The sequence below is a fragment of the Rhynchophorus ferrugineus genome, unplaced genomic scaffold (genome assembly GCF_030347505.1).
Source record: "Rhynchophorus ferrugineus isolate W39M unplaced genomic scaffold, kcgeb_rfMv2 rfM7, whole genome shotgun sequence".
Classification (NCBI taxonomy): Eukaryota; Metazoa; Arthropoda; class Insecta; order Coleoptera; family Curculionidae; genus Rhynchophorus; species Rhynchophorus ferrugineus.
In genome coordinates, this window is record NW_027472586.1 from 14812288 (window position 1) to 14884376 (window position 72089).

General features: G+C 32.9%; 5 protein-coding genes and 2 long non-coding RNA genes across 12 annotated transcripts in view; 4 read left to right on the forward strand and 3 right to left on the reverse strand.

The window, feature by feature from the left end:
- Positions 1–667: 667 nt before the first annotated feature.
- On the reverse strand, positions 668–16787 carry LOC143199984 (lysyl oxidase homolog 2). The gene is made up of 7 exons (XM_076410207.1): positions 16574–16787; positions 16363–16512; positions 11349–11517; positions 5459–5616; positions 5198–5392; positions 2731–2968; positions 668–1197 (listed from the first exon to the last, which is right to left on the reverse strand). Exons 1-7 carry the CDS (start codon positions 16749–16751, stop codon positions 822–824), a joined length of 1464 nt encoding a protein of 487 aa, XP_076266322.1. The 5' UTR covers positions 16752–16787; the 3' UTR covers positions 668–821.
- Positions 16788–22038: 5251 nt separating this feature from the next.
- Positions 22039–24945, forward strand: LOC143200027 (uncharacterized). The gene is made up of 2 exons (XR_013006604.1): positions 22039–23949; positions 24704–24945. It is a non-coding gene; the product is annotated as an uncharacterized LOC143200027 (long non-coding RNA).
- Positions 24946–25056: 111 nt separating this feature from the next.
- Positions 25057–26202, forward strand: Mlc2 (myosin regulatory light chain 2). Its single transcript, XM_076410249.1, has 4 exons — positions 25057–25182; positions 25306–25470; positions 25530–25813; positions 25872–26202. The coding sequence occupies exons 1-4, from the start codon at positions 25180–25182 to the stop codon at positions 26035–26037; spliced, it is 618 nt and encodes a 205-aa protein (XP_076266364.1). The 5' UTR covers positions 25057–25179; the 3' UTR covers positions 26038–26202.
- Positions 26203–27091: 889 nt separating this feature from the next.
- aux (cyclin-G-associated kinase) lies at positions 27092–39666 on the forward strand. The gene is made up of 17 exons (XM_076410174.1): positions 27092–27311; positions 27360–27421; positions 27473–27647; positions 27705–27970; positions 28033–28255; positions 28311–28450; positions 28501–28623; positions 28712–28881; positions 28937–29086; positions 29138–29292; positions 31627–31795; positions 32389–33257; positions 33313–33573; positions 33626–33806; positions 36130–36340; positions 36399–36560; positions 38982–39666. Exons 1-17 carry the CDS (start codon positions 27179–27181, stop codon positions 39090–39092), a joined length of 3561 nt encoding a protein of 1186 aa, XP_076266289.1. The 5' UTR covers positions 27092–27178; the 3' UTR covers positions 39093–39666.
- A 1100-nt stretch (positions 39667–40766) lies between these two features.
- Positions 40767–72089, reverse strand: part of LOC143199980 (eukaryotic translation initiation factor 3 subunit A) — a 32383-nt gene continuing 1060 nt past the window's right edge. The window contains exons 2-12 of one of the 6 annotated variants that reach the window (XM_076410193.1): positions 68352–68940; positions 63870–64130; positions 63228–63387; positions 56999–57137; positions 54380–54570; positions 54130–54318; positions 49192–49325; positions 46318–46426; positions 44384–44541; positions 44191–44326; positions 40767–40964 (exon numbers count right to left, since the gene is read on the reverse strand). In XM_076410193.1, the coding sequence (XP_076266308.1) occupies positions 44191–44326; positions 44384–44541; positions 46318–46426; positions 49192–49325; positions 54130–54318; positions 54380–54570; positions 56999–57137; positions 63228–63387; positions 63870–64130; positions 68352–68940 (2066 nt within the window). In that variant the 3' untranslated portion in view covers positions 40767–40964. Of the gene's footprint in view, positions 41103–44190; positions 44327–44383; positions 44542–46317; positions 46427–48512; positions 48652–48708; positions 49326–54129; positions 54319–54379; positions 54571–56998; positions 57138–63227; positions 63388–63869; positions 64131–68351; positions 68941–72089 lie in introns of those variants that run through there. The other 5 variants (XM_076410196.1, XM_076410195.1, XM_076410197.1 and 2 more) reach the window with 5 other exon arrangements.
- On the reverse strand, positions 46772–48444 carry LOC143200025 (uncharacterized). The gene is made up of 4 exons (XM_076410262.1): positions 48335–48444; positions 48153–48279; positions 47137–47446; positions 46772–46911 (listed from the first exon to the last, which is right to left on the reverse strand). Exons 2-3 carry the CDS (start codon positions 48177–48179, stop codon positions 47165–47167), a joined length of 309 nt encoding a protein of 102 aa, XP_076266377.1. The 5' UTR covers positions 48180–48279; positions 48335–48444; the 3' UTR covers positions 46772–46911; positions 47137–47164.
- Positions 71703–72089, forward strand: part of LOC143200029 (uncharacterized) — a 452-nt gene continuing 65 nt past the window's right edge. The window contains exons 1-3 of the long non-coding RNA XR_013006606.1: positions 71703–71792; positions 71879–71938; positions 72037–72089. The exon at positions 72037–72089 is cut by the window's right edge and continues 65 nt beyond it. This is a non-coding gene — a long non-coding RNA (uncharacterized LOC143200029). The remainder of the gene's footprint in view (positions 71793–71878; positions 71939–72036) is intronic.

Here is a 72089-nt window from a genome sequence, read left to right on the forward strand (position 1 = left end):
AAAACAATGTTGGATATGCATTTACCCTAATACCTGTTCGTGACGGAAGGGTGATTCTAAATTTTTCACTAAAATGTCCGTGACAGACGGCATGACGTTGATATATTTGCATTGTGGTTTATCCAGGTAACTTACTACTATTTACTTGATCAACACATTTTTGGAAAGGCGCGAGATCGTTCTTTGGGAAACGATGACTAATTTCCGTAGTAGATTTTCACCCAGGTACACTACATCTTTTACTACACGGACGCATTGTCACCAATTTTTATATTATTACTCCATAAAACTTACTGTAAAACAGAAAATATGTACAACGTAAAAAGAAGATTTCTTGATCTAAACAAAAACCAAACTTTCCAACAACAAACTTAAAAATGTACGCCCATAGAAAATGCTGGCTTCATACAATTTAATCAACCAATCACGTTCCATGTTAGTGGCGGCACCAGGAATTTAAACTAGCCAATCACAATTTGCGATCGCAGCGCTACAGTTGATTGAACTAAACAAAACATTTCCCCAAGGTCGCCTATACCCTGAAATTTCTATTTTTTCTATGGTTTCTACATTGTCAGCCTCTTAATCATTACCAAGCATGCTCTAGGGTTTATTCAATAGGAGCGGGTCGATGTTGAAATTAATGTTGAATGAAACAAGTTGTGTGTGAGATATTTACGAAACGGTTTTTTTATTTGAAATGCGTGTTTGCCATTGTTTGTGAAATCCGATATTTTTTTTATTAAACAATAATATAAAAATATGAACTATGTCTTAATTAAGATTTAAAAGAAATTGACTATCTCTACAATATACATGAATTATGGACCAGTTAAATAACAATTCTGAATAATCCCTCTGGTTTCTTCGTAAATAAAATCGCAAACGGCAGCGTTGTTCTCGTAGTTCATCTCGGCGACTTTGTACTCAGGATTCACAGTCACCTTCATCTTATAATTTCCCGGCTCGAGATCGGATATATCGACCCACTGGCAATCCACTGTGTGCTTGTAGATGTCCGAACAGTTTACCGATATACCTTGGTCCCCGTAGTTGGCACAAGCGTACTTAGGCTGCACTCCAGGTATACACTGGTTGTCTTCCAAACAGAAGGACGCCTTGTGACCTTCAGCTACCCTTTTGTTATTGTGATCGAATATATCGAAAGTAGCGAAGACTTCCATGCTGTGGTAGTGCCTAAAACAAAATAATTTGTGAACGAATCCGAAGTCTAATGTGTTTTGTTAATATTCGGTGCATTTTTGCCGATGAAGGTATTTTATAAATTTTTTTATTAGTTACATCTTACATTACATAACAGATCAATTGAAAAGTCCCCGGCCTACCATAGTAAAACACATTTTTTGGCAAAATTCGTTTTTTTATTCAACATAATTTCCTTCGAATTTTGTTGTAGTACGATATGTCCTTTGCTTCAAAATATGCAGTTTCGTCTATCACCTCTTCGGATCTTCGACAAATATTTCTTCCCAGTGAGCATTCTTTTGAGAACTGAGAACAGGAAATAGCCGCTGGGGGCCAGATCTGGTGAATACGGTGGATGAGGAAGCAATTCCAAGCCCAATTCATGGATTTTTTGGACACCATTACCTTTTTGGACGCCACTCTTTGGAGCGGATCCATCGTGTGCAGTCCACTCGGATGACTGTCGATTGGACCTCGGAGTAAAATGCCATGTTTCGCCCATTGTCATATATCGAAGCAAAAACTCGGGTTTATTATGCTTGATAATCTTCAAACACTGCTCCGAATCATCAACTCGTCGTTGTTTTTGATCAAAAGTGAGCTCGCGCGGCACCCACTTTGCACAGAGCTTCCTCATATCCAAATATTCGTGAATGATATGATGTGCACGTTCAGTTGATATCTTTAGAGTGTCTGCTATTTCATTCAGTTTCAATTTACGGTCATTCAAAATCATTTTGTGATTTCTTTAAATGTTTTCGTCGTTAACAACCTCTTTTTGGAGTCCACTGCGTTCACCGTCTTCGGTTCTCATTTCACCATTTAGCATAGCATGATCAAATGGACGTAACTATTGAATTATTAGGTGCTTGCATGTATTTGGTCAGTGGTATCTAATGAAAATCATTAACGATATGTGTCTATTATTAGACATCTTTACCAAACTAAAGTGGTTTTGATATTTCTCTACATAAATAACAGTTTTCCACTTGGCATCATTTAAGAAACTGAACTTTAATAATTTTAAAAATGTATGGCGATACTGTTCCGTCATATTCCAATTGTTAGTTTTGGTTTCCATGATTTTATAGTAATTGTTTTGATATCAATGACAAAGAAATGAATTGTAAGACTTATTGGATGAAAACCCAGTTCAAACTTTTAAACAACTTTCAGATAGCTTATTAGCCGATGAAAAAAAATTCATTAAAAGCTTTTTTAGAATTGAATGAATAAAATGAATAAGTACAAACAAATAATAGAACATCTATAATAATATGTTTTTGTTCCACTTTTAAAATAATTGTTAAAAGGAAAGTCCCAGATATCGGAAGACAATATGCGGCTACTTAAATCCCATTTTGATAATATTCTTAGAAATAATTTGAATAATTTGCTTTTAAACCACGAAGCAAAATATTGGTTTCAACAAAACCTTGTTTTAAATTAAATATAACATTATTTAACAATATTTAATTATTGCGTCTTTCTGTTCTATTAATAATAAAAATTGGAACAACTCACATGTGACACATGTGCCATTCCCACAAATGTTTTGGAATAGATGGTCTGAAATCCGCAGTGCCGCCATTAAATATCCTGGCAGTGAATCTCAACAGTCGTCGCGTTTCCAGATGCCATGCGTTGTTTTCCTTTTGGATCTCGTATGCGGTTGATGCTACGCAATTTTCCTCCATGGCGCATTGCAAGAAGAACATAGCTTTATCTTCCAAGTATGAGGACGCTATTAATTCATTGGAGTCTAATTTAAAAAATATCAAACATTAATTATAAAAATTATTAAAAATATAAAGTTATAAATTAAATAGTTTTTTAAAATTATTTATTACATTCTTATTAGTCGTCGCCGATTAACCTACAATTTGTCTTTAACAATACCTTAATTTTACGTATATATTTAGGAGGGCTTATCGGTCCTAACATAGTCTATGTATTAATACTGCTTTTTTTATTGAATACACCTCACTAGACTACACTACACAAGATCAAATGGTTTGATTCTTTTGAGTCTGTGTCCTGTTCTGGTATTATCCAAGAGTTTCAATATCTGTATTATCTATATCTGTATCTGTATTAAGTATCTGAAGGTCTCGGTGTAATTAATCAGTCCTGTAGTATCTGAGTGCGCTTACTACTTGTATTATATTTATATTATTTATATTATTTCTCGCCCATGTTCGAACCCAGTAGATCTATATAGGTTTCAATATTTGCTAATTTAATAGTTATTTATTATGGATTCATAATTTCATTTCATAACATAATTTTCATTTTCTTAACCAATTCATTTCCCTATATTTCAACGCCAGTTTTTCAGTTCGAACCTTCCTTCCTTCCAGCGAGATTTTGCCATGGATCATTCCGAGTTACCAGATATATAATTGCTATATGAAATAATGGTATTATTTATTATTATTGGTGTTTGTACGGTCTGATTATAGGTGAACCGTACGTGCAGATATTTACTTTGGTTAATTTTTATTTTCCAAGTTTGGGACCAATTATTTATATTGTCGCTGGTCTCTTGTGATTTTCTCGTTGCTTCTTCGCTATTGTCTCCAACCGCAAGAATCGCGGTATCGTCAGCAAACGTAGCCATCGCGTCTAGAGTAGGTAAATAATTGGTAGGCTTCCTCTTATTTGACTAGGATCGGTTTTATATAAATGTATATGAATACTACTCTATTAAGAAAGTTTTATAGAGACCGGAACAAATAGTAGCCGGACGGTTCAAGATCAGAACTATACAGTGGATGCATTAAAGCTTCCCAGCCAATCTCTTTCAATTGTTGTTTTGATATATGTGACCTAGCGTAGTCGTTATAGAAGACAACGCGTCTCCTATTTACTATAAAAACGACAACCGTAGCAACATATGCTGACGATACGACGATTTTATCAGTCACAAGGAATCTCCAACTTCATCTAAACAAAATCCATTTGTGGTTGGAAATATGACGTATCAAATGACAATGATCCTCTCACAAAAAATGAACTTTCTCTGACAAAATCTACTCACGTGACTTTCGCCCTGCGTAGAAGGACTTGTCTTCTGGTAAATATTAATAATCATGAGCTCCCGCAAGCAAGTGCTATAGTATAAGTCATATATTAAGCCTATATGGACGTATGGTATCGAACTGTAGAGTACTACTAGCAAATTCAACATAGCCATCCCTCAAAGATTCCAAAATAAATTGCTGCGTGCCATCATTGATGCCTATTATATATCATATTATCCCATTAACAAACCAATTCAGCGCCATATCCTTCTGGAAACCATAACACGTCTGACTCAAAGTGCCAGCGTAAAGTGCTCCGAAAGAGTGTTTGTGCACCCGAATGAACTCGCCGATCAATTAAATGTACGCGATGTCAGTGAAGCGCGTAGATTAAAACGTTTACTACCATCTAACATAACTAATAGACACGTAGAATATTTTTTAGAATAACATGGAATAGTAATTAAATTAAGTATGATACTAGTTTATAAGTTTGTACAGGAGATCTGTTATTGAAACGAACTTCTATATGTCATTTTATAATATAAGTTCCATCAAATACTTATTGTCTATTGGGCAGATTGTGGAATGTTAAGAGAATAAAATTTAAAAAAATCATATTGATCAAATTTGGTCGTTTTTTATTGTGAGATTCTTTTGGTAATTAGTCTTATTTAAATTGTATTATAGTCGCTGTTTAGCTCCGTAGTAACTTTTTAAATAATCGGCTGACTCGTTCATATTTAATATTGAAATTATTCAGACACTGGCATTCACTTCATATTACAAGCAGTCAGTGTCAAAACACTATACAATTTTTGGTGTGTCCTTGTTCCCCGCGATCTTCTGTAATATGTATTCATCACGCTACTTTTATCGTTATGAATGCGAATAAATAATCATAAAAAATTGAAATTACTTTTTCCCCAACCCTATATTGATATAAAACCCCCAAATATAATGCCTACCTATTACAAGATCAGCTAATAATTTTGTACAGGATACACCAGCCACCTCGGACCCTCGACAGGTACCCGTTAATTCTGCATCATACAAGCATTCTGAAAACGAGGACTCGTTGCCTCTACATGTCACTCCGGCTTTGCTAAGTTTTCCCAGTTTGCCTCCAAAGAATGTTGTTTGAACCGCATCGTTGGCATAGCCTGAATGTTAAAGAACATATTTAAAAACGTCTGGATGTGCTACTAAATGAGTTAATAATTTTATACCGAGGTTAAGGGATCTGCAAACAACCAGAGCTTCTCTTAGTGACCATCCCTCTCCGCACACGACGTCCCATTGTCCTTCGTCGTTTTTTATTTCAACTCTGCCCTCCGTAGGTAATCTGCCTCCCTTCAGACGTAATCGTTTGGACTTTACGGGCAACCTGATTGTAATTAGATAAATTAATATTAGGTGTAGAATACTGTGATAGGACGACCTGAAGATTTTTGGAATAGGAATAGAGGAACAATGGTAATTTCTTGTTTTGTCTTAGTTTTATATGAAATTTTTTTTATTGTTGTGTTGCTAATTGTAGTAATAACAGAGGTAGTATGAAGATAAATTTCTATAAATATAATAAAAGTAAGATAAATGCGAAAAACTCCTATAGTCATATTTATATATTTGAAATATAATACTACGATAATGTAGGTATCTATTTCTGTTTATTAGGAAAAAAACTTAATGATTTTTTAGAAAATATAAATGAACAGAAGTACATTTATATTGAAAGTTCTAATTTAATCTTTTAATTAGATTACTTAATTGTCATTGATCAAATATAAATTAATATTAAATTAAAATATAAATAATAAAAAAATTATTTCAAGAAAGTTTTAAAACAAATAAAATAAGATCAAAATACAACTTGAACATCAGAACGAAAGTAATAATGTATTAAACAAGTGAGACTTCAAAGAGCAATCGAAGAAACAAGCCAAAAAGAGGAGAGAGCAGGCGTTGTGTGGATAGATTATTACGTCTCGTTCTGCATCAGATTCAAAAAAGTCCTTCTTGATGTGACATGGGTTCTGTTTTCTAATAGATAAAAACCCTCAGTGTTATTTTATATCGCTGTTCAACAAATCTAATCTTTTTTCATATAATAAAATAGTTTTTAAGTAAAATAATGGTTTTTGTATTTTAAACCCTTTCACGGCGAGAGATCATACGGCTGTTCTCTTTTGAATCCACTCAATTAACAGAAGTCAAATTAATTTTCTAGAAAAAAAAAGTAGGTAGTTGGATTGGCAATCGATTACTCGAAACATTCCTTAGTGTAGTTATGTGGAGTTCGGCAAAAATATCGCAGCTGAATCTATAAAGCCATAAAAGGTGGATTGAAGGTTCTTAAAGACCTCTAGATATAAACGCTTCCACGTATACAACTTTCAAGCTTTGAAGTATATTTATTTCTGGCACAAGGATCTCATTTTAGGATATAAGGCCACCAAAAGCGGACTAAAATTGCTATGAACTAACAGAATCTACTATAATTTGGACTTCAAGAAGCTTAAAGTTCGGGATCTACGGCAATCTAATACGGATTCTAGTAGCTCAGTTCCTCATTCGTCGACTATTGGAATTTGGAGTTACCAAAACTTGGGAAACAATTCCATAGAAGGATTCCATAAACATTTAGGTAGAAACAGTTCATTTAGAAGATTAGCAAAGGCAAATTGGCAGAAGAAGGCACAGACGATCCTCAAATATAATTTTATAAATCATACAGCAACCATAGCTGTCCAGACAAGATAACTATTACGTACATCTCCGTGGTCGTTTCTTTAGGAGAGAGGGGTTACATCGCGCGACTGTTAACTGTACATGAAGCCATGTTTATGTGACGAATGATATGGATTTAGTCGTATTGTATCGCCATTCTTCGTGGCCTCTTCTTTCTTTAAAATAAAATATTATTTTTGAATACACTCTTACCAGTTTTGTACAGTCCTGTACCACCAAAAACTTGTCTCTGCGCTACTTTTCAACATACTAGTGGTTGAGATTATGTTAAAAGTATTTACGAAGAGATTGTTAAGCCTATCTGCTATATTGGCCGATAATAATATTAAGGCTTTAAGCATTTCTCAGGATATGTCTTAGATTACATAACAGGACCATATGGACTTAACATTATTGAAGAAAAAACAATAAGTATTGGCAACTGATCGAGCTGAGCAACAGCAAGTTAGAACAAGTGCAGGATTTCAAGTATTTCGGATCGGTAACGTAGGAGAAGAAAATAATATGGGCTTCTGTGGCTGGATTAATGAACCGAATAGGCCAAGCTGTAGGAGCTCTTATGTTTCTAAGATGGAGCGTGTGAAAGGAAGAGAGTGTTATCAGTAAACTTGAACTTTTTCAAATGCGATAATGCTTATTCTAAAATTTAAAAGTTATTCGATTAAAATATGACAATCAGAGTGCAGTATTAAATACATTAGGCTAAGGGAATTGGTTATTGCCAAACCAGCCTTGGAATCAATTTAAATTAAACTATTTGTCCTTATCTTATCCTATATACACTATTAGAGTTAAATCAATTTTATTGGCCAAATATATCTTCTTATACTTGCGAGTCGGATGTTTAAATCGAACGAAACAAGTTATACGGCATGTAGCGGATCCAATAAACGCGGCACCAATCCAGAAGACAGTAATTCAAATACCGACCTCGTCAGTCTTATGTTATAATCCAGACGTAGCACCAAAATCTGGAATATCTAGGAAAACAAGACCAAAACTCACTAAACAGCGCAATCTTGTCTACAGTTGTGCTACTACGATTTCAATATCTCTTAAACTAATGAGATGTGCATAAAAATTAAATTCTAGAAGATCAACGAAGAATCAATATAAAGAGCAGGGAAACTCGATTGATATTTACTTAAAGCACGTGAATTTGAATTATGAACAAGGGAAAATAAAAAACTATTTCTATCGCCATAGAACTTAAAAAAGGATAATATTTGTTATTTATCTTACGCTAATCACTACATAGTATAAAACAAAGTCGCCTTTTCTGTCCCTATATCCCTATGTGCGCTTAAATCTTTAAAACTACGCAACGGATTTTGATGCGGTTTTTTTCAATAGATAGAGTGATTCAAGAGGAAGGTTTATATGTATGATACATGAATAATATACTAAGGCAACATTGCTAATTTTAGAGGTTTCTAACGTGATGTCGTAAATTAACTTATTTTTTTAGGCTTATTTAGCAATTAGCAAAAACGCTGCCTAACCCTACGAGTTAGATCAAATTAATGTACTACAGTATTGTACACCATAAAAAGGTCTACAAAAAAGTCCGCGATGGTATATGTTTATCTTTTAGGGATAACCCACATTAACCATTTTTATTGTTTACTTTTTACGTGAGAAAATCGCTTATTTACGAAGCTATTTTAAGCAATACGGCATTAATCCTTATCGAATTAAGTACCTTAAATACAGTGTGCAATTAATATAGATCAATATGGTTCATTACAGCATGTAAATTAAACAAATATTTTCGGAGATATTACAAATTTAAAATTTGCGTTTAAAAATGTGTAATGTAATAAAAATTGTATGAATTTAGATATTCCAAAGATAGCAGGAAATCTTCATAGTAAGTATAGGGGAAGAGGAATTGTTTTACTCCAAATTTAATGCGTGCAGGCCAAGGGCAGTAATGAATGAACCAAAAATACTGGATCGATTTTAATCATGTTTTCATTGAGTGACATAGGCATATATATTTTATGCCCGTGCAAAGCCGGAGCGGGCCGCTATGTTTTTATATACAACGTTCATATTTTTTCTGTAGTGTATTTAATTTAGTATCAGCATTGCACCCGTGCGAAGCCGGGGCGGGTCGCTAGTTATTATATATACATCTTTTAATCTGCTAGAGAATTTAAACAAAATTAATAATACATAATTATTTTATTGTGAAATTCATATATATGGTTATCGCTGAAACTATATGTAGTTTCAATAACATTGTTTAAAAAAATTACCGATAACACACCTTATATAATTAAAAATGTTTAATTTTTTTAAGAATTACTTAAAAATGCTTTGCTCCAGTCAAATACTGTTGAAGTCGATATGGAAACAAAAATATTCATAATTTCAAATACTTGATATTTTCTGTATTAAATAACTCCGACTGGCTTTCATTCATTGTATTTATAAATGTTTTATTCATATCTGCTTCAGGATGACTTTTTTAATTTGGTATACGTGATATTTGTCAGTTTTTGTTTTTTATTGTGATATAATGAGACATTTAAACTTTAATTATTTATGAATACAATCAGCAAGATTTAATAACGTACATATTCGTTATAACAGAAAAGCGAATTTATTCTTACAAGCTTATAACATTAATAACATGTTGTCACTTTTCTGATAAAATCTCTGTAGAACACCATTAAGAGAGTTTTATATAAACTAGTAGAAGAACAAATGATGGTCGGATGGGACAAGTTGAGGTGAACTTCTCACTCAATTATATCGAACCTTTGGAGATGCGTGTGGTCTAGCGTTGTTGTGATTGAAGACAACGCCTTCCCTATTGATCAATTCTATTTTTGTTGTTGACAATAGAGACAGATGGTTTTATCAGGTTCATGATCAATAATTCCTTACCAATGTAGCAGATTTAAGCATCATTTTTGTGGTCCGTACGGACTTTGTACGGACTTTGAGCCATGTGTTAGCTTCTAGTTTCGACCGCGATCTTTTTTTATTGCCTATAATTATATGTTACAAAAAGGCTCGATATCGTTTCCTTTCAGAAGTGCACCCTGTCGATTACATTTTACTGTTAATTAATTGTTACACAAGTAATGAACTTTTTTCAGTATTCTGTCTTATGCAAACGGTTTAAATTTATTTTATGCTTTCAAAACCAAAATACTAGGTTTATCGGATGACGTAATTTCCCTAATTCACTCATACTTAGAATATAGGACTTTTTAATTACAGTTCCGACGCCATTCGTAGCAGACTTCAAGTCTAAGCCAACCAGGCGATTGTGTGGTACAAATTCTGGCGACTGCAGATTAACACAAGTAAAACTCAGGCTATTCTGTTCCATTGCCGAAAGAAGTTCGGTGAATATCACCTTCAAATCGACAAATTCCCTATCTCCTGGCTCCAGAAAGTGCCCTATCTTGGTTTCTAATTCGACAGCAGGTTCCAATGGTCAGCCCAAATCCAACACCTCATCTTCAAGAGCGATGGCTTGTTCAGTATGCTATATCCACTTCTTTGTAGAAAAAGCACAGTTCCAATGCCCCAGAAAGCGACTTTGTATAAAATGCTGGTCCGTCCAGCCTGCTTCTATGGAGTACAGGTGTGGTACAATTACGTTTCCGAGAGATAAGTTACACTATTCCAAGTGTTCTAATCCGAAACAGTCCGTGCGTTACTCAATGTACCAGGGTTCGCGAGGAATGCGAACACCCATCTCGAATCAGTTAAACCAAATATGGTAATCCCAGTCGTAACCCAGGGTCTCTGCCATCCACAAAAACCAATTATCCCAAACCCGAAGTGACATCAGCAAAAGACCATTTGGTTTTAGCTGGTCAACTTGGATATGTCAAAGAAACCATCATTCCCATTCACTCACGATAAGTTTATATTCGCGATTAAGTTTAGTTTAGTTTACTATTCGCAAGTTATTGAACAAGTAAGATCGATCCGTATGATCGAAGATAGTTCGGGTATTTTATTGTAAATGGAAGAATAATTATAATATATGTAATTAAAATACAGATTACTTTTGTTTTAAGAAAATTCAGTTTCCTGAATCACTGATACCCTTCGGGACGACTTATAATTTACCCTAGTGAACCAGTGTCTGAGTATTACATTATGAATTACACAAAGTAATTCAGCCTTGTCGTTCAAGATGGACAGAATTGGCAGACAAAAGGGACATTCATTATCCTACGAGCTGGACACGCGGGTTATGACTTATTTATTGACTCTATTGAATCAGCGTTCCGAAAATTGTTTTATGAATTACACCAGTAATTCAACAATACCTTATATAATTAATTTTACACTCTTAATTACATTATGTTTAAGTTTACGTATTTTATATTTACTTACATTTTGACAGTTTTTTTGGTTTCAATAATTTCGGTGTTGTTGGGTTCTAGACATTTCACGCCGGCAGCTTCAGAATAACTACAGTCGTTTTGACCCCATGACTCATAGCGGCAATGCTGCAATTCATCTTCGTCTCCGTTACACATGACATTATCTAGCCAGAACTTTCCTAGAAAAGAAATGAAACCGTTTTTAACCGACTTCAAAAAAGGAGAAGGTTCAATGTTCGATTGTATATACTTTTTTATGTATGTTCACCAATTTCTCCGTCAAATGTGGACCAATTTTCCAAATTCTTTTTTTATGCCAACTAGTGCGTTTCCGAGGTGGTTCCATTGGAACCAATTCAGGATCTGATGGTGGATTCCTAGGAAATCCAGGGAAACCCTCAAATTTCAAAGACACGTATAATATTTTCACATTTTTTTTATCTAAAATAATCAGATATTTGTGTATAATGTTATTGCTGAGTCGATGTGACGGAAGACACAACTCCTTAACGGTTAATAGTTAATGGAAGTTAACTAATTGTATATTTTGAAGTAATTTAGGTAAGCTAATGATGAAAGCAGAGACCAGACAGCTATACCCTTCAAGGGCTTTTGAGGAGATTTTAGTAAGCTTAGTTTTACTTTGGTTTGCTTACCAAAACTGTTCAGTACAAAAGCCGTTCAGTTTGCTTTTTAAATACAATAGCAATTTCGGTTTTTCCTAATAGAAAATAATAAACAGTTCTTAAAATATTTGAGATATTAAGGTAGCGTCACTAACTGGGTCAAAAGTTATTGTGCTTTGAAAATGAAGATTCGGAAAGGCCATATGATTTGAATCTACCGAGCCCTCTAATGAGCCCTATGACTGACATATTTCTATTCACAGCATCTCTCGAAGCTAAACATCGACCATAGAATAGTTTTGGGCCATATATATAACACTGGATACCAAAAGAAGTAAGATACACTCCCTACGGTTAAGCGATTTTAAAAATAAATCAGTCAGATCAATGTCAATAGGAAAGGCATCATGACCACACCTGTATTTAGTGACTCGCCTTGTAGAAATCACTTAGTTCAGTTTTTCGAGCAGAAATATCCGGTTATTTTTTATCACGACAATGCTAGACCATCTTTTCGCAACATCCATATTCGGTGGAATTAGCCCTATTTGACTTATTTTTCCAAAAACTCAAAAAAAAAACACTGAACATATGTTGTTTCGAATTAATTGAGGAGATTAGGGCTATTCCAGAGACCGAGATTAACAATTATTTCGAAGACTAGACAAAACGTTGGCACAAACGCAAAGGCAATTAATTCAAAGGGAACAAAGCTTTAAAAAAAATAAATAAGCTGATTTTCATTTAAAAAATCTTACAATATTTTATCTCGGTAGTACAATCAATCTTTCACTCTAAAACAGATTTAAAATAAATTGTCCTAGACGTTTTCTAGTAACAGCGAAAGGTGCCAAGAAAACGTCACATTGAGATGATGAAGGTCTTTGAACAGTGTGCATAATATCACGGACAAAAATGTGTTTACTTCGATATTTAACTATCTCAGAACGAATATCGATTGTATCGCAAACTAGTGAATTATTAATACACTATTGTGTACAGCTCGCCTTACCTAAGGAACTCAGACTCTCAAACTAATCAAGAAAGGTATTAAAATATATATCTACTTTAACGAAACCCGGATTTCTATAAGTCGAACAATCACATCAACAGCCAGGGTTTTTGAAATGGCGTGATGTATTAGACATTCTTTATGCCTTTAATTATTTTACCAAGACAAACAATATCATTCTAGATTCTGGTTCCGCGCCAAACAATCGCCATTTATCAGGCCCATCGGCTGGCTGCAAAAACCAACTGTGCTTTTAACCGACATGAAAGACTTGGAGCGGTCTTCTTAGACCTAACCAAAGCCTTTGAGAAGGTTTGGTACGAAGGCTTAGTGGCGAAATGCATCCGATTAGGTCTATCCGATGACCTAATAGCTCTTATCAAATCATTTCTGTAAAGATGATCGCTCCAGGTAAAGATTAAATATATTCTCTCTAGATGGAAAACCATCGACGCTGGAGCTCCACAAGGCTCCCCCCTGGGACCCGCTTTATTTAATATTTTTCTTTCAGATATTCCTAGAAGACCACAAGTTCAGGCAGCTTTTTACGCAGACGACACTGCTTACTTTGCTTCTTCAAGAGTAGCACCGCACATCCGAAGCAGACTCCAAAAACAACTCGATGAGACGGTCCAGTGGTTATATCTCTGGAGGTTGTAGGTCAACCCACAGAAAATCCAGGCAGTCTTCTTCCACAAGAAACGTTTTGCACCGAGCATTTCGCGTCCTAAAATCGAGAACGCCGAAATCCCATGGTCAGGAGAAGCCACCTATCTCGGTTTTGCCTTCGATCGCCAATTTAGGTGGAACTCCTAGATTCAAAGGTTCCTCCAGAAAGGTTAAGGTATTGTTAATTTGCTGTTCCCGCTCATCAATCGGGACATCAGGCTTCCTCTCTCAATAAAATATCTCCTGTACAAGATACTGGTTCAATCAGTCGTTCTGTACGGCTCCAAGGTCTATCGAAAATACGTCTCACCTGGCCAGGTGGAACAACTTCAAGTTTTTCAAAACAAAATTCTCAGGAGAATAATCAATACCCCCTGGTTCGTCAGGAATAATCAAATTCATAGAGAAACAGACATCCTCCAAGTTCACGATTTTATATCCGAGCTCTACTCGAGATATTTCTCCACTCTTCGTCTCTCGGACAATAGATTTATTACCGAGCTGACCGATATTTTAGGCCAATAATTCATTTGACTCTTCGTGGCCTTATTCTATCACAGCCGACACTAACACGTCGTCCTCTAACTCCAAATTGTCTCGACCGTCTCTGGCGAGCGATTAACTCATGTACCATAAGCTGCGTGGTGTGATAACGACGCCATGTTCCTGCCTGGTTCTTGTGCCTCTTAACGGTGTTACCGGTTACGGACACCCTCCTTACCAACAGTAAGAAGTATCAGTTAGGGTCATTGGATCAGCTGATAGGGTGGGATTTAGTCGGTAGCCCAGAGACAGTCTCCACATAACCAGTCCAATTCGCTTATTCTTGTGGGTCTTCCCGACTAGGTATCCGTAGGAGGATTCCCCTTCCCGGTTTTCAGACCAAACATCACGGTTTCATTGCTTGTCAGGAAAAAAGAAGAATATTGTCTGACGTATTCCGACTGGCGGTGAAAAGTTTATTTACTACGACAGTTCCAAAAACTTACAGGTTAGTCCAGGAGAGAATATTCATGTGCATATTGTAGGATCAGCAATATCATATAATACGTCAATTGAACGAAATAAATGACGAAAAAATGCAGTCATTCCCTTGCATGATAACGCTTGGCCACACGTTGTTGGAGTTGAGCATGGCTTGGCTGGCACACGGTTCAGAAATGCTCAAACAGTGCCAAAATAGATCGATAATTGGATCGCTACTAAACCAAAACAAAGTTTCAACTAAAAATGCCTTTTTAAAGAAAGAAACTGATCATAATACTAGAAAAAAAAATCCATACGAAAATAATTTAATATTGCCTTAGTTTCGTAATATATCTTAGTTACGTAAAAAGGTGTTTTATTACTCTACCTTGGCACTACAGATTATTCATTCTGGAAGGCAAGACTCAAAAACTCAAAAGGCCCCAATAGCACAACCCTCCTATTAAAATAGTTTTAGATAATTGGAAAGGGCCGAAATTTAAGCACTTAAAAATGTCTTTAAACCCTTTTCGTCTGAGCTATCTCCAGATGAAGAAAACAAAATTATTAGCTTCCTAAATTCACCATTTCAAATGTATTTATCACATAAAAAATTCACCGTCAAAGAATCTCAACAAATAGTAATCAGAGAGATTAATTGTAAAAAAGTATCTGGATATGTTATATTACGAATTCATTATTTTCCTAGCATCTGGAAAGTAGCTCAAATAATAATGATTCTCAAACCAGTGAAAACACCAGAAGATGTCACCTCCTACCGGTCACATAAGTTTATTACCGATAACGTTAAAAGTTTTTGGGAAACTGTACATAAAGAGGTTTAAGTGTATAATTAAAAACAGATCATTCCAGAACACGAATTCGGGCTTTGCAATAAGCATGGCGACAATCGAACAAGTGCATAGACTTGTTAACAAAATAAATATGGACTTAAACGCCAAAAGATATTATTCGGCTGCATTCCTAGACATATCTCAAGCCTTTGATAAAGTATGACGTTGCAGGTTAAATTAAAGAAACTTCTCCCTCATCCGGATATGAGCTACTAAAATCTTGGAAGAAGCACATACGAAGCTTGACGCCTAAATTGGAAGAAGCACATACTCGTCAAACGGAAACAACTTGGACTTGAACTCTACCAAATCTAAGTTAAGTATTGTATAAATATATACTTAAGCCTATTTAAACCCAACGATTCCAAAATACAGTGTTGCGTGCTATTGTCGATGCTCCGTACTATGTTTCAAATGAAGTGATACAACGCGATGTTCCTCTTGAAACAATAACGAGTGTAATTCAACGTGTTTGTGTGAAGTACTTAGAAAGAGTGTCAGTGCATCCCAATGTACTCGCTAATCTGCTAAATAGGCGAAGTGATTAAAACGTCTAACGCCAACCGATCTGATTATTGGACATATATAGACTTTAGAATAAGCTTTAGAACAAGACTAATTAATTAAAACAGTATTTTATAGAGGAGATCACTTAATGAAGTGATTTTCTACATGCCATGTATATATAATATAAATATAACAAATACTTATTGCTCTCTAGGCAGATTGTGGAACTACTAGAAGTAATAATTTTTAAAAATTACTCTACCTCTTTGGACTCAAATTACTAAAAGATATTATGAGATGCTTTATTACATTCACCATAGAATCCAGATGTTTATTACCGCAATTATTATCGCCCTTGTTAAATATCTGTTATATAAATGTTATAATTACTTTTAGCGATGCCGAAAAAGCTATTAGTTGTCGGTTGGGCATCCTCCGGATCGTAACCTAACTGTTTACAGATGACTTTGGCCTCGGAAATGTCCCATTCATCATCGCACACTGAGCCCCAGGTCCCGTTATGTAATATTTCGACATTCCCTAGAATCAAAACAAGATACTGTTCACTGGTTCGAGATGTGTTGATATCTCGATGGGTTACCTTCATATTCAAGTCTACCGCCCACAAGCCTGACGCCTCCGTCCATTTTTTTCAGTCGTTTTAAATGTTTCTTAACCAACAAAGCCTTCGCCTTTTCGGCCCCATCACCGCAAACCAATTCAACTATGATCAAAATTAGTACAAGATAAAGGAACAGGCTTTTAATAAACGCGGCCATAGCTTATTTTGCGGCGACTGATCGGAAATCCAAGTTAAACCGTATTTAATTCAGTGAAGTCACCTTTGACACCATTTAAGGTACAAGTTCAAACCATTAACAATTTGGGTTAGTTCTTATTGTATTTGTAAAAAAATATTTATTAACAAGGCCAACGGGAGGTAATTAAATATTCTAATATGGTCGAAAAAATTCCAACGTCTCCATTAATCACTAATATAATGAATTATAATCGTTGGATTCATTTTGTTTGTCTAAACAGACAACGTTTTATGGACGTTTGGCATGTTATCTCAATTTCTTGATGACTGATCAATAAGCTATTAACAATCTGGTTTTATTTATTATAATGAAGGAGCTTTTATCAGTGGGCGTAGCTCCACTCTGTTGCTGAGGCTGGGATGTCACATCTTTTTAGCTCCGTGTGCTGTTGGCAACTCTTTCCACTCATCGCTAGTGTTAGCTCATTTGTGTGTCATGCAAGTGTTTTCTAATATCTTAGACTTTACCGACTTATTTCCTTATCTGTTCTGTGCCAAGGTAATCCGTTTCAAAACAATAAGACACTGTGTTGTCCATCTTCTAAACTGTGTGTTTCTTGTCCCCATACGAAGCGGGTGACGAATCAAAATCAGCTTGATATCAGTTCTCTCAAAGATCAAATATTTGAAATGTATAAAAACAGTGAGTTTTTTCAATATTAACATAATTTAATACAATTATTTCAGAAGATATTGTCTTTGAGACATGTAAAACACCCTTTCGTACACTGTTAGGTAACATAAGATTTAAATAGTGTAAAGATAACCCACGAAAAGGTCTTACAGACATAGATTTTAAAAGAATACAATTTTTAAAATCATATAATAAAATCAAAGAAGATTTATTAAATCAATTTGTGTATTTAGATGAGACATGGGTATTTCAGAATGGGCTTTGGGTCACTCATGACAAGATGATAATAAAAATTAAACGTTAACGGTTGATTAGGTATTATTAGTCATAACATTTATTAATAATTTATTGCAGATTTATTGTTCTTGTGCTTCTTAGAATTGTTGAGTTGAAATGTTTAATAATATCTTTGGTATGGACTCGTTGAAGAAACTTGAAAAGAAACAAATGTTAGATAGATTGGAAATTAACAGTTTAGTTATAATATAGTTAATATACGATAACTGTAAGAAATTGTATTGTAGAGTGTGAACGATTTGTGTGCATAAATATACGTGTAATTGTTCAGAATTATACATGACCATTAGGTTAGAATATATGAGGAAAGGATGAATACTAACTGTTTTGTAGATACGGTAAATGCATTATGGAGAATTCGGTGATTAATTTTATCAAGAATAATGTACACAGGAAGTAACAGAAGAAAGATATAAAAACAGTGTTATCAAAATGACTTGACAAGGAAATAATAATTAAACGTGAAACGGTAAATATGGTCTATAATAAAAGTAAAATACATTACTTGGATATACATTTGTTAATTAGGTCGATTAGAACCTAGAACTCTATCTCATGGGTCGTCTGGAAAATAGTTCAATATAAATATAATAAAACAACTCTAACCTGTAAACTATTGTGGCTGTATAATTAACTGTAGTTTTATTATTTTATTTAGACTAGAATTTTGTTATATGTCAATAAACTAAAACTCAGAGTTGATGCGGCAACATTGTGACGTTTAATACATGCAAGCACCTGATCCTTGCCTGACGACTTAATGACATCAACATTTAAGCAGTTGTTTTATACTTGTCGCCGGGTGTTATGTTTCCAGATAAACACAAAACGTACTCGATAGTTACATGAAGCTGATACAGTTTGTGCAATGGCAAAGTTGCTAATAAATCCATCACTTTTTAGACCTCTTCCCGCGAAGGTTGACGTCCAAGTATTCCTTAATTGTCCATAAAATTCAGAAGCAACAATTTTACATGTCGTGGACAGTATCAGTTTCTTACAATTTTACTAATAGATCATTGGGTACCTTCCGATCATCACCGGCAATAATTGTGTGTATCCTTACATCTACCATCCCTCTCACATAGCTCCGAATTGATCTGTCCCTTAAATTCGCTGTAAAATTGATTTCTCTATTTAGCTAGTCTCTTCATAGATTCATCCTCTCACCCTCGACTGCCTTCCCTCTATCCGTATTCCCAATAATAGCTCTTTAATATCTGACTTGCTCTCCGAAATTGGATATACCTCCCTTCATTTACTCTTTGTTCAATTTTCCAAAAATTCCAACCCGTATTTTCACTGCTTCCCTTATATTATTATTAGCGACCCGCCCCGGCTTCGCACGGGTGCAATGCTGATACTAAATTAAATACACTACAGAAAAAATATGAACGTTGTATATAAAAACATAGCGGCCCGCTCCGACTTTGCACGGGCATAAAATATATATGCCTATGTCACTCAATGAAAACATGATTAAAATCGATCCAGTATTTTTGGTTCATTCATTACTGCCCTTGGCCTGCACGCATTAAATTTGGAGTAAAACAATTCCTCTTCCCCTATACTTACTATGAAGATTTCCTGCTATCTTTGGAATATCTAAATTCATACAATTTTTATTACATTACACATTTTTAAACGCAAATTTTAAATTTGTAATATCTCCGAAAATATTTGTTTAATTTACATGCTGTAAGGAACCATATTGATCTATGTTAATTGCACACTGTATTTAAGGTACTTAATTAGATAAGGATTAATGCCGTATTGCTTAAAATAGCTTCGTAAATAAGCCATTTTCTCACGTAAAAAGTAAACAATAAAAATGGTTAATGTGGGTTATCCCTAAAAGATAAACATATACCATCGCGGACTTTTTTGTAGACCTTTTTATGGTGTACAATACTGTAGTACATTAATTTGATCTAACTCGTAGGGTTAGGCAGCGTTTTTGCTAATTGCTAAATAAGCCTAAAGAAATAGGTTAATTTAGGACATCACGTTAGAAACCTCTAAAATTAGCAATGTTGCCTTAGTATATTATGCATGTATTATACATATAAACCTTCCGGAGCACAAACATACTTCTACTAATGGCTCCAAATTCAATACAAAACTTGGTTGTGCCTTTATCTCTAATTTTCTTTATACGCTTCAACTGTTTTACTCCTTCTTGTCACCCAGTTTCTCGACATTTTGTTGTTGACACTCATTTTCATTTCATTTCATTTTCATTTATCTATACGGGAATCTTTGTCATATACTGTACCTTATAATTTATTTATATTAAATAATTATAATAATTAATATAATTTATAAATTATTATAGACATTTTATGTTTTTCCACGTTGTTTGTAAATTATGTCACGTGTTAAATACAAATTCACAAATGTATAGACGCGAAATGAAACAATATTTTCTGTAGAAATGTATATGGTATGCTAATATTAGATTAAAAATTGGATCTATTCAAAAATGTCGTCAAAATATATAGTCCTAATAAAAAAGTCAATGCACCTTATAGACAGCGTTAAATATACTACCAAATGCAGTTTGAAAAAGTGTAAAATTCGGAGGGGATTTCTTTTCACTTTACTCTAGTTAAAAAGAGACAGGATGCTGTCTGATGCGCTGGAACATGTAATCGAACCAGTCTATAAAATTCGTGTTGTTTTGGTATTGGGTGACCCTGTTGTCAAATGTTTATAAAATTCTTCAAAACATTAGTGTAAATCAAAATTCCACTCGAGAATTGACCAAATGCACAGAGTAACAGCGGCTGTTGAATAGGCATTCGAAGAAAAAATACTGCCCTGCAATATTCCTGGACGTCTCACGAAGTTTTGAACGGGTATGGGATTAATATACAAAATGAGCAAACTGAATAAGAACGAAAATTTACAGTCTCACATAAATGGGCATTCTCAATACTTAAACTTATTTCGCGTGGAGTCCCACAGGGTAGTGTCTTGGGACCACTCCTATATCTGCTATATACTGCTGATATCCCAACAACAAAAGAAACAGTACTTGGAACATTTGCTGACTACACAGTTATTGTGGCAAAAGATGTATCTCTGTCTAAGGCTGGAAAATGAACCTTAGTGTCTCCAAATCTGTCTATGTTAATTTTGGGTTGCGGCGAAATGACAAAAACCTAATTATATCACTTGACAGATGGTAGATTACACTGGAAACATCATGTTAGACAAAAAGCAGATCAGATTAGACTCAAAGTCAAGTAACTGTACTGGTTAATCGGAACATATTCTCAATTTGATCTAAAATTAAAGAGATCGGTTTATCAGTCAATCATAAAGCCAATTTGGATCTATGGAGTAGCACTAAGACATCAAACCAACTAGTAATCCAACATACCCAAAATAAAGTTCTACAATTAATTACCAATGCTTATCGCTACGTAACCATCGAAGAGCTGCACTATGATATACTTCCGAATAACTTCCGATCTATTAATCCCGTACTCGCCTTGCTTGTGTATTAATCAAAGTACGACAGAACAGTAGTAATAAATTAATTTGTAAATTAAGATTGTACTAAGCATATCTAATGTAATATGTAACTAATAAAAAAAACTAAATTCAAAGTTAGTGGCAACAGTGTGCCGTGCTGACGTCATAAATTTTGATGTCGTGCATTGGCTGTTTTATTGAAAAGACATATTATGGCATTTTTACGACATGGTACCTGCGCAGTATCAGATAGAGGGGAAGAAATAACAATTAGTGATAATTCAAAAATTGACAATATTTATATTAAAAATAGTACAAATATGATACTGTTCTTTTACAATAAAGGCGTAATTATCGATTAAAAAAACTGTAAAATTTAATTGGTACTTCCAATACAAAACGCAAAATTATAACAATAAAAACTTCGATATTGAAGAATGCCGAAAAAAAAGGTCGACGTTCCTATTTTTAAATTTATTTGTGTCAGCGTCACGAAGTATCCCAAATTAGTAATGCATATGAACTATTAATAGATAAGCAGGGCTTTACTGAATTGAAAACATTTTTTTTGCTTCTTAATTGGTTTTGCATATCAATTTTCACCGCCGATATTTTTCTATAATTATGTCAATGAAACGTCATAACTTTTATTACTACTAAGTATAATATAATAAATTATTAGGGTGCAAATAAATTAGTACTTGATTAACGTAAAATATGTGTAAACGATTATAACTCCAATTGTCACAAAATCATCAACAAAAATCTTATCCATAACATTAAAGAGGACTAACTCTAAGAATTATTCGAAATATAAACTCTATAAAATAAATTTTACTATTTTAACCGGTATGGTTTGCTTTAACTAGTTGATCAGTTGGAATTAAGAACTAACCCGAAAATGTTGTTATAGAAAGAAAACCGTTTTTTTATCCTAATATATTTTGAAGTAAATCAAATTTATTGTACAATTCTAGTTGTAACTGAAATACACGGAACAACACTGATTCACGCATTAAAATGCCAACACCCTGAAACTTGGCAAAGGCTCAGTTTTATTATATAAATCCAAAGTATGTTTTTGATTCCATTAAAGTCTTTTTATAAGTATTTCTATATATAATCTCTCCTTTATTCAAATCAGATAGTCCGAAATTAACAAACTGTCATGTAAAAATTGAAACGTCAAAATTCGAGAAATGTCAATCATACAACTTTTTTTAACGTAACTGACAGAAGCTAAAACTTTGTTTTATTGTTTTTAAAGCTATACGAAGACGATTTATTAAATTAAATATTTCTCTATTGCTAAAATGTACTGGTTATTGGGCAGATATTTAGCAATCAACTCTGGGGTTGTACAAGTCAATAAAAATATAGAAATATTACACAAATATTACAAAACAAGGTACTACGGGGTAATTAATATTGATGGTTTATGGTACATTCTTAACGACAATCTGCATAAAGACTTGGAGGTAGAAATTGTAAATAATGCTGTCAAGGACTATGTCCAAAGACTTGAACACAGACTCCATCAGCACATCATTGTTGAGGTTCTACAGAGGATATCTAAAGATCAAAGGGAGTAAAGCAATTTGATCTAGTTCAGTGAAGTTATAAGTAAAACTCAGAGCAGATTAAAAACTAAAAACAATGACATAGCTGTTAAGCCCAAAGTGTTTACAGTAGAACATGTTCTTTGTAATCTCAAAACCGTAGCATGTTAAGTTAAAAACAAATAGCTTATTAGTGTTAATTTAGTATATTGCTATAATAAATATTTTAAAAAAATAAAATAAATATTTCTATATATAATCTTGCGCTTATTTTATTAAAATCGGATAGTCCGTAGTTAATAAACTGTCATTTGTAAATTGAAACGTCAAAATCCATCAAATGTCAATCACATAACTTTACTAACCTATCTGGTAGAAATTAAAACTTTTATTAAATTGAATATCATAAAAAGTACCTTCTCTAACAGCAAAAATTGAACAAATAGTAATATTATTAATAGTTGGTTAATATAGGAAAAATATGAGAAGAAAGAATCAAATTGATAAGTAGGAAATATAAGATTTTTATATATAGCAAAAGCTGAAAACATAATAAAAATATTCGTTTACAAGAAGGAACAATTTAAGATATTCTAATAATTTAAATTTGATTTAAATGTATAATGTAACTATATTATTAAATTAATTATTTGAATACATTATTTCATAATTTTTAAAATTCGTATTAGTAGTTGTGTCTATTTAATTTAAAATGCAGCAAGTGTATATATAATTTAAATGATCTCAAAAATAGTGAACATAAGATAAATAATATAAAATTCACATTGTTAAAGTTAATATATATAATAATTAGCTAATTGGTATACTAAATGTAAAAAAGATATTTATCTTTATGATCACAAAACAAGTTAACTTCATATAATATATTATAGTATTGTTATAGTTGTTTAAAAATTAATCTCATTAAATGTAACATATTTGTATTAAATAAACTGAGAAATTAGACACAATATTATATAATATCTAAAATAATATATGAAATACACTCTAATACTGTTGAAACTTGAATTAGTTAGTAATAACATTAGTGAAATTAATAGAAAATATATTCCGAATCAAAAATACAATTTAAATAAAAAATAACATGATTTAGGAAACAATATAATAACAAATAATAAAGCAACAAAATAAATATGATAAAAGTTTTATAGAATTAATTAATAATAGTATTAGATATTTATCATTAAATATAATATATCTGTATTAAATAAACTGAGAAATTAGACACAATATCATATAATATATAAAATAATATATGAAATACACTCTAATACAGTTGAAACTTGAGAATGAATTAGTAACAATATTAGTGAAATTAATAAAAAATATATTCCGAATCAAAAATACAATTTAAATAAAAAGTAATAAGATTCAGGAAACAATATAAAAAAGTTTTATGGATTTAGTTAATAACAGTATTAGATATTTATCATTAAATATAATATATATGTATTAAATAAACTGAGAAATTAGACACAATATCATATAATATCTAAAATAATATATGAAATACACTCTAATACTGTTGAAACTTGAGAATGAATTAGTTAGCAATACCATTAGTGAAATTAATAGAAAATATATTCTGAATCAAAAATACAATTTAAATAAGAAGTAATATGATTCAGGAAACAATACAAAAAAGTTTTATAGATTTAGTTAATAACTATTAGATATTTATCATTAAATATAATATATATGTATTAAATAAACTGAAAAATTTTACACAATATCATATTATATATAAAATAATATATGAAATACACTCTAATACTGTTGAAACTTGAGAATGAATTAGTTAGTAACAATATTAGTGAAATTAATAGAAAATATATTCTGAATCAAAAATACAATTTAAATAAAAAGTAATATGATTCAGGAAACAATATAAAAAAGTTTTATAGATTTAGTTAATAACAGTATTAGATATTTATCATTAAATATAATATATATGTATTAAATAAACCGAGAAACTAGACCCAATATCATATAATATCTAAAATAATATATGAAATACACTCTAATACGGTTGAAAACAAAAACACAATTTAAATAACAAATAATGGTAAATAATGAGGCAATAAAATTAATATGACAACTGTTCTACAGAATTAGTTAATATTAGTAACCAGTATGTATTATATTTCAAATTAAAAAAAACAGTTTTGATAGTAAAAAGTGTAAAATCCGACTTATGGCTTCAAAAGCAAAACCAATTTTAAAATGCTAAGGTATAACATGAGGCTACTATCTGGATCTATTTTGAGCTGGCACTATATAAGGCCTGCGCGAAATCGGAAGGTTGGGCAACGCGGTTTTGAAGTTATTTAAGTCTGTGGTCGAATTGAAAAACTTCAGTCGCTGGTGTTTTGAGGAGAACTAACATCGACGACAAGATGGTAAGTATCGCCGTTCAGTTACCGTGGATTATAACAGTGCGTTATGGTGTACGAACCACGTCGTGAACGCGTCCAGTGCCCCGAAAATGACGAAGTGCTCTCTAACGATTTTATTCATTTAAGGCGGACAAAGAAAAGAAGGTCAAGAAGAAGAAGAAGGAAGAAGCGCCAGCAGCTGAAGCACCAGCTGCCGCACCAGCCCCAGCCGCCGAGACCAGAACATCGTCCAAGAGTTCTTCCAAGAAAGCCAAGCGCTCTGGTTCCAATGTCTTCTCTATGTTCTCGCAGGTACGCCGATCCGAATACGACGGTCGTAGTCCGGCTAATCCGCCAGCTCTCCCTTTCAGAACCAAGTTGCCGAGTTCAAGGAAGCCTTCCAACTGATGGACCACGACAAAGACGGAATCATCAGTAAAGAAGACCTTAGGGCCACCTTCGATGCCGTCGGTAAGATCGCCAACGAGAAGGAATTGGACGAGATGATCCATGAAGCACCCGGACCAATCAACTTCACCCAATTGTTGGGCTTGTTCGGTTCCCGCATGGCTGACTCTGGTGGCACCGATGATGATGAAGTTGTCGTAGCTGCCTTCAAATCTTTCGACGACAACGGCACTATTGACAGCGAGAAGTATGCGGTAACATATACATGAAGTAAACCAAAAACCAACGTTTTAAATCCGTTACAGATTCCGTCACGCTCTCATGACCTGGGGTGACAAATTCTCCGCCAAGGAGGTCGACGATGCCTTCGATGCCATGGACATCGACGACAACGGAAAAATCGACACCCAAGCCCTCATCACCCTGTTGACTGCCTCCACCGAAGAAGAAGGTGAAGGTGAAGCCGCCTAAATAAATTAACTTTTTTCCTGATTTCATTTCTATCATACCGTCTAAACATGTATTAATAAAGAGATAAATGTAAACTGGCCATCTATCGTTATGTACACGACCCTGTGATTACATTGAGTTCATCCAATGTTGCAACATTCTAATAATAAATAGTTACATTTTTTACTATTGACCTTTGTTTTACATAACCCCACCTCGCGATGGTTCTCATTTTTCCACGGGAAACTGTGCCTGTTTAAGCCAGACCGTAGAGTATTTTCGAATTTGGATGCCTACAAACTATTTTTAGATTCTATTTTCTCGCTGATCTACTTACATACGTTCCATAAAACGACATTTATATCGAGTATCAAATTACCTTAAACAAACCTAAACAAAAACAATATAAATTTTGTACCAATACCTTTATTTCTTTATTTCTGAATAATTAATAATAATAATAATAATAGCTCTTATAAAATCACAATGGCAGTCGCAGAGAAATTTTAAATAAATATCATTAAGCATAGAATAGAGAAACAGTCCCTCTATTTTATGATCATTAACTTTTTACAATATGTCGTACATATACAACACAAAATATAAATAAAACCCATAAAGGACGTTGGAATAGGAATAATGGGAATAACAAAAAGCAAAAAATTTAAAAAAAAAACGGTATTTCATTAAGAATTTCACCGATAACTATGAAATATTAACATATCACCTATTGTTCTTTAGATTGGTTTAAGTCGATAAATTATAAATAATAACAAATAGAAAGTTGTAATTAATTACCAATAATTATACCAATTAATCACAGTTCAAATATTGCGAAAAATTACCTTTAGATAATTATTGTATTCTGCAATCATTCTGGGTTGCATACTTAATATAAAAATAGTAATGCTATGCAACTCAATTTTATTACCAAACTTTCAGGAGTATAGAGATTTCACTACAAAATAATACATTTGACAGATTTTAACAAATTTATTTTAAAAATCTTAATATCGACAAGAAAATGAAATTATGCAAATTGTATGACGTCAAGTGGGGGCGTCAAATCCACTGTCATTGTCAGATTTTGACTTTTGAAGTCCAAGAAAAATAGTAAGAATATAGGAAGGAATTTTATTTTACACAAGTTCCATGAATAAAAATGAGTGACTTATTTAAGTCAGCATTTGAGTATTTTAGTGGACCTACGAATAATTCCAGTGAAAACGCTTTTGTAGGCCAAATTGTTGAAATTTCAAATGTAAAATTGAAAATTAAAAGAGTTATAGCAGAAGGTAAATTTTGGGTATTGATCTTTATATAGAATAACGTTTTATTTGTAGGCGGATTTGCTATTGTTTACGTTGCACAAGATATTACTAGAGGGACTGAATATGCATTAAAAGTATAATTGTTATTCTGATTGTTTAAAAAAAAATTACTCTTGTTATTTTAGAGGCTACTGGCAGCTGATGAAGAAGCAAAAAAGAACATTATCAAAGAAATTAACATATTGAAACATATATCTGGACACCAAAATATAATACAATTTTTTTCAGTATCATTTTTAGATAAGTCACAAACCACTCATGGGCAATATGAATTTTTACTTGTCACAGAACTATGTCCAGGTAAATTTTAATGACTACATGTACTATATGAATTAATGATTATAAGGTACTTTTTAGGTGGTTCACTAGTGAATATACTACAATCTAGAACAACGGCTTTTAATGCAGAAACAATCACAAAAATATTCTATCAAACATGTAGTGCTGTTTCCCACATACACTCTCAAACTCCACCAATTATCCATAGAGATCTTAAGATAGAGAACCTGCTTATTGGATCTGAAGGTTCTATAAAATTATGTGATTTTGGTTCAGCAACTACTGAAATTCATCGACCTGATTTGACTTGGTCTGCAAATCAACATGCTGCTTTGGAAGATAATGTATAACAATTAGTGTTATTAAATTTAAGGAGTTTAAAAATTTTGAAAATATGAGGTTTTAGATGGCTCAATTTACAACTCCCATGTATCGTGCTCCAGAAATGGTTGATACATGGAATAACTACTTTATTGGCCCACCAGTTGATATATGGGCTTTAGGTTGCATATTATATACATTATGTTATATGAAACATCCCTATGATGATAGTGCTAAATTAAGAATAATTAATGGTAACTATATTTTACCACCTGATCCAAGGTATTCTTGCTTCCATGAAATTATTAGTAAGTAACCTTATATATTATGGTATATAGAATATGGCCATGTGTTAATTTTTAGAGGGATGTTTCCAAACAAACCCAGAAAATAGACTTAAGATTTCCGATATTATGGAAAGACTGGCAGCTATAGCAGAATCATATTCTTTCGATTTGAGATCTCCTTTACCATTTAAAGCTGTTGTGAAAGTTGAGGAACAAGTAAGAAGGTTAATTTTAAAATGTAGTCAATTTTATTTTACATTTTCAAGGATAATGAAGAAAATCCAACTAATGTACCCCCACAAAGAGTTCCCCCACCAAGACCCCAACCGCCACCACCAAGTCCAGCTCATGTTTCTAATGGTACAAGACCTGAGAGACCTCCACAACCGGTAATATATGTAATATGATTATTTTGTATTTATTGGACTTTAATCTCAGTTATGTAAATACACATATATTATACATGTGTTGTTGCAGGTTGCATCGGTGCCTAATCAGAGAGTAACTCCTACATCACATGCACAAGTTCTTCAGAGGCCCGCAGAAACAAAACAAGCTGGTTTATTTTCTTCTCTTAAAGGAGGTGCCGGAAGCTTCCTGAAGAATCTAAAAGATACAAGTTCAAAAGTAATGGCAACTATGCAACAGTAAGTTACTTATTAAACTCATGAATAAAGTTAATGCTGTATATGTCTTACACAGAAGTATGGGACGAACCGATCTAGATATCCACTATATCACATCCCGAATAATTGTGATGTCTTACCCTTCTGAAGGATTAGAATCGGCATACAAAACGAATCACATCGAGGACGTACGTTTATACTTAGATTCCAGGCATCCCAACAATAAGTATGTTTTTGCACAAAAGGAAATAAACTAGAAAACAGAAGATTTTTTCAGATACTCCGTGTATAATTTGACCAATAAACACTATCAATCGAAGTTTGGCCAATCGAGAATTTTAGATTGTTCATTCGCCTATCCGGATCATTTTAAGGCGCCGTTACTTAACGCCATCTATCTACTTTGCGAGGACGTGTATAAATACTTAGCAGGTAATAACCGATGTTAGCTAAGAGTTTCCACGAGTTTCCAATATTTTTGAGCGTGAAACTTTTAAAATGTAATGTGGTTGAAGCAATAACAAAGTATGTAATGTAATTAAGATAAATTCTTAATTCCCAATTAATTCGCCAAAAGGTCAATAATTAAAATAAAAGATGTATACTGGTCAACGATTTATTCTGAACAAAATTGTATGCCGCTCGAAGGTATTCCTTTCGTGGCGGCGATACACAAAGCATCAAAACAGAACTATAAATTAAGCCTATATCTAGGTGCTGAATCCGCGTAATGTGGTTCCTGTTGGATCATTCAGAGCGTAATCTTGAGACTGCGACGCAGCTCTATCAGACGGATGGATTAGGTGTCAGGATCAAATGTTGCTTACAGTAATATTATAGGGTTATTTCTTATGAATATTGCATTGTCTCTATCCAAAATTCATTTAGTGTGATATAGAAAAATCTTGAATAACTAGGGCGTAGTGTTTTTTTGGCAAAATGACTAAAAAACCAATTGTCATTGCCAAAAATGAGCTCGCTTAGGTCACTTCAAATTTGGGGTCCAGCATATTTAAATACTATTAAATACTTTTGTTTTGTGATTTTTTGGATACACTTTTTGCACTCTTTCATTTAAATATATACACACATATATATATATATATATATATATATATATATATATATATATATATATATATATATATATATATATATATAATTTTTTTGTATTACTATTATAAATAGAGCTTATTTCTGTGACAGAAGCATGTCATTAGCTGAGATGGGTGCCCTGTTTGGTGTTTTTAAACTACAATTAACATTGTATGTGCTCATCAAGCAGGATTAAAGATATCGGTCAATTGTCGCTTGGCTGTACAAACCTATCGTTTCAGAAAACCCTAAAGAAAATACGGGGTCAAATTATACGATCTTGATAACCAATTTGCGTCACCTTTGTGAAATATATCTGATGCCAACATAATGTTCATTGTGGTGTCCGCTGTGTGACTTGTAGGACTATCCTGTTGGAACCATGTGTTGTCCACGCCAATATCTTTCAATATAAGCCTAAAGAAATCAATTATTTTCGTTCTGGAATGTTCATTGTTGAAGCTGTTCAGATTTTGATCGCCGATTCGAAATACTCATCAAACAATAAGTTTTAAATACATTACCACCTGTTTAACCTCGTATGATCGTCTTTTTATGAGCTCCTGGTTTAGTTGAAACTTGCACCAGCGCAATGCTAACGTTAAACACTGTATTAAGCCAAATTTTTGTGCATAGTGTGGAATTGGCTGCCTTGGAATGGAGTTCCCCTGTAGTGGCGATGTTTTCGATTGATCTTACATTCCTTTGGTGTACTAGTTGGCTGATTGTTTTCCCAAGCGATTATCTGAAATTTGGTCACCGAACGCTAAAAAGTCGACTTAGAAAGGCCACCTCATTACGTTTGTACTAACGAACACTTATTTTGATGAGAAAGGTTTTATCATTTGGGCCTGCCGCTTAATTATAACTAATTATGGCATCAGTGACTAAATAAATAATACATGAGTTAAACGAGCGTTAACATCGACCCTTAATAATAAGTATAATGACGCAAATCCTACATGTTTTTTAAGGTTTTTTTGGTAATCTTGAGACTTTTTTAAAGAAGTTAGTACAATATATATGAGTCTTCATTATCTAGAATTTTTCTTTAAGTCATAATACGGGTTGAAAAATACTCGTTTTTGAGCCAATCCAAGAATAAATGTAAAACCTATTAAAGCTTCTCCAAAGTTTTCTTGACAACTTTTACAACATGTAGCAAAGGTTTCTTTCATTTCAATGTTCATGTACAGTTAGTAACGTTACCCAATAATAGTTTTGTCTTACTCAAGTAGGTATAGTCACTTTTTAAATTAAAATCAAAAAGCAGCGTTTCACGTAAATAGTGTTTTGTTGGCACAAAGTTTGATATGGTCAGGGCAGAAAAAAATATCCTTTACGATTGAATGAAATGACGCATTTTAAAAATATATGGCCCCTTAACATGAATATGGTTACTATAGTAACATGAGTACAGATGGCCCGGTGTGATTTAATATTAATAAATATCTTTGTAAATCCATCAAAACTTATTTGTACACATATATCAAATAGGGCTTATTGAATAAATACATACTTTTAGTATCTAAACTACTTGATAACAATTTGATAGTGAAATTGTATTGAAATGTTTCATTGGTAAGTATTTTATTAAGTTTAATAAAATATTATAATGGTTATAGGTATATATAGACTTTATTTAACAGTATTAATTATTTGAAATTACAGGGGATAGTCGTAATGCCGTTGTTGTACACTGCACCGATGGTAAAGCGACTTCAGCAACTCTGGTGTGTGCTCTGATGATATATGCAGGTTTATATGAAGTACCAGAGGATGCCTTGCAAATGTTTGCCGTTAAGAGGTGTCCACCTGATATGAGGCCTTCCGAATTAAGGTAATAATTGAGATATACGTAATATATGTTAGGACGAGAAATTGACTTTTATTGGTAGCAACTACGGTCCATAATCTTAACGATGTAGAAATCTCTATACCTATATTAAGTTACTAAATTGTCTCATAATACTTTGCCTTATAATACCTATATAATACCTCTTCACTCGTGACTTAAACCAGACGAAGCTGCTGAGGCGAAATGAAATGTCGCCATTTTTTAAAAGAATTATTACGAGCGATGTTTGTGAAATCGTAATGTGAATGGTTGCAAAATCTGTATTGATGCCAAGGAAGGTAAATGCAAAGTGGAAATTATGATGACTCCATTTTGAAAAAGGCATGTGTTTATTACTTGGTTCAATTTTTTGCCCAGAAACCTCAAAAATTCTAAACTAGCGGAATTTTGGTTTTGCAAGAAAAGTGACAAAAGATCTTCGATCAAAATTGTATATACATCATTGAATTGATTAGCCTTTGAAATGTATATGAATAAATTCATTTTGAAAAACAAAAAAAAAAGAACCGCGAATACTTTTTCCACACCTCATTATTCATACATATTTAAATTCCTAATTATAATATATCTTTTAGGTATCTGTATTACCTTGCTGATATAGTAAGAAATCCTCCATTATACCCCCATTATAATCAAATCACATTGGTCTCACTTCAAATGCAACCTATTCCATTGTTCACCAAAGTTCGTGACGGCTGTAGACCATACGTCGAGGTGTACAGCGAGAACAGATGCATGCTCTCGACTTTACAAGATTACGAGAAGATGCGTTTATATAACATGTCAGATGGAAAATGCTTGCTTCCACTTAACACCACGATATGCGGAGATGTATGTATAGTAATTTATCATGCCAGAAATATCCTCGGTGGTGTAATGACCCAAGGCAAAGCCACTGGAATAAAAATATGTCAGGTGCAGTTTCATACTGGATACATACCGGAAGAGGAAACGTCGATACGTTTTCCTAAGTCAGAACTGGACGAATTGGCAGATGGTCAAGATCATTATCCACAAGGTTTCACGGTAATATTAAATGTATTTGTGAGCGACGTCGAGAAAAGGTTGTCCCAACCAGCGCCGTGGCACATCGATCAAACGGAACGTACATCCAGTACTTTATTCACGTCGCAAATTGAAAAAGATGAAACCATTGACAATTTTAAGAGTAAACCTAGTAAAAAACCAGTGCAAAGACCTCCCAGGCCTGAAATGCCTAAAGTAGGACAGTCACCTCCTATCAGGAGTCCAGCTCACGTTAAAGAAGCTGAAAGTAACACACAAAGCAGTTTACAGCCAAACGTCGATGAAGGCGATGTTAAGACTGAAATAAAAATAGTAGAGGAAGCTGTGGATCTACTGAATCTGAACACAGCATCTACGGTCGACCATAATGTTATGAAACCCTCACCAAGCTCGAACTTTGATCTCCTTAGCGGTTTAGGTATGTCTTTATCAAGCCCTCTGGCAACATTGTATCACTAAGTTTGTTGTTTTAGGCGATGGACAGTTGAATGAATTTTCGGCTTTCGCTTCAGCTCAACCTAACAACAACAACATTCCTAACTCAACTGCCAGTAATATGTTTGACCCATTTGGTTCACTAGGTGGATCTGGAGATAACACCAACTTACTAGGAAAGTGGAGTAGTGTACCTAATGCCACGACTCCGTCGGCGAACAATAACCGGCAATATCCAGTAAATAAGACTGTAAGCAGCGACGCTCCGGAACAGAAAACTGACTTCTTTGCAGATTTCGGTAAATCTTCTATAACTGTGTTTCGTTATAATAATATTTGTAACTGTTATAGGTAACTTGAGCGGTCTCAATTTTGGTTCCAATGCACAAAAGACACAGACACCTCAACCATCAATGACTCCAAATAGTGGTAATAGAACTCCAAATGACGCTCCTAACACTCCCTACAGCCAGTCGGCATCTACGACTCCTCAGCATCAACCAAAGCAATCTAATGCACCAGATTATAGCAGGTAACAGAATAACTCAGTTAAGAGTATGGTTTTTGGATGCTTAGTATTTCTTTAAGTAGTTAGATTAATTTTCTTCAAAATAACTTGTATTCAATAATGTTCAATGAAAATTTTAGAAAATGACTCAATAATAATAAGCATGTTGCTCTTTAAGTGGAAGAACTGTGTATGATGCCAATAAGACTCATTTATTTGTTATTTATTAATAGTATATAATTACAACTTGTGATACTGCCTCTCTAGGATAAGCAACATTTCTCCAAACACAGCGACAGTATTGAAACCAAAAAATCTATCTCAATTTTAACTTATTTTCAATTATTAATTTAATCATCTATAGACCAGTAAGACCTAGGAAGACCTAGGAATCTTTTTCTTTCCGTTTTGATACAAAACAATCTTGTGAATAAATGAATAAAAGGATTTGGCTGTGTATGTTAATGTGGCCATAATCTATTTAATTTTTTATATATTTGATACAATCTTAATTTAGAAATTAATTTATTACTATTGTTCTGTTGTATCGATGCACAAGCAAGAGGACTGCAGGATAAATACATCAGTATGTATTTTCCAAACTAAAATTAAATTGAACTACTTAAGCTAAAGTTAAGTGTAACATACGCTATAAAAGTTTGTGTGGTTTGGTTCGCTTCAATCGTCTGATTTCCTGCGCATTGTCCAGTAACTCTATTGCTTGCACGTTTCTGTGTTTTAGCAACCTTCTTTCTTTAATACATATCTATTTGACTTCGAGGTCAACGTGCAGTTCTTCGTTGATTACGCAGCTGTAAGGATTTGTTTACAAGAACAAGTTTAATCAAGAGCTTTATTTTGCAACGTTGGATTACTGTTGGTTTGATGTATTAATGCAACCCCATATGAATCAATCTTTTTGATCTTAAGTCAAGTTGGGAGTATCTTCCGACTAACAAGTACAGTTCTTAGGTTTTGAGTCTGATCGTTTTTCGTCTAATAATCTGTTTAATAGAAATTATTTTAAATAATCAAATCAATCATTCAAATGAATATTTTTGCTAAGAGTAACTTTCTGTCAATTTTCATCAATTTTTTTTATTTTATGCCTCAATTTGTACAAAAGGATGGCTTTTTAATGTATCATTTGTTAGAATGTCTTCTGATGTTATCAAATAATAATGGATACTATAATTCATGTTTGATTTTAATCGATATACAATATTTCGATTTTATTTCTAAACTTATTTTGTCCCTTTAAAGAAAATCCCTTGCCTCAAAAAAGACTTGCCGAATTAGATTTCGAGAATGTCCTCCAAAGCCGTTTTGAATTCGGTTTTGATTTCCTCAATCGATTCAAAACGATGACTTGGAAATGTTTTTGAGCTTGTTTTAGAAGGCAGTTGCGAAGTGATGTAAGTTGAGTTTTTGATGAAAAAGTAACGAAGAACCAATAGTTTGTGATGACCAATGCTATAAGTTTTTCGTCTTTTGATCACAATAGTATTATTCGATAATCGAGCAATACTAGTCAATATGGACTAGTAATTTTTTATTTTATCAAATTGCAGTTATACTAATATAATTGGAATTTGGAGTCATAACGAACCAATTTCTAAGAGCATTAAAATTCTCAACATGCTTGGTAATCAAGGAACGATTTGTAAGGAGCATTATTATATTTGAGTCATTCGTCCAATGTTTTAATAAAGTTATAATAGATGAACGGAAATGACATTTAACTGTATCACCAAATTATAATATATTCACAAAATGCATCTATATCAGTTATAGTAATTAGGTTTAGTTAAAATATCTTGTATCATTTCCTACAACTTTTCCTTTCTTTATGGAAACCAACGATATCGATGTCGGGACCTTTTTTTGCATTTCATTCTATTTGGGAATGTATCAGCTACGCTATGCAGCATATATCTGAACTAGTGAATAGGCAAAAACTCATTCAAATTTCAATTCCATATCCTTCACATTAAGTGTAGCTGACCTGGTTCCGTTACTGCTGGTCTTTGTAGCAGCAGATGGTTGTTCTGGTCTAATTCATATTAACTATTTCTCTTCCAATCCTTGGAAACATTCCGAACACTTGGCTCATCTCCGAGTTTTTAATGCTAATTTAAATGTGGTTTTCGTTGCTTTCAGCTAACTTATATTTTTAAATAAAAAGATGTTCCTATAAACATAAATAATTAATATATAATTTAAAATATATAATTTACAATATTTAGTATATATATATTTAAATATATATAGGTAAATATATAATTAAAAATACAATAAAATAAGCTGTTGAACTTTATAATATAATCTCACTCACCTTTACTTACAGGTCCCATTTTGAGCCTCTGAACAAATCAAACACGAACAAAGAAGACCCAAAAACTAAAGTAAAAAGCGATGACATTTTTGGAGATTTGCTGGGATCGCAAGGCTACAAGTTTACCGCTAAAAGGGACAATACCCCTAGGTCTATTAATGAAATGAGGAAAGAAGAGTTAGCGGTTCATATGGATCCCGAGAAACTTAAAGTTATGGAATGGGTAAGTATAAAATTTAACACTTCATTGTATGGTTGTTAATTGCATGATGAAATTACAGAAAGAAGGAAAGAAGAACAACATTCGAGCGTTATTATGTTCGATGCATACAATATTATGGGAGGGAACGAAGTGGAATAAATGTGATATGCATCAGTTAGTGTCAGCTACTGATGTTAAAAAGGCCTACAGGAAAGCATGTCTTGCTGTACATCCAGATAAGGTACGTTTTAAACAAAATATGATTCAAATTATGTAGATATTCCTGCCAGTAAATTGGTCGATTCTATTTGGCCAAAAGGTGTAAATCTAGGTACTAAACATATTTCAGATATTTTATCTCCTTATTTTGCCAGCTGCTTATTTATTGTTTAAATCGGTTGACTGCAGATTTCAAAAAACTATTTGAAACAAAGAGTCAAAATGTTTTGGATAAGTCCTTTACGAACAATTTTGTTCTTCTGTCCTAATCTCGTATCATCGCTCTTGATCGTATTTTGTTTGGTGTTTGCTCAAATATTGGGGGCGTTGTATGTAATTTTGAGAATAGGTTAGAGAATAGGAATAGAGTTGAGAGTGGTTCCGTTATTATAATTTTTCTTCTTCATTATCAACCATTACGAAAATAAATACATACATATGTTGCAAACTTTCTTTTCTATTTCCAACCAATATGCACATTTTTGGCGATCAGCTGCAGTTGTTTTGGTTGATCAACTGCTCTCATTTTTATCATTCTAACTGTTCATGTTCCCGTATCGATTTCGTAAATAATCGTCATTTATTTGTATATAAAACTAGCATCTATACATAGTTTAAACTAACATTGGGGCCACAAGTGGTAACTAACAATGAAAGCTTATAGCTATATGAAAATTCCTCGTTAATAGTTTTCTTTTTCTTCCAAATTTTATAATTATTAGACGTTCATGGTGATTATCTTATATGATCAATTTGAACCTCAGATGAAACTTCAAATTTCTTAAAATTCTATGCGGTTTATACTCCTTGATTGATCTCAACTTTTTACTTTTCAGAAAATTAAGCCAGGCTGAAAATGGTTTATTTCCCAACTATTATGCAGATTCTTTCTTCATCTAACATTTCTATTATTAAAGATCAACTGCGACTATTCTAGATTCGTCAATATTAGTTATTTTATTTTTTACTGCTGATTACTGAACTTTCCATTTGAGAAATAAATTTCACCAAATAGTAGCCTTTATAGGGCAGAGTGGAGTCACTTAATCGGGATTATGTTCAATTCAATGTAGGGTCGTTTCAAAGAAAAAATTAGGAAAGAGTTATTCTTAAATGATTTATTTATTTGACCGCATATTAGGATCAAAAAACTTTACCAAATCTACTAAAGCAAATTTACTATACTAAATTTACTTTATAATGAAAAAGGCATATTATATTATATATTTACTTTGCCTTACCCTGCCTGTAGGGTCTAATGAACCACTCAAGGGGGTCGCTTGAACCAATTCATATCTTTATATAGTAAAACATATGCAATATGGGAACAAAAACATAACAAAAACTGTGGGACTCTTAAGTTCATGCAAAGTTAACTACATTCTCACCAGAAGTGCATTTAATGTGAGCCTATTCTCTGCAACTAGCGCATTGTGCCTTCTCTTTGCACTCTTCTCTTGAAGGACTGTCTGAATAAAAATCAGCGCACACTATCTAGATGATTATTATTATCTAATAATAATCATCTTCTTGTGCCTGAAGGAAGCTTTTTCATTAATTTTATTAACAGATTGATTCTGTTCATCAAACTCTGAGGAACCTTTAATAACTGGTTTCTTCGCTAATTTTAGTTTTTATTTTAAAATAATCTTTCTAGGGAGTGTCTGTCAAAACAGAACAACTTCTTTTTTTCACTCGTTATTTGTTGCTTCATGGGCAGTGCTTTGTAAAAATGTATTAATGTAGTGATCGTAATTAGTAACGTGATCCCAACATTGCTGGAGCACCATCAGTAGAGAGGGCAACGAGTTTATCCCATATAAAATTATGTTCCTCAAAATATTCCGATATCGAGTTCATGACGTCGATACCTTTTGGTGTTGTTTCCAGTTCCCGTGAAATTAATAATTCTTCTTTAATTATGTTGTCGTCGTCTAAAAAGCGAACAAACACAAGTAGTTGACAACAATTCCAAATGTCGGTCAATTCATTCTACTGCAAAGCGAGAAATTGCGATTTTTTGATTCTTGAAACAAGTTACTTCTCTATATCATTTGAATTAAGTTCTTCTCGCTCACTGCACGGCGACCAACGGCTCACCGCCCGCTAATATCATTCGCGGACCATATTTTGACATCTGGCGAACCACTGGTTGGAAACCATTGTTCTAATGGCTCCCGCTCGAATATATCACATAGTGTGTGCATGATACTACAGGTGGCGCATTAGACCCCCACATTAGTGTAATTTATATATTATGGTATGTACAGATCTGAATAGTCGATTTGGTGGATTCGGCGCATTGATGAAGAAAAGGCAGAATCTAGCCGAATTCTCTGCGCACACATGTTTTTTATGAAGTGCTGAATGCTCAGATCTGTACCCACCATTAAATAGCTTTAGCTGCATTTGTGCACTGATTTGATAATTACTATTGTTGCAGCAAGTGGGGACAGAAAACGAAAACTTAGCAAAATTGATCTTCATGGAACTGAACAATGCCTGGAGCGATTTCGAAAACGACACATCACAACAGAATATGTTCGGTAGTTAAAGTCTGATCCTATCCCTGAATATAGAATTTATCATTCCATTTTGCATAAGTTAATTTATAAATTTTAGGATGCTTACATAAAAGGTTTAACTTGTTTTTTGGAGCCTCACGGTTGTGAATTCTATTTTATTGATTATATGCATAATATTTATTTAATATTAAGTTTTATATTTCGTACTTATTATGTGGAATTAAATGATTCTTTCTTTGAGGATCACAACCTTAAAAATCTAGGCTCTAGGTGATAGTAGAAGTTTAAAGAGAAGCAATGTTTGCATCAGATATAGATGTATTTATATAAATATATATATATAGTTCGTCCAATGTGGATTTATTGATATTATCTTGTTATAAAATTATTTTAAACTTCGACCATTTTAGACGGATTTAACATATAGAGTCAATCTCAGATATTTACTTACATTTCAGAAGAGAGAACTTGTTTTTTGTCTGTGTTCAACATTATTTTATTTATTCGGATATGATTGTCCAGGCTATTTATTATTACTGTAATATATAAGAATAACATCTCGTTACGTTCGAACTTGAACAATAAATGTTAATCTGCAAGCAATATTATGGAGTTTCATTTTAAATTTGGCTATTTAATTGGATGTATTAGGTATGTGAAAATGTAATCCATGTCAAACACAGTATTTATGCCGTTGCATGCCGTATAGACTTCCTTTACTTTAAAGCAACAGTGAAGAAAATGGTAGAACTAACCACGGACTTATACCATGATATAGTAAAATGAAAATTGAATATTACTGGAAGTCACTTGAAGTGTTGGAGCCCATTCAATTAAAAAATACGTGATTTTTCTTTCTTCCTTGCACACATTAAATTTCAAAGATAATGCAGGAATTACAGATAAAATATAATAAGGTATAAGATTAATGGTCTTTCAAATAGTTACAAAATGAAGAATTATTGGTATGAAGTTTAACATAGATTACTGATGAATAGATCTTTTTCATTTTTGGTCTCGCATGAGCAGGACTTTGACATTTCACAGGTTATTTTCATTAATTGATTTTGGTCCTATATGGAGAGCCCATTTCCTGTCAGCATTTGTTGGATTCCTTCTTGTATCAGTTGTAATTCTGATACGTATGTCATTCCGACGGAAACATTTGTAGCCCGTGGCATTTTGTGGTTCTTACAACCACAAAATAAAGTGTACCTTATTTGTTATTACAATTCACAGTATCTTCAGAAATTATAAGTTATTATTGGAACTATTGTTCTGAATTACGTATGACAACGGCGACTACTTTAAAATTCAGTATTTGGCTATAAAGGTTAAGTTATTTTTTTCAACCGTGCCTTAAGTGAAACGGAGATGTATAAATTCTTTCTCGAATGATGTAAAATGTATTTATTGTATTTTAATAATATTTGAATTTCTATTTTTTAATAATATAATATAATAAATACTACTCTCATTCGACTACTGGTTTTTTGACTATCAAATGATTTGATGTTTTTCAATTGTGGGCTGTTTTAATTGGATAGTTATATATATTTAAGAAATATCGATATATCAGCCCTAATTTTCATTCGAAAAAATTCGATAGTTCGAAGTTAAAAATCGGAAGGTGGACCGAAAGTTTTGATATTTAATTATATAACTGGATTAATTTTATTTTAGATATGAAATAAAATACATTCTTTAAGTAAAGGTTTATATAATATATGTAATATATAATTATTTATATTTATAATATACATTATTATTTTATACAATAATATAAAATTTGCCATCTATGTTAATTACTATTTCTATTTATGTTAGTAATACTTTATATAACTTCTTCCATTTGTTTGCTTTCTTATATCAACGTAAGGCGTGGTCCAAAGTTCAGGTTCCTGAATTCGTGAATTCTTGTTAGTCCAAATGAATTATATTAAATATAATAATATAAATTAATTTCAAATTCATCTCAGGTTTTCTAAGTAAATGTACAATAAATAGGTGATGGTGATTATATTACCGACAGTACAAACCTAAAAAAATTATATACCCTTTAAAGAGATATTTATTAAAGTGGCACCAGTTAAAGAATCGAATAAAGAAAAGAATGGAACTCATCCAGCCCACTGTATTAATAAGTAATAAAAGAATTTCTTTTCAAGGACCCTAGATTTTTAAATGGATTATTAAACAAACAGACTCTAGATGGTACATGAATAAAACCAGTTAAAAACCTTTCTACAGGTTTTGATGAGCACAAACGCGTATTATATTGTAGGAACATATGTTTTATATTTGGATAGTATTCAAGGATAGAAACCATTTTGCTTTTATCGTTTAGGAAGCTGACCAATTGTAACTACATTTTTGATGTCTGTGGTTTATCAATACTAAACACGAAATACAAATACAAAATAAATATTCGTATTTATTGAGTTCTATTGATTGAGTTCACTAAACTGGTTCTTCGAGAGACCACAGTAAAATGCGAAAGGTGTGCGCTCATGGTCATTTATTAACCGACTTCAAAAAAGGAGGAGGATTGCCGATTTCTCCGTCAATTATGGACTGACTTTCAAAATTCTGTTTTATTCGAAAGAGTGCACTTCCGAGGTGGTCCTATTGGAACCAAATCAGGATCTGATGGGGGAAAAGGGAAAATCGAGGGAAACACTCAAATTTCAAGGACACGTACAAAGTTTTCACATATTTTTTTTATCTAAAATAATTATATATTTGTGTATAATGTTATTGCTGAATTGATTGTTATTGTTAATGTGACGAAAAATCGGAAGTAGTTTAGTGTAAAGCCATTCAGTTAGCTTTTTAAGCAAAAATCATATCATATGAGACGTTGTAGAAATATAGCTGGCAACTGTTTTATGGTGTAACAGAACGTTAAGCTCACACGCGAAGGTTGCGGGTTCGATTGCGTCATGAAGATCCCGCCACAGCACACCATAATGGTAACAGTTAATGTCGTATTAAAGCCAACAAAACAAAATCCACTTAAATAACATTTACACTCCGTAGAAAAACATGTCCACCAGTTTATATCAATAATTGTCAACTCCCGCAAGTAGTGGATGCTAAATATCTTGATATACATCTAGATCGACACCTAACATGGAAGAAGGGCATACTCGCCAAACGGAAATAACTTGGATTTAAACTCTACCAAATGTATTGACTTATCGGGAGCAAATCCAAGTTATCACTAGATAACAAGTATATATAAATCTATAATCAAGCCTATTTGGTCAAATGGAATCCAACTATGGAGAACCGCTAGCAAGTCTAATATATCCATCCTACAATAGTTCCAAAATAAAGTGTTGCGTGCCATTGTCGATGCTCCGGACTATGTTTCAAATGAAGTGATACAACGCTATATTCCTCTAGAACCAACAATGAGTATAATTCAACGTGTTTGTGTGAAGTACTTCGAAAGAGTTTCAGTGCATCCCAATGTACTCGCTAATCAGTATAATTACCAGCGAAACTTATGTAAATATAAAATTAACCTAAAAAATACTGTTTAAGCACACTTTACTGTCGTCTCACATCGAGTGCCTCAATCAAGGTCATTACATATTACCTTACATTAAAATATATATCACACTTCCCCATTGGACACCCTGTATTTAATAACTAAGAATGTGTGGATTGATTTGTATCTATAGCAGTGTTTCCCATTTGCTGGGTTGCGACCCGTGACCAGCCCATCAAAATAAAATACCGGGTAGCAACATTCCCGTCTTCTTTTAAAAATAATACCTACTATATAAATATTCGTAAACGGTGAGCAATGGATAAATGGGTAATGAAACAATGTACCAGTTCCGGGAGCAGCACAAGTAAATAGGTGAATGATAGTTAGTGCAGCCAAATACAAGTTCTAATATTGATTCCAACAAAGGGGTGCACGATGAACAGGTAAATGAATCTTCAGAAAAGGAAAAGGAGTCATGGATCCGATAATATCTTGAAGAACATTGATCAAACCATTATGTGTAATTTGCAATGTTAAATTATCAAATTAATCAAAAAACCTTCAAAGTTGCCGCGCCACTTGTAACTAAAACATCCTGACTACAAAGAAAGGGAGTTCTTCACAAATAAGAAGGCAAAGTTAAATAATAAGAAAGAAAATATGGAGTCCATTTTTACACAAGGAACACAAGCTCATAATATTGTCCTGGCTTTTTATGAAATTTCACAGTTAATTGCTAAGTCCGACTATCCACATGTTATCGGTGAGAAGATAATACGTCGCTAAAAATTGCAGCATCTCGATCGTTCGATATGTTTTGTACGATATGATCTTGAGAATACTATTTATGAATAATTTTTGTTTTGTAAATCTTTGCTAATACGATTGACAGTCGAAGAAATATTTCAATTCATAATATTTAACTTGATTAATGATTATATCAACAAATATATCATGGAATGGAAGAAGTGTGTGGGATTGAGTAGTGAAGGCGCATGAGCAATGTGAGGCATTCGTGCTGATCGTTATCCAAGGGTAAAAGTTGTAGCACCAGAATATGTATGGACGCACTGTAGCATTCATGAGAGGCATTGGTTGTCAAGAAAATATCTTTATCCTTGATATCAACGATGAAAAAGTGTGTCAAGTTCTCAGGATTCTCTGTTTTGTGCAAAGAAACAGGAAGTGATGACAAGAGGCAATGTCTTAAAAAGGCTTATGGAATTAAAAGAAGTAAAAGTTTTTTAAAAACAGCCACAGATGTAATATTTGAACTCAAGGACATATTTTATTATGTTAATTGGTTGGCAAAAGTGGCAAAAAAATATCTGATATTTTTGAATTTTTAAATAATCTAAACATGGCCTTGCAAGGTAACAATGTAACAATATTTAAAGTACAAGACAAGGTGGAAAACGGGTTTAAATATACGCCACAAGAACGAGCAGAAATGTGACAATATTTATTGAAAATAATTGTTCCATTATTGCCACTAAGCGAAAATTACTAATAAGAAACACGTTGTAGTATTAATAAAACATTTTTACTATTAATAAATGTGTATTATTTTATCATGGTAGAACAATGTTTGGGAAACACTGCTCTATAGTGATAAGAAGCCAACTTACCTATTCAGCGTTTTTGTCGTTGTCATACTGAGCGAGACACTTCTGTAACTTGTTCTTCCTTCTAGGCCTATCTTTAGCTCTGGGGCGTCCTTTCGTGAACCTTTTTTCATTCGCATTTCGTTCCTTTTCTTGGCGCCTAAACACGACATCTTAAGTAAATCGTTACCTTAGGTAGAAATACTTAGGTTTTTACCTTCCCTTTAAAAGGATTCTTTTTTGCTCTTTCTTAAGTTCGGCGTTATGGTACCTTACAACATTCCCTTTTTCTTTTGCGAGTGAGATATTTAAAAGCTTGATCCTTTCTTCGGAAATTATCCTTAAAATTTGCTTGAGTTTGACGGAGTATTCATCCTAAAACAAATTTAGTACATTATGACGGTTTAATAATAGGCATTCATAGGATTTTTCTTAGGACTTCGGTTTATTTTGTTGGTTATTGTGCAATCGCCGATGCTAAATTACTCTGGCAAGTTATAAAGCACGTCTGAATAATAAAATTGATCAATAATTTTGATGTTAGTTTTATTTTAACCAAAAAATGTTTAGCGTCGAAGTGCGATTTTAGAAGAATACCTCCAGGAAACCAGAGGGAACGCAGAAAAAATTGTAGTTGAGGAGATTGATGTTATTTTAGTTGCTGACAAAATCTATAACACTGCACAGCCAAAAGAGTACCGTTATTGTTAATTAGAATTCTATTCACATTATCAATGCATCGTCGTTTTATAGATTGATAGCACAATTGCCAAACAGTCAAGAGAGCTCAAAGCCTACTAGTTGTTTAGTTGTGGATCATAGAGTAATATAGAGAAATAACTTAAAAGGCGAATCCGGAGAATTGTTTGGTGTAGTCCCACCAATACAGGTCACTTTTTCGAAACGTTTCATTGGCTCGTTAGTTTGTCTCCACAAAGGCATTAATTGGTTCATTCATTTCTATAATGCAATAGTTTGTTTATAACGCCATTTTTGTGTGCCTGGCAAAATATGATTAGAATTTTTCTGTATTTTTGTGGTTAAAATGTATTTAGTATTATTTGATTATAATGTATCTTCAATCTCACAAATGTATCTGGTGTATGTACAGAAATAAAAAAATGAGTCGTCGTTATCCTTGGAAGAAATTTCCGACTATATTTCAAGATTGCATTGATTAAGTCAAACAGTCCAAATTAGTTATATTAAGCGAATGAGTATGATTTAGTTGAGTATATCTAAATAAAATAATGTTATCAAATATAATTTATTCTAACATTATATATATCGAAGGGCTATCGCATATATTTTCGAAGGAGTTAAACGACAGTTCTTTATACAGTCACAATAGTTTGTAGGTTATAGTTGTTTGAATCATTGAACTATGTTTATTATTCTGCTATTATATTATATTGTCTAAATATTATTTAACGGTACAAGGAATCGATTTTAATTCGCTTGTGTGTGAAGCTATTTCTAGACTTTTTTAGTTAATGACAAAATAATGTACAAAACCAAATTTAACGAAAATACTAAATCAGATATTATGTGAGCAAGTATATTTAAAATGACTTTTTTTAAAGAATAAGGTGTTGGTTGGTTCAACATGAAAAATTTTGCATGGCTACTTATAATGTAGATAGTATCCAATTAAATATCTATAAAAATAAATTCATATTCAATAAATTCAAATATTATCTTTTTAAGTATATTTTGGACAAATTATTTTTTAATTTATAGTTTGTTACTTTATAACGTTTAAGGCAATAACAATTTACAATTAGAAAATAAGTTAATCAATTGTCAAAATGATATGATAACTAATATTTAAATAAAATATTTTATTAAAATTCTATTTTTAATTTCATTTTGTAGTTAGAAAATAAACTAGCTTGGTGCGCCCTCAGGTGGCTTAGACGAACTTTATACATCTGTCTATTTTATGTTATAAACTTTCGTTTGAGAGCCGTCAGTCAGTTTGAAGTTTTTACTACCTTTCGAAGAAATCAGAATATACAAAACTATCGGACAAAATCTTCAATAACGTTTCTTATAAACAAATATATATTAATTCTAAAGTGGTTCTTAATGTAATTAACATAAGACTGTAATGTAATGATGTAAATCGACATATTTCCGAAACAATCTTACCTCTTCCACATCCCCGGCAAAATTACGATCGATGATTTGTTCTACTCCCTTCAAGCGATCAGGTCTATTTTGTCCAAATAGCAGTAAGGCCCGTTGTATCTCATCTATTCTAAAGGGTTCAGAAAATCAGTAATTATCATATAACATAATAGAAAATCTTAGGTACAGTAATTAATTATTATAATTTTTTTCATTAATCACTTTTGGTATATAGTGAAAGAAAATTGATACTTTAATAAATAGTTTAATCAAAATAACTTTAAAAAACTTCCTCAGGTTTCTAACGGCGTAGTTGATTTTTGGTTTAGATCATCATTACGTTTCACAAATTTGGGTGAGTTTTTGAACCTCAGAACTCATATCTTCAATCCGTGTGTAACAAAGCGTACAATATATTGAAATATAACATAAAAAGTATATAGTAATCTGAGCAATACATACGCGTCACATTATTTATACGGAAGTAGTGTTACCAACAAGTAACAAGATGTACTATGTTGCGTAGTATTCATATTATTTTGTCTACCCACTGTACGCGTTTGAATGGAATTTAAGCCGGCATGTCTGCCAACGTTACTGGATATCTGGAGCGTTCTGACAACAAAGGGAAAATGAATGTCAACATAATGATTAGTCAGTTTTGATGATTTTTTAATACTTCAAACCATTATGAACAAACGATAATCAGGAGGTGCTAAATTTTGAGAGTACGGTGAATGCTCGGTAAATTAAAGAATCCTTGACTTGGCGCAACTTCATAGTTGATTTTTTTATTGCATAACAGTCAATATAGTCTATTCAAAGTAGCAGTGAACTTACGTCATCAAAATGTAAATTCGTTTTAATACTATGCAGGATAGATATGCAGCCCTGCCAGTATAAAATAAGCTTTTGCTTTACCAACAAGTGTTGAAACCAGTGTGAACTTATGGTGTTCAAATTTGGGGTTGTACCAGCCAAAGCAATAGAAATATCTGACAGAGATTCCAAAACAAGATACTGCAAGGTATTGTTGATGCTCCATGAAATATTCTTGGAGGTAGAAACATTTGATAATGTTGTCAAGGACTATGCCCAAAGACATGAACGAAGGCTCCATCTGCACATCAATGTTGAGGTTCTCCAGCTCCTAGATAATAATAGCTTAGTCAAAAAATTAAAGAGCGTAAAACCATTTGATCTAGTTCAGTGAAATTATATTTAATTAGTTAGTTAGTTAGTTATTATTAGTTTTTATTATTATTAGTTAGTTATTAGATGCTAAGCCCAAGCTGTCTATTGTAGAATAAGTACTTTGTAATTTTAATAGTGTCGCGAAATAGGATAAAACCAAATTAGTGTTAATTTACTAGATTGCTATAAAAAATAATTTTTGAAAAATTTACTAGATCTCCTGGCGAACTTCACATTACCTAGATCTATCTTGAAAATTTTCTCCAACAATAACAATAGCCACTTAATTAGATCTCTTTGTGTGCTCACCGATAAGTGTTTTGTCAGATCTGATGATGATATTATGGCTGTTAGATGGCATCCGATCCCATGCTATTTTGAATATTTTTTGACTAAATTGGTGTTCTGATGAAAAAACAAAAGAGAAACATCTGTCTTTGTATCAACAATTGTTTAAGATTTTATAAACTTATTTTTGATACAAATTTGAAGGTTGAAAAAACGTTTATGGTATAAAATGTTGAAATTAGGTTGAAATATTATATTTTCGAATGTTGGCCAAAAAGTGGTTCATTTCCCATCCCTCAGATTAATGAGCCTAATGGATCTGTTGGTGGCAACAATTGTGGCAATTTTATTTTTCCATTAAAACAACATAATACCTTATAATATTGATAAACGATTGTCATTTCACCAATTGTAACTGACTTGTTGACGCCATAATCTATTTTCGAATGTTGGCAAAAAGTGGTTCATTTCCCATCCATCAGATTAATGAGCCTAATGGATCTGTTGGTGGCAACAATTGTGGCAATTTTATTTTTCCATTAAAACAACATAATACCTTATAATATTGATAAACGATTGTCATTTCACCAATTGTAACTGACTTGTTGACACCATAATCTATTTTCGATCAGCTGTTCGTTCCTTGATCACAGGAGGAAATGGGATCTGCGAAATTGTTCAATTTCATTGTGTCGTGCTCGCTGTAGTTGTATTTGATATACACACACGAATTCGTTGCATTCTAGGCCTGTCTAATAATTCGTTATAACAACTCAAATAGCTCGTTGCACATTTGATTGACTTCGACATCCGAAGGCAGGTCGTCTTCTCCTTGCCGTTATTAATAATAAAAGTACATAAAGTTCTCGTGCACTAAATTTTTTACAACATAATAACAAATGTGAATTACAATAACAAAGTATACTTTACCATAAACATTCACTACATATTTCAACTTTTTACTCTCTTGGTAAATGTTTACTGCAATTAGGGGGTATCGCAAAAAAACTACATGAAAGTAACAAACTAATTTGTGTTTCATTGGATTCTCCATGTATTATTGTGTTAAGTTTTGACTCTATGCTAACTCATTTTGTCGTGTTTTTAGGATATCAAATAACAAATGTAGTGCCAGTGCGTAGTGAGAATATTATTGCTAAAGCTCCATGTTATTTTTATTCATTGATGTTTTGCTTTGCTAAATTTTCTGATATAATATCATTATCACAAATATTTACATCCATACATCATAAATTTTTCCTGGGTGTCTAAAAATGTTAGCGAAACTGAGGAATAGCAATTAATTTTTATATACATGGAAGATTAGTACTTGATATTTATATGAATAAATTTCTTTCGAGATATTAAAAAATCAAATTATTTTGTCTCCAACCAATTATTTGAATACTTTACCGCATACGGTTCTCCATGCGTATACGTTGAGAGTTTTCAACAATTTTGGGCCTCTGATGGAACCTGTTACGTTCTTCTAGTGCGTTCTTGTGATAATTCATGACCATGCTATTTCTGGTTCTCTCATTTTCTTCCTAAAGTAAAGAAAAATTAAAATATTTTATATTATCCGTTCTGATTTATATAGCTAGATATTATTGGGGACATTTTTATGAGATATCCCGTCACAGTTTAAATACTTTCAGTACCTCTTGGAATTCTATAAATATAAGACTTAACAGCGATTTCAATACGTTTTTCTGACGAAACTCTTTTTTGTCAGGTGTAAACCTGGTTAGTAAACAATCTCCTGTATAAACCTATAAACTAGAACTTAAAACAGCCAACGCACGTCATATATAACATCGAATATACTGCAAAATGTAGTTGTCAAACTGTAAAATTTGTTTTAAACTCAAAGTATAAAATTCGATTTGTGTTGGCACTGATCGAACCTGTTGTCGAATATCTACAAAATTCTTCAAAACATTTGTTATAATAATTACAGGTTAAAAACTGGAAAATGTAAACTAAAGTTATAAGTCAATGCGGCAACATTGCGTCATGCTGACGTCATACATTTTGATGACGTGTATTAATTATTTTATTGGGTAGATTATATGTTATATCGAGCGACTATTATTCGTTGTGTAGTCGAAGGAATTGGTATATTGATTTGGATATTTTTTGGATATACTATAGTAACCTCTATTTTATCTGTATTTGTATCTGTTATATCTATAGTCCAATGTATTATACGTTTCAGTTAAAACAAGTTGATAGAAATAGAGGTTACAGGAATGCGTCGCTAATACACTTTGTAACTGCCATTATTATAACAGGTCAAATGAAAAGTCCCCGGACACATAGATGGTGCTACTAGAATTAAATCCATATGTTTTTTAGTTAGCCCTAACCCTCAAAAGATGCGTATATAAATTTGACAGCTGTCGGATTATTAGTTTGTGAATTATAGCATCTTGAGTGAAGCAACTTTTGTTATTGTGAAAAAATTGGATAAAAAGGAATTTCGCGTGTTGATAAAATAGTGCTTTTTGAAGAGAGAAAATACAGCTGAAGCAAAACCTTGGCTTGATGCCGACTTTCCGGGCACTGTCCCACGAAAATCAACCATCAAGGATTGGTATGCTAAGTTTGGACGTGGTGAAATGAGCACCGAAGATGGTGAATGCAGTTGACGCTCAAAAGAGGTTGTTAGCGACGAAAACATTTAAAAAATCTACACAATGATTTTGAATGACCGTAAATTGCAGATTTCAACTGAACGTGTACATCATATCATTCACAAGTATGAGAAAGCTCTGTGCAAAGTGGCTGCTGCGCGAGCTCACTTTTGAACAAAAACAACGATGAGTTGATGATTCGGAGCAATATTTGAAGATGATCAAGCGTAATAAACCCGAATTTTTTGCGTCAATATGTGACAATGGATGAAACATAGCTCCAATATTTCACTTCTAAGTCTAATCGACAGTCATCCGAATGGACTGAACCCGTTCCAAAGCGTGGGAAAACGCAACAGTCGCCTGGCAAGGTTATGGCCTCTGTATTTTGGAATGCGCATGGAATAATTTTCATTGACTACCTTGAGAAAGGAAGGACCATCAACAGCGGCTACTACATAGCGTTATTGGACCCTTTGAAGCACGAAATCGCCGAAAAACGGTCGCATTTGAAGAAAAAGAAAGTGCTGCTTCACCAAAACAATGCACCGTGTCACAAGTCAGGTCAGTGAAAATGATGGCAAACATCCATCTATCCACCGTATTCTCCAGATCTGGCCCCCAACCACTATTTCATATTCTCAGATCTCAAAAGAATGCTCACTGGGAAGAAATTTTCGTCGAATGAAGAGGTGCTCGCCGAAACTGAGGTCTATTTTGAAGCAAAGGACAAATCGTACTACAAAAATGGTATCGAAAAGTTGGAGGGTCGCTATAATCAGTGTATCATATTGAACGGAATTATGTTGAATAAAAAAACTAATTTTGCCGAAAAAATGTACTTTACTATGGTAGGCTGTGGACTTTTCAATTGACCTGTTATGCCTATGAATGTTTTGTCTATTGCAGTTTGTACATTCGTTTTAGAATCAGACAATATTTTCCTTCTCATTTTATTCTAGTTAAAAAGAGATACAGTGCTGTCTGATACGTTCGAACACGTAAACAAATGAGCCTGCAAAAGTTGTTCGGTTGTCAAATGTCTGCAAAATTCTTCAAAACATTAATGATAAGAGGTTATAAACCGGCAAACGTTGTTTTGGCGCTTTGCTTGTTTTAACAAATTTAAAATCGCTGCTTAATATTTTGGATTACTTTGGTTGACAATGCCGAAGCCAAATAAATAGTCAGTCAGAAACAGGTTTCCAAGTTATCAATAACTTCGAACAGAAACGGGGTAATGAAGGCCCGTTCTTACCAGTAACATGCATTAGAGAGGTAAGTATTGATACTATTAAATATTAAGCTTCTGAGGCTTTTATTGGTAATATTTTTATTGTGTTACAGCTACACTGAATATTAGTATGATCACTATAACTAAAATCAAAGATATCCCAAATCAAAGAGAAACAATATAATTTTGTATTCACCCAAAAGAAAGTATATTATATTATATTTAGAGTATAGTATATTATATATTATATAGTATTATATTATATTTATAGAAAATATATAGTCATGATTAAATTTGTGAAATGTAAAAAAACGGTGAGTAGTTTTTTAACATAAAAATAGTTTAATACAATTATTTCAAAGATGACTGTTGATGTGGAATGTAACCATAGAAAACTTAAGGATATGCATCTTGAGGGATATAAGTGATTACTTGTGTACAGACATAGGTATTTCAAAATGGAACATTAGGTCACCCTTGGCAAGACGCTACTAAAAAGAGTGTAGAGAAAACAAAAGTTGATGGAAAAAGGTAAAAGTTATAACACATTGCAGATATTCTTCACGCTAGAAACATAACGATTCCAACAAGTGGTCGCCAAATACTATTTTCTCTACAGGTTTATATATGACCAATTTAAACAAACCAATCAAATGTCGCGTCTGCATGATTTCAATGATTGCACCGAGCAAAACATTTCCCCAGAGCTTACTATGGGGGTGCACTCCCCTGGTTTATCTGGATTCAAGAATGGCTTGAATGAAACATTTTTAAATGGAAGGCAGACAAAATATGGCATTTTCATAGTATTACCTAGATATATCTTGAAAATTTTCTCCATCGTTAACAATAGCCACTTAATTAAACCTCCTCGTGTGCTCACTGATAAGTGTTTTGTCAGATCTGATGATGATATTATGGCTGTTAGATGACATCCGATCCCATGCTATTTTGAATATATTCACTAAATTGGTGTTCTGATGAAGAAACAAAAGAGAAAGATGTGTCTTTGTATCAACAATTGTTTAAGATTTTATAAACTTATTTCTGATACAAATTTGAATGTTGAAAAAACGTTTATGGTATAAAATGTTGAAAGTGGGCATAAAATTGTATATATTATGAAATATAATATTTTCGAATGTTGGCCAAAAAGTGGTTGATTTCCCATCCCTCAGATTAATGAGCCTAATTGATCTGTTGGTGGCAACAATTGTGGCAATTTTGTTTTTCCATCAAAACAACATAATACCTTATAATATTGATAAACGATTGTTATTTCACCAATTGTAACTGACTTGTTGACACCATAATCTATTTTCGAATGTTGGCCAAAAAGTGGTTCACTTCCCATCCTTCAGATTAATGAGCCTAATGGATCTGTTGAATTTATGAAATGTAAAAAAACGGTGAGTAGTTTTTTAACATAAAAATAATTTAATACAATTATTTCAAAGATAACTGTTGATGTGGAATGTAACCATAGAAAACTTAAGGATATGCAGCTGTTTGAGGGATATAAGTGATTACTTGTGTACAGACATAGGTATTTCAAAATGGAACATTAGGTCACCCTTGGCAAGACGCTACTAAAAAGAGTGTAGAGAAAACAAAAGTTGATGGAAAAAGGTAAAAGTTATAACACATTGCAGATATATTATTCTTCACGCTAGAAACATAACGATTCCAACAAGTGGTCGGCAAATACTATTTTCTCTACAGGTTTATATATGACCAATTTAAACAAACCAATCAATGTCGCGCCTGCATGATTTCAATGATTGCACCGAGCAAAACATTTCCCCAGAGCTTACTACGGGGGATGCACTCTCCTGGTTTATCTGGATTCAAGAATGGCTTGAATGAAAAATTTTTAAAATGGAAGGCAGACAAAATGTGGCGTTTTCATAGTAACCGTTAATAATGCTGGTTGCTATCTGTAGAATCAGTAATATTATATTGATATATTATTTGTAACATAAAAATTAAAACTTGCACATATCAAGCCAAATTGATCTTAATTTCCATAATACAATAATGTATTTTTGTATTATTTGCTGACTTTTAGATAACGGTTTGTATGGGTTATTTTTTGGTACATTGAGTGTCCAGGCATTCTGGTCCTGGCAGTTTGGTCTTTATACACTAATACATCCTAGGATGGGACTGTTTTTTTTCCCGGTTTCCATAGTGAAGTTGTTCTTTGGATGCATTTTATTTAGATGTTCGTAAAAGCTATATTTGTCGATATTTGCGATAATTGGTCCGCTGAGTTCGTCTCCTTTTAACTAGGAGGTTTTAACTAGTAAAAATAATGAATATTCGATGTCATCTATGAGGTGCATTGGCTGTTTTATTGGAAAGTCTATATGAATGTTATTGTTTAATACAAATAATTGGAAGTGGAAAACAAATATTTAAATTATTATTTCGATGTAAATTGGACCCTCTCTCTTCAAGAAACATCAAATATCTATTTACCTTATTTTTGTTATGGCATATCACAGCGACGGCTTGGCCTAAGACAGTCGCTATTTCACTCAACCGATACCGTATTTGTCCACCGTTGGGTATAAGATGAAAGTAGGAATCACTGAGTTCGCCTTCTTGTCGATCTTCACCAAATTCGACATCAAAATGAATGCACTGTTTTCCATGATCAATTCTTATCTAGAATTATAAGATTTTAAAATATCAAATATTTTTATGAACAATGCGGTAGTACGAGTACTTTCTTATCGCTGTGCTTGGCGATTTCGACTAAAACTCGTTCTAAATAAAACGGTGTAGCAAATACCGCAAGATCCACAAGTCTTGAAAATTGGATTGTCTGATAAACCTGAGCTACTTGCTTTACGAGACGGACTAAAGTAACTTCTTTCAATGAAGGGATGTACTGTTGCAGGGAGGCATATGTTCTAACTGAAGAAAATGTAACAAATTAAATATTATCTAGAAGGTTTTCTAATACGGACAGGTCGATGTTGCCAACATGTGGCACGTTATATTGGCGACGTCTGTTACACGAATGGGCAGCATGTTCAAATAATAAGATCATTCGATGGGTTCAAATAATACAGCCATTTTTTTTTAGCATTGATAAGAGTTCTAGTATATCTGATATTATTACTGTATTTATAATTATATTATATTTCCCGATATCAAGAGATGGAAAGTAACTCGAAGATTCAAAAGATCAATTATTAATTAGAGTACTGCCTATTAAAAATGATTTAAATGAATGGGTTCGACGCAGCGATGAAAAATTTGAAGTATTCGCAAAACATTTAGCTAACATAATCCAACTGAACTGAACTGGTTATCAGCCCGATGGAGTTGTATATCTGATTTCTCCAATGGAAGTTGCCACATAAATTTATAACAACCTCAATGCTAAACAGGCTCCTGGGATTGATGATATTTCAACTGGGTTATTAGAAGAGCTGCCACGAAAAGCTATTACTGCTACTTACGATATCAAAATAATTTGAGAAACTACTGCTAAAACGTATTAAATCATTTATAGAAATACCAGATTTTCAGTTTGGAAAATTGCCTCCTACTATACTATAAGTTTATTACCAATAATGTCCAAGGTTTTGATTCCAATTATAGATAAAGAGGCTTAATAATATAATAGAAAAAAAATATTTCAAATTATCAATTTGGGCTTCGTTATAAACACGGAATTATAAAATTATTAGTGTATAGATTGGCAAACAAAATAAATCTAGATTTAAATGCCCAAAGATATTACTGAGCTACATCGCTGACATATCTCTGATTTTTGATAAAGTAAGACGTACAGACGTGCAGGTTAAATTAAAGAAACTCCTTCCTCATTCACATTTTCAGTTACTAAAATCTTATCTCACAGATAGATATTTCACTATAAAACAAGACGATGAATTCACTAAATCCAATATATCAGGAGGTCCGCAAGGCAGTGTAATGAGTCCGAAACTGTATATCCTATCGATAGTATATTGTGGCAACATATGCAGATAACACAGCAATCTTTGCATCTCACGAAAATCCAATAACAGCATCAAAAAACCTCCAAACACACCTTGATAAAATACAACTGTGGCTGAAGACATGGCGTATTAAAGTAAATGAAACAAAATATACCCATATAACATTCACTCTACGTAGAAAATGTGGATCCAGTATAATAGAACGAATATCAATAAGCTGAGGATGTTAAATATCTTAATATGGCTCTAGACCGACGCTTAACTTGGAAGACACACATATTTGCAAATAGTTAACATATCAAATTATTGAGTCATTGGGCGTAGATATAAATTATAATATTATTAGATAGTAAGGTATTGGATTCGAATCAATACTTACACCTATTTAGTCATATGGAATCCAACTATGGGGTACTGCTAGCAAGTCTACTGTAGCCATCATTTAATGGTTTCAAAATAAAGCGTTGCGTACTATATCCTTAATGAAGTCATGTAGCTATACTAAAAACAAAACGCCTTTCATGGAAGAAAATAGAAATGGGAATTTTGATAGGCACAGAACTTGAGTTTGTTTGTTAAAGAGTATGACCGAAGATGATTGGAGATCGGACAATGGGTTAAGTTAACATGTTAAGATTGGGGTTTGTGGACTTGACCTAAACGGGATACCATACAAAAAAAGTTCGCCTGGAACTTTACCTCGCAGGTGGTGAGTTTATTGCTTATTTTTAGAGAAATAGAATTTGTTGAGTGATGTTTATATATTGATAAATAAATTGTATTTGTTATCTTACATATTGTTTTATTTTCTCATATTTCTTTAAATAAAATTAAATATTTTTATAAAAAGTTCTTCGTATTACTTACATTATTACTTCTTATCTTTTATTTAATTTTTTCCTGAAATTATCAAAATTATTTTAAAATTAAATATTCTTATGAAAATGTCTTCATATTACTTTTATTATATTTTAGAAGATCAACATTGTATCAATAAACTTTAAAATGTAGTAAAAATAATAATGTAGTACTATATATATATATATATATATATATATTATATTCTTCAAATTTACGTATAATTTACAAGAACTGGCAATGTAAAATTATTGTGCGCGCTCCAGGTATCCCTATGGATAGACTATTGCGTGAATAAGTTGATGCCTTTAATTTCAACGGAATCTATGTGACAGAATCATTGAAAATTTGATATTTTGGATTCGTATCGCTGTGAGAAAATGTAACAAATATTTGAACGATGTTTATTCCACATATAGCGGCGTACATGAGCATTGTCTTATTCTGTTTCAACATCGACCTTTCCTTATTGAAAATGCTTATACATGAACAAATATATAAATACTCCTTTTTACCGAATTCCGAAACTTCTTTAATATAAGATATAATGACGTTAACACTTGAACACAGCTTTAGTGGTTCAAAATCTACTTCCAATAATTTGTATAGGTTTTGGATCTTCGATGTAGCAAGGCTAATCACATTTGCATCCATCTAAAATGCATATGAATATATTAAAATTGGATATAGCATTTAAAGTTTTGGTTAAATGTCTACTCATACTGCTTGCATGTATATTTATTAGCGAAAATGGGAAACATTAATGTAAACGACTGTTAAACAATCTAATCTGAGTTCCACGGTTTTACACCACCAACAGTTCTCTATATATCATTGTTGTAGTTGTAGTACCATAGTTGTAGTTTTCGATATATATATATATGTATATATATATATATATATATATATATATATATATATATATATATATATATATATATATATATATATATATATATATATAAATGAATTGTTCGTTGTTCGTTAGTCTCGCTAAAACGGCTGGACCGATTTGGATAATTTTGGTCTTGAATTATTTGTGGAAGTCCAGGGAAGGTTTAAAAGGTGAGTAAACGTGAAAATGCTCGAAATTTTATTTTTTCTTTAATTTATCCACCGTCGTTCAGAAATCAAATAGAAAGAATAGTTTAAAATGAATAAGTAATTAGAATTTATTATTATAATATTTATTATTTATAATTATATCTTTATTCTCAGGAGGTAAAAAATAAACTTAATTTTAGCTAACTACAGTTTTTAACTATATATCATATTATTTTTATATAGATTGGTAAATCTTAAGTTTTGTCACAAATTAAATTTCTGAACACAACCATAATATTTGACATTTGAAAACCAACTAATATGTCGATCCATCTTCTATGTCGATCGATACTTCAGACAGAAAGAGTGCATTTTCTATCTTTTTGAATGACGATTACCGGTACGTGCGCGAGAACTTTCTTAACTTCGGTGATCCTTCGTGATAATGACATTTCAAATTATGTGCTCTTTTTTGTTGATTTTTTGTAATAGTGACACTTTGCTGAAAAGTGTGCGATAACTTTTCTCACTTTGACTAATTACAATTTACGATGCCGAGGAGAACATGGCCGGACTTCAATCAAATATGCGAAGAGCTACCTCATGTGCTAACCGCACTGATGACCAGAGAGAGACAGATCAAGAAAATAGTCGTATTGTTATGTCAAAATTGTGTTCTTTAGAGAGTGACAACGAAGTAGATAGACTTAGAATGTAACGAGTTCGTCAAACAGAACAACAGCGAGCATGACTAATGAAATTGAGCGATTCCGCAGACACTGTGATCCTGGAACAAGCTGCATTCCACTATGATGCGGCAATAGATTATTATGCCGACAAATCAGTAACAATTGGAGAAATGACGATGATTTGTAAATATGGCAAGGCGTTAAAATACAGTGGTGAATCTATGGGATTATGTTGTGCTGGAGGCAAAATAAAATTGCCACAATTGGTCCCACCACCAGATCCTTTACGCTCTTTAGTTTCTGGGATTGGAAATGATTCTAAGCACTTCTTGGCCAACATTCTGAAACATAACAGCTGTTTCCAGATGACATCATTTGGCGCTACACATATTATACAGGACAATTTCATGCCCGCTTTTCCACAGTTGACCCAAAATTGCATGCAGTAGTTACCAAACACATGATACATGAACCTTGTGGAATTTTCAACAACAATTCACGCTGTGTGATTGACGGCAAGCGATACCCAAGAAACCTGATTGCTCAAACCATAACGGGAAATGATGGGTACTCATTGTATCGTCAGCGATCAGTTGCGGACAATGGGCGATCGGTAGTTGTGAAGGTAAGAGGACAAAATATTGATGTAGACAATTGTTGGATCGTGCCATACTCGCCAATATTATCCAAAGGTTTTGAAACTCACATCAATGTGGAATATTGTAACTCTGTGAAGTCGATAAGGTACATGTGTAAATATGTTAATAAAAATAGCGATATGGCGTCTTCTGTAACCAATGGAAATGACGAAATATCACAGTGCCGGATGGGTTGCTATGTAAGTAGCAACGAAGCAATTTGGCGTATCTTTTCATTTGCGATTCATGAAAGACACCCTACTGTAGTCCATTTGGCAGTCTATTTAGAAAATGGTCAGGACGAAAAAAGTCGAGGATTCGAGATTGTCAAGAATCTCAATGCGCCCGTTCAAAATTTTCTTCCGGGACAGTTGGTTTCCTTCAAATCAGTCGACACCGTTATGAACCAGGACGACGTAGTCAACTATCCCACGAAATTTTAAAATTCACTGGAATTGCCTGGATTACCACCTCACAATTCTAAGTTAAAAGTAGGATCAGTTGTCATCATGCTGCGTAACATTAATCAATCTCGACTGTACAATGGAACAACACTGGCTGTGAAAGAGATGAAGAATAGCGTCTTTGAGGCAACAATCATAAAGGTGATATACAAAGGAGAGGAGGTCTTGATTCCGCGTATGTCGATAATTCCAGCGGATTTCCCATTCGATTTTAAATGTTTACAATTTCCAGTACGCCTACCCTTTGCGATGACCATAAATAAATCTCAAGGCCAATCGTTGGAAGTTTGCAGAATCAACTTGGAGTTTCCTTGTCTCGCGCATGCACAATTATACGTCGCGTGTTCGCACTTCGGAGAACCGTCATCTTCGTTTATTTATACACCACAAAACAAAACAAAAAATATAGTTTATCAGAAAGCTTTAAATTGATTAACAAACTGTATCATAACTGTGTATCTGTAAATATTTAATTGAAACCTTACAAATAGCTAGTATTTCAGAAAAACTCTGTTTTTTATTCATACCGAGCATTTTTTTTATGAATTACGGATTATTAGGTCTATTATTTATCGATTGAGGCAGTACGAAGTCTGCCGTGTCAGCTAGTATTCAATAAATTCATTATTTTACTATTTTTGACCATTAACGGCCATTTATTGGATTAAAAGATACACATCAGAATGGATAGAGGTTAAACTGAGTGTTGCAGAAAATGTATTTTGAGAGAAATTCGAGCTTCAATCTTATGGTAAGTGCGTAACAAATTATCAAATATTTGCTTGTAACCTGATTGATGAACCTGCGCTGTATTTTTCCTTTTCCGTTTCGAAGATTCAAATTTCTCAAACGCAAACGGATAGAGTAAATATTATTGGAGATATGCGACCGCCACGACCATTTAGACCACCACGCATTCACCAACAACAAGTTCAAAAGTTGGTAACGCTGGTGATAATTTGTGATTACCGAGAAAGTTGTGAACACTTTGAGACGATGCCCATGCTGCTGCTTCAATAAACGATAACTATTTTATAAATTTTGCATCAGCCATTAGTTTTCGAATATCAGGTCTGACAAATATTTTAGCCAAATATAAGGTAAAGGGCTGGAAATAAAATGTCCTGTGGGGTTCACAGGTGGTACAGAGGACATGCTTTGTTGTCCTGGTTCATAATGGGTACTACACGGCCACACCGTCCTCATACAATAATAATCAATTGCACGTCTGTTCCACAGGCACTAAATACAACAAAATTTCGTGCATTCAGATTGCACCCAACCAACCAAACCAAAAATAAGTTTCAAATGATGCTTAATGTAACGTAGTCAACTGACAGCGCAGTGCTGTCACCATGCGCTAACTCGAAAACTAAAACTAATCTTGAAACACAGGTTGAAGATCTGAGTCCTTTTCATCAAATAATGTTGAGAATCGTTCTCATTTGCTCGGGTCCAAAAGTCGAACCGAATTTGTAAACTTGTGTAATTTATGCTATAGAGATTTTTAAATTGATACTTGATTTTCATATTGTCTACTTTTAAATGTCTATATTAATTTTTTATTAGATAAGAAAAAATTGATTATTTTAACAAACTTCTTGAAGATTAATGTAAGAACTTAAATTCGCCTAAAACATTCAACCTAATATTATTTATAAACTTCATGTATCAAAATTCACTCGGAAACCAGCAGTTGCTGAATACGCAGAAAACTGAAGCATGCGCATTAGTAAATCGCCAATAGAGTGCTGTGTTTTAATGAGTGATATCTTTAACGTCGAATCTTGATAAAACAAATCCAGCAAACTAATTCTAAAACTGGCGTTTCCTTAAGTGCTCATCACCATAAACACCACATAATTTTTGATGAACCTGCGCTGTATTTTTTCCTTTTCCGTTTCGAAGATTCAAATTTCTCAAACGCAAACGGATAGAGTAAATATTATTGGAGATATGCGACCGCCACGACCATTTAGACCACCACGCATTCACCAACAACAAGTTCAAAGGTTGGTAACGCTGGTGGATTGGTACCATGCGGTTCCAGGCTATAAAAGGCTATCACGACGACGTCTAGCCCTCCTTTCTTTTCTCCACCCCATTGTAGGGGTACCACTTCCACAGCGCTACCGTACTTCCCCTACCTAACCTAATATCCTGTCAATTCTCCCGTCGACTACATGTATAAATTATAAGTTAAAATAAAAAAGTTTGATTCAACTAGTGTTTTTAGTTCTCGTGCAAATTCCTTCCAAAAATAGTAGTGAGTGTTCAGACAAGCAATCGCGTCGACAGCCAGTCATTCCGAACGACCGATCCGACGAACATTCCTACAGATATGCGATTTTAAAGCCATCTATTAAGAGGAAATGAACTTACTTTTCCCCCAACCTTATGTTCCATATGACACTAACTGCTTATACTCGTATTTTGTATGTAATAAAATGCAAATGTACATGAAAAAATAGATTTATTTGCTCTTGACTTGATCTCTAGAGCCACATTTTGATAATTCAATTAAGATGATACTAGGGTCACTATTTATATTTCGGGAATAGGAAAAAAACAAATAGTTAAGTTGCGAATATATTTTATTGTTTTTCAAAGTACTCGCCACGATGATCGATACACTTTTGTATACGCATTCCGAATGAGGTATCTTCAAAACATGATTGTTGAACGCTTCAACAGCTTCTTCGGGTGATGAAAATCGTTGACCACGCAGTTTATTCTTCACGGATGGAAACAAAAAGAATTCATTGAGTGCCAAATCAGGGCTGTACGGCGGATGACTCATCAATTCGATGTTTTGAGTCATGATGAAGAACGATCCGGCGTCCCTTGTTTGTTTTCCTTATTTCACCCAAGACTTCTGGCAAACAAATGGTTGTGTACCAATACTTATTTACTGTTCTACGATCCTATAAAGGCACTGTTGCAATATGACCAGTTTTCCCGAAGAAACAGGCCATCATTTTCTTTGAAGTGCTTCGTGCGCGAACTACTTCTATTGGATTTGGTTCATCTTGGAACGCCCATACACTCGAGTGCTGCTTACTTTCGGGCTCATACGAATATATCCATAATTCGTCACCTGTCGAGATTTTATAAACGTCTTTCGAAGCACCGCGATTGAATGTGTTAAGCATTTGTTTTGCACCAATCGACACGAGCCTTTTTTTGAGCGATTGTCAAATTGTTTGGTACACGAACATAACTCGCACAACTAAGTGTTCATGTAAAGTCGCATATATGCTGGTGGAACTAATGCTTAGGGATGCCTCAATTTCACAATAGGTGACATGACGTTCTTGCTTAAACATTTCGCACACAACATCGATGTTTTCTGGCACAATAGCCGATTTTGAACGACCTTCACGATACTCGTCGGATAGCGAACTACGACCACGATTGAATTCACTAAACCAGCGATACACGGTGGTTTTTGATGGAGCTTCATCGCCAAAGGTGAAATTAAGTTGATTGATGCACTCTTGTTGTGATAATCCACGTCGAAAATTGTAAAAAATCATCGCACGAAAATGTTCACAATTCAGTTCCATTTTTTGTCGAGACGAAACTTTCTACTAAATATAAGATAAACAAATAGCGTCCGTACAACAAAATGTTCTCAGTACGTATATCGTCAAAAATGTCAACCTTTACGATGGAACCGTTAGATGGACTCACATGACAAGAGTGCTGCCAATTCCCGAAATACAAATAGTGACCCTCGAAGATATACATTGCCGTAACAAAAATTGATAAAAATTCGTAACAAATTACGAAACTTAATTTAATCCAGCCTGATTTGTGTTAATTAAAGTGTCAATTAATGTGAATAAATGATAATAATTAATTATCTCGACTTAACATCTATGTAAACAAATATTATCAACGGCTTACCAAATCTTGTAGTAAGTTATTTCTGGTTGGAACCTTTTTTAGGCCAAGATGGACGGTCATTTCTCGTGCCTTTTTTAAAGGAGACTTCACGTCCTCGATAAATCTACCAAAGGCTGGTCGATCTGGTAATAGTGGTATAGCCAAAGTAGCCAATAACACCCTTAATAATAAAGTAATTAATAATTGATATGTAACGGTATGGTGAAAAGTTCTCGGAGTGGCACAGCAGTGGGTAGTTGTCCCATGGTTGGAAGTTGGAAGAAGTTGATCGCAATCAATATATTGACACCAACCTATTTGAATAGCTTGAAATTCGCGACGAGGACAACACACGCCAGTGCATTAGCTGGAAAACAGCGGGATTTGGAATACGATATGCTCAGTCATTCCTCATAGTGTCCTAATTGAGTACCCTCCTCTTCCATTCATCCCAATCTGGAATAAATTTGTTTCTGTAAACCGTTTCACATTCAACAAAGAAGTTGTGAGTTCTAGACTCTGCCTTCCTGGAAGTAATACTGACGTCGGAAAAACACTGGAGCGAGTGTTTTGAAGCCAAGGGAGATTATGTAGAAAAATGATTGTCACGCCAAGAATTCTTCACCTTACCCTCGTGTGTTTGTAAACAATATAAAATTTTACCTAGAAGCCAATGCACGTAACTTGTCCTGGGCGATAAACTCCTGTTCTTTGTTAACCTGCAACCATTTCAACAGTGCCGAGGCATGGAATACATAATTCCCTGTATACCAAAAAATCGTCACCACCTGTTCATAATATTCGTCCATTGCTTCAAAACTTAGTTTCTCTTCGGACATTCTTTTTATATAATTCATATCTTTTATTGTTTTATAGGCTTCCGGCCAAAGTTGCATTTGCGTGGCAACTTGCAAGCGGCGTAGGCTTAAAATAACATATTTATATATTGGTGATAAAACATCGATAGAAAAATTCCAGGTCTAAATATAGTTAAATTTAACTCATCAATTAAATGCAAACCACTCGAGAAATGAAATTCTTTAAAATACTGTATTTGTTGTTCATTTTTATCTGTATAAGTAAATATTTAAATGCACAATATCTCCCAGATTATATCGGAATTTTGCATCGAATAAGCCTACATTTTATTAGGTGTTTTTTTTGGAAATTATTCTTTCGTATTTATGAAAATCCTAGCTGAACAAAGTGAAGACGTAGTAAATATATAGTTTATTCAAAGTTTTTTTAGTAATGCGTCATGTTTAGTAATGCAATGTTGCCGCATTAACTCAGTTTGGCTTTGATATACAAAAAAATTCTAATCTAAATAAAATAATTGAACAAAAATGTTATCAAAAATAATTTATTTTAACATTATAGCATATCTAAAAACTACAGTTAATTATACAGCCACAATAATTTATAGGTAAAAAAGGAGGGAGTAAAAATCTCTTATCACTATCAAGAATTTTGTATACGTTTGACAGCTGGTCGCCGTCTGGTTGTCAGATGTACGCTAAATTATTCAAAATATTAGTTATAATTACTACAGGTTATAAACCGGCAAACATTATTTTAGCGCTTTGATTATTTTGATAAATTTTAGGTGGCTCATATTACTTTGTTTGAAAATGCCCAAAACAGTAGATATTCAAGTCCCTACAATTTTATTGAAATTATTTTTTCAGCGGGTTACTGCAGCGCTAAATATTAGTGTAGGTGCTATGAATAACATCGCTTACAAAATGAAGAATAATATGTTAGATTCACCCAAGAAAACCCGTCTACATACCAAGTGGGTGACGAATCTTGACCATCTTATTATTGGCTCTATTCGATACCAAATATACGAAATTAATAAAAACAGTAAGTACACAAACTATTTTATCGATATAAACATAATTTAATAAAATAATTTTAGAGAAAATTGTCTATGGAAAGAATAAATAAGAATTAGGGGCATGCAGCTTTTTGAAGGATGTAAGACATCCTTTCATATACTCTTACAGGGCATAGGGTTTGAATGGTGTAAAGATAACCCTCGGAGAGTTTTAATTGAACTTCTAGAGATTACCTTAAAAATAATTTAATTTTTAAAGGCATAAAATAAAACCAAGGAAGATGAACTATTTGAGTTTGTGTATCTTGATGAAACTTGAATATTTCAAAATCGTCCATTGTGGCACTCTTGGCAAGACAGTAAGAAAAAAAGTGTAAAGACAATAAAAATGTATGGAAAAAGGTAAAAGTTACAATAGCATTCAATTGGGTTTTGTTGGTCATTATATTTATTAATAATTAATTGCAGATATATTGCTGGTCGAGAAGGATAGTCCATCAAAAACTGTTTGGATATGTGGAAGGAAGCATTGTCAACCATAACACCTTGGGTTTGGATGGATTCGATTAGAAATACAGAAGAAGTAATTGACAAATGGTGAAACTGTGAGCATGTTTCAGACAGATCAGAAATTAACAGTTCAGTGATTGAATTGGACAATGAGTGGGAAAGTGAAAGTGACTCAAGGAAACTTTCAGGATATGTGATAATGCTGTGCAATGCCAGAAATATCTGAGACAGAGTGATGAGAGTGGAAACAACGAAAGGTATGCACATAATTAATTGAATATAACTGTAGAAAATGGCATTGTAGGGCGTGAAAGATCTGTGTGCACAGAAATGATTGTAATTGTTCAAAATTAAACATGAGCATTAGGTTACAACGTATGAGGAGAGAATGAATTCTAACTGTTTTGTAAATATGTGACAGAATTCAGTAATATCCATGATACATTACTGAAAACACTTTCAATAGACTATAGGTTTCTCATAGGCTGACTGTCTAGACATGATCGTTGTTGGGTATTTGATGGCTTTCCAGAGCGAACATTCTGTTTCCTTGTCATCTTACAGATTTCAGTACAGATTACAGATAGTTATTTATGGAGGTGTATTTTTCTTTTCATCTTTTGAGTTATATTGTTTAAAATATTTTTATTTTCAGGTGTTCTATGTGGTTACCATTTTTTTTCGTAGCTTTTGTATTTCAGCTACCATTTCCTTGATTTCTTTCGGATTATTAATTTCTTTAATTGTACTCTTGATTTGAATTGGTCCCTTATTTGTTAGCGTTGGGTTTTGTTCTTTTTTATTATTTTTGTTATGTTATCATTTAGAGTCAGAATCTCCGAGGAATTATCTGAGCTTATGTCAAAATTTTCTTCATTTCTATGTAGATATGTTTCTGCATAATAAAAAATGGCTAATAGGTCTGGAATTTTATTTGGATTAGTCGGTCAATAAGTTGGTTTTCCTGTTGACATGTAGTTACATCCTAGTTCAGTAGCAGCTTTATATTTTTAACTCAGTACATTTAACTGTTAGACCGCCATCTTGTATTTTTACCATTGAAGTCACCTCCAATTATAAGTTGTTTAATGCGTTCAGGTAATTTTCTTTTTTGTATTGTCTCTTGGCGGTCAGTCAAATTGCAGTTAGTCTAATTCTATACCTTACTGAATTAATTGCTATCGCTGTTATTTGATTTTCTATTAATCTCCAGTTTCTTCATAGTGATAAATATTGTTTTTAATTATTATTGCACTTCCGCTTCTTGCGGTATTAGCTGGATGTACCGTATGGTAAAATGTATATCCTCAAAATTTAATAAAGGAATCCTTTTTCAGATGGGTTTCAGATATTAGATAAACCTCTATTTTTTGTAATTCCAAAAATGCCTGTAGTTCAGTTCGTTGCCGTTATAACATCTTCATTTGCCCTTTTTGCTAGTTAAGGCTATTGCCCCATTATTGTTTTCTAATTCTTGGAGTCTTTCAGAGTATTATTATAATTATTAGATAATTTCTTCTTGTCTATCTATTATTGCTACACGTTATTAAAAATTCGTTAGTTGTAGCTTCTGCTTTTTTGTCTTCATAGATTCAGCCTTGTTCATACTTTGGGTATAACTAATGTTTTCATTAACTTGACTATATTTTTGGTTACTTCTTTTTAGTCAATTTTTCTTACAGTTTAGCTTATATAAATGTATGTCTTTTTTTTTGGAATGTTTTTGCGACTACACATCTGTAACTTGTTGGATGTTGTTCACTGCAGTTTGCACATTTTGGTTGAGTCTCTTGTGGTTCCAACCGTGTAATTCCCTTCATTATGCATTGCATTGTGGTACAAAATTCGCCTTTTTAAGTGGTTCAATTTTCACTTCAATTGCTAATATTCTTTTAATTCCGCTATAAAGGCTATTTACTTTATAACCGTATCGTTATTCTTTTGTTCTTCTTTTTACTGCATTAGTACATTTAAGTCCAATTTTCTGCAATGCATCTATTATATTTGTAGTTTTGGCTGTTAGTGAGAACCCTCTTGCTATAATTTTAACGTTTAACGTCTCTTGTCTGTTTGTCTTCGTAGGAAAGCCATTGAAGTTCTAAAAATTCTACACACTATGTTATTTTAGTGAATGTTTTGCAACGTTCGGCGTTTAATTTGATTTGTCCGTTGTTTAAAGCTGTTGATTCTTATTTTTCCTCATGATTTCGTAAACTAAGTTAAAGTCAGTGACATTACTTACTATAGTTGGAGGTGGTCTGGGCATTTTTACTTCTTTATTTTGTTATTGCTCTTTATTTTGTTTCATTTTTGGCTGTTCCGGTGAGGACCCTGGTGAATTATTTGCCGCCCTCTTTTTATTTTTAACCTTTATCCAAACTGCTTCTCGTTGCAGTTTTTCTACATCTGTTTCATAAGTAACCTGTTTCTAGGGTAAACTGTTTTTATTCGCCCGATTATCTAACGTTGTTTTGTCTTTGTACTGAGTGTTTTGATCACACAATTGCAGAAAATAACAACAGATTGTCCGAACTTTTTATTTTCGATCCTTAACGGTTTCTGACCTTTCTGTTTCTCCGATGGCGCTTTCCCACCGTCCGACCCACCAGTCCAACCAGTCCAAACGACTGTACACCTGATATGCAGATAAATAAAATTGTATATCAAACTAAAAAATAGTGTTTTGTTTATATAATGACAAAATTTACTGAACAATCTGGTAGAATTGTGTTCTACAAACAAAAGCCCGGGAACTATTTAACTAAATTTAATAAAACACAAACTTTAAATCTCACCATGTTTGGATATGTAGCCGTTGAGTAACCAATCTGAACATCGACACGTTGTCAAGCTTTATGGGTGCATCACAGACATCCTTGAAGTCTTGGGTGAGTATGTCACCTATATTTTTCAATTCACGTCTTCCGTCATATTCCAGGCAGAATTGCAAGGCCATCCGGGCTACTTGATGATATAAGTCCTCAACGTGCTGGTTACACTTAAGCAGCCTTAAACATAAAATATACGACCGGTACAGAAAATTTATATCGTCACCATCTGACTCTGCGCTACTCCGAACTTCCATTTCCGGCATTATTGTTCGAGCTGCTTGTTTTAAAGGCCCTTTAACTTTGCTGTCTGCCGCACGCAAGTAAGCCATCATAACTTTCTCCAGGGATGTAACATTTACAAACCGGACCAATTTATGATACTTAACTAAACCTTCTTTTGCGCAATCTAATTGGTTTAACTCAAAGCACAAATTCAGATACAGCATCATCAACGGCTCCATTATCTCTGACCAATTGTAATTGTATTTTTTGTTTAGGAATACTTGTTGCAATGTGTCTAGAGCCTTCTTATCTTGACCCCTCTCAATTAAATCTATAATCGGGAAAAAAGGTTACATTATATTATAGTAAACTATTCAATACAGTGAAATTATTATTATATGAAGACGAAAACGTTATAGCCGGTATTAAAATCCATGGCATTGAGATTTGAACCAACATAAAATGTTTAATTGTTAAAATTCTTAAAAAGCTTGTAACAAATGAGTAAAATACAAAGTGGTTAGTTGGTAACATCTAACATTTAATTTTATAACAATACAATATTCTTGGTTAACCTATTTCTAGCTATACAAATACGTAGCAACAGGACTAATTTTCCAGTAAAAATTATTAATAGGTAAATACTACTTTTAATTGTAAAATATCCCTAAAATATTTGTAATACTTTAACTCTTTAAAACAATCGGTGTTCAATAATTTTATAGTAGAGCTATTATATATTTAAATTTGATTGCCTTGTTAAGAAAATATTTGTTACGGTGCCATCAATTAAAAATGTAATTGCTACTTTTAGCGGATTTATTACCTTAAAGAAATCTATTTTGTCTAAATTTACAAATAACTACATTTGTTTAACAAATCTTAGCCAAGATTGCTTAAAGAATTTTGTTGGATCTATTAGGGGTCATGGAGGTGGAAACAGCATCCTTCACCTAGTATGTTCGAGAAATCTTTAAAAGGGCACATCATCACTTCAATTTTTTCACATCATTCTCCCGGAGAAAATTGTGAAGAAGATGAACATGTTAGATAACTTATATTCTTTTTTAACGGGAGATCTAGTACCACTTGAGGTTGTTAAATCACCAATTGAATCTATATTTTCAGTTCCAGAGAACTTTGCTCTGAGAAAAACAAGAGTCTAATATTGTATTTTAGTCTTATTTCAGGCTATTTAACAAAACTTTTGAAAAAGAGACAACATGTAATATTTGTCTACATTCTATATTAAGTAGTTCCACAGATTAAATACTTTAAAATCTAAATATCTTTAAAAAACACATAAATTGTTAGTGTTTCAACTGTCCAATCCATAATATTTTCAAGACCAAATTTTAAAAGTTATTATGAGGTGTGATTGTAGTTTTGGTGTAATGAAGTTAATGCAATATCAATAGGGAAGGATTTAAAGTTTACCTTCAATATATCAAGATAAGTTAGAACTCTAATAGATCCCATAAAATTGATGGCACTAAACAAATATGGGAAGGCGTTAGAGAAGAATTATAGATATTTTAATTTTGCTTAGAATAGAGTTCATAATTGTTTTTTTTTTGCTTTTTGTTTATATATATATATATGTTTATATTATTTACACTTATGTTAATTTGTATAGGATTTTATTTTAATAAATTAATTTTAAAAATTATATTTGGTTTTCATTTAAATACTATTGGCCAATAAATGTGACGTCACAAAGTAATCAGGCGAAATGGCAGAAAATCAAAGCAAAGTATTTTCCATACAGGTTTCTACATAACTATTTTAAACTAAACAATTAAATTCACGTTGTCAGCGCCGCCAATGATTGAACTAAGCAAAACTTTACCCCACTACTTACCATTGGAGTTGCACACCCCTGAGTATGTCATTATTGAGTAAGTATTACAGATATGCGACTAGGAAACTCAAAGCACTTTGTCCCCAAGTTTATATTTTCCACAAAGAGAAAGGCTCTAATAAATATCTTTATATAAAAAAAAATGTCACGTTGTTTGACAGGGATGAACTCCTAAACTACTGAATCGATTTTAATGAAATTTTACACACTTTGTGTAGCTTGATGCAACTTGAGCAATATGATAGTTTATATATATATATATATATATATATATATATATATATATATATATATATATATATATATATCAATTTATAGTCGCAATATTTTTAACTATTTGTTTATTAAATGACAAAGAGTTTTAATTATCTATAAGTTCAATAAGATCCTAACAGATGGTAGTAAAATATCGATATTTAAAAAAAATCTCGATATATCGATGTTTTCTCGGCGTCTCTACTGCGGACTGCTAAGAAATGCGGGAAAATTCGAAACGTCAGAACAATCCGATCCCTGATTTTGAAAAATTCAAATTATTTTTGGAGATATAGCTGTTTTAACCATCAGTAGCATTAAGTAGCATAAGATAATCAATCAAACACAGCATATATCGTTACTAATGACTGACACGAAAAAAAAAACAAATAATGTTTTTCCCAATCCATTACATGTGGTAAAGAATGAATAAAAAATGCCGGTTTGGTTGGTGCAGTTTGAATACTGCTGGTTAAGTAAGTTCTGTTTGCTGTAGGGATGTCGACCGGGGCTAAAAATATTGACATTTTAAAAATATTGATACCAAATCTCGCAAAATTCACTCGATGACAGTTCGATACCTTCCTTCAAAGACTCTAGGTCTTTCAAATCAATATTCCACTTTACACCCAAAAATTCGATAGTCTCATTTACAATTATCGATACTTTTTTGAAAATAATATAAAAAAATATCGGCCCAAAAATATCGATATATCGGAAAAAAATATCATATGATAATATAATTTTTTTATTACTTTTCACCAACCTATACTAATTAAAATAACAAATATACGTATCCTGATCTATGGCATACTATTATATACACGTACTTTAAAATACTTTAGATAGGTTATCGATGTAGCCATTCACGTTTATCGTTTATCAATTTAATTTAATATCTAATAGAAGCATTGAATTCAAAAAGCAACAAACTAGATTTGTTTTAATCTTTTGTATATATTACAAAATTATATTATTATTTTTGTATTATTTGGGCTCGGCACCGACTTCAAAATGATCAGTTGGTAGTTGTTAAAATAATATTGTACATAGATAAATAGGTTTAGGTAGGTATTCAGCTAAATTGTGTGTATATAGTAGAATATAAAATACGTGTAGTAGATAGGTTAAATAATTTTTTAATTATTTTTAGTTATTACAACGATTATCATGTACATGCTTTATTTTAAAATGCTTTTTTTGTGTTAAAAATGTAAGTTTCATTATTTTTTAATTTTTAGTAAGTTCCTTATTTATTTTTTGAAGTCGGTTCAATTTTTTTGTAAAAAATATTTATTTTTCTCTTTTTAGTATTAAATATTTACTTAATAAGTTATTCAGTTATTTTATTAAGTATATAATGG

Excerpts from the sequence above, each read along its gene's own strand:
- LOC143199984 (XM_076410207.1), bottom strand. The coding sequence starts at position 16,751 with ATGGCCGCGTTTATTAAAAGCCTGTTCCTTTATCTTGTACTAATTTTG. Across the intron at positions 5,617-11,348 it reads ACCAAAAAAACTGTCAAAAT|GTTGCCCGTAAAGTCCAAAC; the intron begins GTAAGTAAATAT and ends AATTACAATCAG. Across the intron at positions 1,198-2,730 it reads GAATGGCACATGTGTCACAT|GCACTACCACAGCATGGAAG; the intron begins GTGAGTTGTTCC and ends ATTTTGTTTTAG.
- Mlc2 (XM_076410249.1), top strand. Across the intron at positions 25,471-25,529 it reads TCTTCTCTATGTTCTCGCAG|AACCAAGTTGCCGAGTTCAA; the intron begins GTACGCCGATCC and ends TCTCCCTTTCAG. Across the intron at positions 25,814-25,871 it reads GGCACTATTGACAGCGAGAA|ATTCCGTCACGCTCTCATGA; the intron begins GTATGCGGTAAC and ends AATCCGTTACAG.
- aux (XM_076410174.1), top strand. The coding sequence starts at position 27,179 with ATGAGTGACTTATTTAAGTCAGCATTTGAGTATTTTAGTGGACCTACG. Across the intron at positions 28,624-28,711 it reads CTGAGAGACCTCCACAACCG|GTTGCATCGGTGCCTAATCA; the intron begins GTAATATATGTA and ends GTGTTGTTGCAG. Across the intron at positions 33,574-33,625 it reads TGACTTCTTTGCAGATTTCG|GTAACTTGAGCGGTCTCAAT; the intron begins GTAAATCTTCTA and ends TAACTGTTATAG.
- LOC143200025 (XM_076410262.1), bottom strand. The coding sequence starts at position 48,179 with ATGACAATCGTTTATCAATATTATAAG. Across the intron at positions 47,447-48,152 it reads TCGTTTATCAATATTATAAG|GAGCTGGAGAACCTCAACAT; the intron begins GTATTATGTTGT and ends ATTATTATCTAG.